General features: G+C 42.4%; 1 protein-coding gene across 3 annotated transcripts; it reads right to left on the reverse strand.

Moving 5' to 3' along the window:
- Window positions 1–9895: 9895 nt before the first annotated feature.
- LOC140733042 (uncharacterized) lies at window positions 9896–57636 on the reverse strand. Of its 3 annotated transcripts, none has more exons than XR_012100209.1 (5): window positions 57202–57636; window positions 56440–56625; window positions 50597–50750; window positions 33173–33362; window positions 9896–10277 (listed from the first exon to the last, which is right to left on the reverse strand). XR_012100209.1 is itself a non-coding variant. In XM_073055832.1 (5 exons), exons 1-5 carry the CDS (start codon window positions 57625–57627, stop codon window positions 10245–10247), a joined length of 996 nt encoding a protein of 331 aa, XP_072911933.1. In that variant the 5' UTR covers window positions 57628–57636; the 3' UTR covers window positions 9896–10244. The 3 variants fall into 3 exon arrangements, 2 of the variants coding, with proteins under 2 accessions (XP_072911933.1, XP_072911935.1); XM_073055832.1 differs by having other exon boundaries at window positions 33173–33369; XM_073055834.1 differs by lacking the exon at window positions 33173–33362.
- Between the last annotated feature and the right edge of the window lie 14453 nt (window positions 57637–72089).

Genomic DNA, 72089 nt, shown 5'->3' on the forward strand with positions numbered 1-72089 from the left:
TTAATGATGGATGCTGCCTTTTTGAGGCATCGCTCCTTAAGAATGTCCTGGTGCTATGGAAGCTAATGGCCATGATGGAACTAAGTTTACAACTCTGTGCAGCTTATTTCATTCCCCACCGACACCCAGCCCCCCACCATATCAGATGGTGATGCATCCAGTTAGAATGCTCACCATGGTTAATCTGTAGAAATTTGTGAGCATCTTCAGTGATACACAAATCTCCTCAGATTCCTGATGAGGTATAGCCAGTGCCGTGCCTTCTTTGTAAGTGCATCAATATGTTAGGCCCAGGATAGGTCCTCAGAGATGTTGACACCCTGTAAGAGTGTGTACTGTGTGTGTAAGAGTTAGTGCTGTAAAATGTTGTGCTAACCCTTATGTTACTATGCTGCCCTAATAACATTAATGAGAATTGCTGAATAAGCTGGGGAGTATGACTGGCCCAGAAGGCCTGTAATTTCCCAGCATTCTAATGTAGCTACTTCAGGATTGTTCAGCATTAACTGGAGATGTGTGCATATTACCCGCAAACTTTGAATAGTCAAAGGTCCAAACCCTTGATGGGGAGTTTGCAGTGGGGAAGCTGTAATGGCTTCCTGTAAAGGGAACTGGCTCTGGATCCTTCTTTTACTGGTCGTAGTCAATCCTTTTTAGTAATTTTAGTGCATGTTCCAAGCATCTGTTCTCCAGACTTTATTAGTACCTCTAGGGTTTGCTGAGGTAGGAGCTACCTTATATGTGCCTGGAATGAATACATGATGTCCCCAAGGATCAGGATTAAGATATAGGTCAGCAGGTTCTATCACATAAACACATGGTCCCTACCATTTCTATCTAAAGATGGGCCATTTTGTTGTCTTCAGGCATGGGTTATTGCTAAATAGTTGAAATCCGGTACAAATTGCGATGATGCAAGTCCAGTGGTCATACAGCAGAGTTTGGTACTTGAAGAATATATGAGAAGCAGAATATATGTGAAACCAGCTCTGGCAGACTGGGCACATGAGATCAACTACAAGATCTGATGGCCAAGAAGGCGGTGCTGCAATACTTCATGGAGAGCGAAGAGTATGACAAGGCAATGAAGACATCATGGCAATCCACTGCAGCCGAGGAAGTCTCCAGTCATGACGGTTTTTCATACCATTGGACCAAGGCTGAGAGAGCAGCATTGTCCCAATGCAAAAGCTTTTTCACTATAAAACTCCTCCCGCACAGGTTTACATCATCATCATTGGAAACGACGGACAACCAAGACCCAATCTTCAAAAGCCAATTCACTGCCCTGTTTATTCTCCAAATGTAGTTGCTAATACCCACTATTTGAGGGGTGGATTCCCCACCCTCCCCATTAAGGGGAAGATACTTCCAGCTAATATTGGAGTATAAAAGTTGCATTGTTTGCTGTGTAACCAAAACTATGTAGTCAGCTTTGAACTTGCTATTTGCTATGCATGTATCCAAGTATGTATACAAGTATTTGGGAGTACAGTTAGACGAGAAGCTAGACTGGACTGCCAACACAGATGCCAGAGACAGAGAAGCAGTTTCAGCGACAGGTTACTATCGATGCAATGCTCCTCAGACAGGATGAAGAGGTCAATACTCCCCAATGCCATTAGGCTTTACAATTCAACCGCCAGGACTTAAGAACTTTTTAAAAGCTATTATTAATGCTTTTTGAGATAGTGATTTAGATGCATATCATATTTTTTTTACTGAGTTAAGTATTGTATGTAATTAGTTTTGCTACAACAAGTGTATGGGACATTGGAAAAAAAGTTGAATTTCCCCATGGGGATGAATAAAGTATCTATCTATCTATCTATCAATTTAGTAGGAGAATGTAATCTTAAGAATGTAGAAGACAATGGTGTGTTAATGAGAGGTAGCTAAGAGATGTAGATTAGAACAGGAGTAAGTCAATGGGTAGAAACAATAGTGGCGGATGTACTTGTGATACGCAACTGTAGACCAATTGGATATGCTAATACAACTAAACCAGGAGATTGCTATAAAAAAATGCTATGTACAAGGATCGGTGGGCAATCAGCGACTAGCTCAATGACTGTCTCAGCTTTGATTTGCAAATTAAAGTTTAACCCTTCTTGAAGAATCTTCTGTGTCACCTGGTCGTTTGTGGGGCACGAGAAACCACGACAAAATTGGCAACCGTGACAGGACCGGAAAGAGACCCGCGGAAAGGAAACGGCAGATTGGGGACGCTTCCCAGTCCTCTAGGGACCCCCACAAGGCTAACAGAATTAAGGGTGCACCCAAACAAAAGGTAAGCGCTTTTTGCGACAATTTGGACTAAGAATTCTGTTGGTTTTGGGGAGATCTTGGAGAAGTGTGGAACCACTGCCGAAGGGTCTCTCCGGTCCAAAGAATCTGGCAGAATTGGGGGTTAACAGGAGGCTCAGAGGATTGATCAAGAACACTGCAGTGAGGGTAAGTACAAATAAGTTAATAAGTTAAGTGAAGAAAAATTCCACGTGGTGTTGGTAAGTCCCTGTGGATTACCGCTTCGTATGAAACGAAGGTCTGAACGGGCAGGGAAAGGGAAATAGAGAAAATCCTCATGGATACCGCCTTAAGAGATAAGGGTCTGAATAGACGAGGTGCATAGAGAAAATCCCTGTGGATACCACTTCATATGAAACGAAGGTCTGAACGGGCAGGGAAAGGAAAATAGAGAAAATCCTCGTGGATACCGCCTTAAGAGATAAGGGTCTGAATAGATGAGGTGCAAAGAGAAAGTTCTGTGGATACCGCTCTGAATAGAGGTCTGTACGGGCAGAATAGAATAGGAAACAAGGACAGTCTAATATATAGTTTAAAGCGCTGGTAGATAGACGATAGGCTAGGCATAGAATTAGAGTAAATAATATTATCCAGTAAACGAACTGTGAATCTCTGAAATACCTTAAAAAGAGAGAACAACATGACAGGTAAAGAGGAACGGCAGTAGAGATTCTGAGCAAAAAAATCCCGGTAAATAAATATGAGATCACAAAAACTTCAGAAAAATGGGAAAAGAGAACCAAAAACCTGGTCACAAAATGGCCAAGCGAAGGAACGTTTGATGTAAGCTTGTGCAAAGAAATGGAGGGACTAATTAAAAATTACAAACCAAAAGATAAATCTAAGAAAACAGGGCAAAAAAAGGACGAGAAATGGAAGTGCTAAAACTCTTCAGAACGGAGGGAGAAAGGCTGAGGAGGACAGGTATATTGATTACAAGCGAGGAAGACACTAAGGCGCTGGAGAAACAGCCTGTTAGAGAGAGAGGAAGGTACAGTGAGAAGCTGGCTTCAGGTACCCGGATGTGAAAGAAACAGTAAAGCCCCCTCCCTATAATGAGGAAGGAACCTCTAAGCAGTGCCCCCTGCTGACAGGAACAGTAAACATGCAGGGAGAAGTACAAGTTTGGGATAATGAGGAGGAAAAAAGACAATACGAGAAGGAAAAAGCGGCGATATGGAAGGAGATACAGGCAGAAAGGATAAAGGTGGAACAGGCAAAGAGAGAAATGAAAGAAGAGATTGAACTGATGAAATACTTGAGAGAGGAAAAGGAGTATGAGGAGTATCAGTTATACCATAGAAATAAACAGACTAGAAAAGAAAGTGGCTCATCAGGGCAGGAAGAGATGAGGCATTCAAGAGGAAGTGGAAAAAAGATGGGAGATGAGAGTCTTGGAGAAACACAAGAGAGAAGGGAATCAAGCATGAGTAAGGATCATGAGGAGTCCCTGCCACAGGTGTACAGACACGGACAGGAAGAAAGAGAAGGTGACTCATTGGAGGAGCAAGAGTTAAGTGGAGAGAGAGAGGATGCGAGAATTTGTGGGGAAGAGGTAGGAGGCAGAAGCCTAGAAGAGCAGAAGGAGGCGGTAGGGGAGCGACTTGCGGAAGTAGAGAGAGAGCTAGATAAGTTACTGAGAGGGGATTGCCAGAGGAGATACGAAAAATAGTCCAGGGGCCAACCAAGTATTGAATCAAGACAGAAAGGAAGGACTCCACAGGGAGATCGAGGGAAGAAGAGGACCCCGGAGACAGTTGTGTGGGAGGCAGTAAAGACATACCCTGAGACAGATGGGGAGTCAGGCGAAGAGGAGAGCCAGGGTAGGTGGGAAGAAGGAGAAAGAATGATGCCATTGTTAGTTAAAGGATCAGGACAAGTGCAGTACATCCCTTGGGGATCCCAGGACCTAGAAGGGCTGAAAAACACTGCCCAATCTACATGAAGGAGCAGGGAAATGGATTAGAGCCTTTGAAGAAGAAACGGCGGGACGATTATTGGCTATGGGAGATTTGAAGGCACTATTGATAAGGTTGATGGGAACCTACAAATTTGACGAACTAATGGAAATGGCTGGCATAGTAAACTCGAATGACCCGAGAACTGATGGAGACGGGTTTGACAGTGTGAGGCAGAGGGTATGGCAGGCCCTCAGGAAGCTTTATCCACCCAAAGTGGACCCCAAAGCCTTAAAGGGGGATCCACTGGGAGACACTGAAAACCCAGCAGCCTACGTAGAAAACCAGTTGAAAAGGTGGAGACTGGAGACTGAGCAAGAGGTGGAAAATAGCTTATTTATCACCACACTGTTCCGACATAGCATTTTGGATGCAATGCCTCCGCAAGTAAAATCCAAACTGGAGGAAGTAGTTGGGCTGACGTCAATGACCCCACAAGAATTTAGAGACCACGTAGTCCATGCGGTTGAGAAATACCGGAAAGACAAACGAAGGTTGGCTGAGCAGCAGGAAGAGGTGCAAAGAAAGTTAATATAAATGCAGCTCGAAGAACTCAAAAAGAAGGAAAAAGAGAAAAGCAAAAAGATGCTGCCAGCAACCACCGGTCCGAGTACAGCCATTGAACTGGATGAAGCACCGCTATATGGAGGAACCAATCATACTGTAAGACAAGGGCCGGAAAACCCCATGCCAATAATCAATGTCTTTGGAGAAGCATTCCCACAAATGCCCTATCAGGAACAGACTAAATTCAAACAGGCCAGACAAGACTGGAAGTCCCAAGGAGGGGGACAGAGGAGCTATGGGCAGAGGGGACCAGTGAGGAAACGGGGAAAGAGAAGTAGAGAGATTGTGCTGGGGATGTAATCAGCCAGGTCACATGGGAAGAGATTGTCTGTTTACACCATGGCCTGTCACACACCAGCAGGAACCAATAAGAAGGGAACTAAAGTTTAGCCAAGGACCATCCCCCACAGGCCCAAGCGGACCTGTGAACCCCTATGTGAGGTACTAGGGGTGCCCCAAGAACTCGAGTGGGAAGGGACATTACCCAATGATAACAAGGGAGGCAGACGAGGAACCCATTGTTCAGGTTATGTTAGAAGGGCAACTGACACCAATGATACTGGAGCCACGTACACTTGTGTACAGCCACAGTATGCCCTTCACCTTCCCATGTCAGGAAAGTTTATTAAGACGGTAGGGTTCTCGGGGAAAACACAGTTGACACAGTGCGCGGCTCCAGTGCAGTTGAGAATGGGAAATGAAGGAATTGTTTTGCCGGTGCTAGTATTTAAAGGAACTCCGATTAATTTGTTAGGCAGAGATGCCTTATTGAAACTGGGATTAAAATTAGAATGCACCAGAAATGGGCTGAGTGTGGAAAGAGCAGGGGCTCAATTGATAGTGCGAGAAGACAAGAAGGCTAATGTCTTTTGGATAGGAGACATCGCAGATCAGATTCAGGAAATCTGGGAAAAATGGAAAAAGGGAGTGCAGGCTATATTACCCAGGGCTGTAATGCCCAAATCTGAGCTACATTGTACAGTGATTTTTGACAAGACTCAGAACAGGGAGTTAGAGGAGAGATGGCACCTGGAGGCATGTACCCAACAGCACCTGGAAGGGGGGGCTGTGATAATTGGAAAGCAAGGGGCAGCTTTACAAGTTAAGTGGAACACCTTTTTAGAAAAATGGTACAGGATACCGGAGGCTGCGCCCCACGTAACGTTGTTGGTAAACAAGGGATATCAGTCTAAAGACTTAGGACCCTTAGTTAAGTGTGCTGAAACCATAACAGTGTGGAGGAAAATCACGCCAGAGGTGTGGATATCAGAAGACAACAATTGCATTAAAATAATGGTAAGTGTAGATATGGTAGGGACAGTGAGAGAGGTCGAAATAACTCCCCAACCACACATGCCATTGCTGGGAAAGGAAAGAGGCCAGCAGAAAGATAGAAGGTTAGATGAGTTGCCGTCTATTCTGTAGTCACAGCATGACACGGACGTAGGGAAAATAAAAACAGCTAGTCCGGTGGAAATAAGGCTGAAAAGGGGAGCAATTCCACCCAGGAGACCACAATACCCTCTAAGACCAGAAGCAGAAGAGGGAATAGCATTGACAGTGCAGGGGTTGCTTGAAATAGGAGTGCTTAAAAGAACAAACAATCCATGCAATACCCCGTTGCTGCCGGTCTTAAAAGCAGATAAATCTAAGTGGAGATTGGTGCATGATTTGCGAGCGGTAAATGATGTGGTAGAGGACTGGCCAGCGGTAGTCCCCAACCCACTCACGCTTTTGACTAATGTTCCACCAGAAGCAAGTTACTTTTCAGTGATTGATTTGTGTTCGGCTTTCTTCAGCATTCCTCTGGCCGACCAGTGTCAGTTATTTGTTTGCATTTACTTACAGAGGTGCTCAGTATACCTATACCAGAACGCCGCAAGGGTTTAAACATTCACCACATGTTTTTAATCAGGTGTTGAAGGCAGACCTAGAGGGCATACCATTGGAAAGTACATTGTTACAGTATGTGGATGACCTGTTGATTTGCTCCCACAGTAAGGAACAGTGTGAGCAGGACACTATAACTCTGTTAGAGAAGCTGGCGCACGGAGGACATAAAGTATCCAAAAAGAAACTGCAGTTTTGCACGCAAGTGGAATACTTAGGCAGGGTAATATCCAAGGGAGTGAAGGCGATAGCACCAGATCAGATTGAAGCAATAACTAAGGCCCCAAAACCCCAGACTGTAGGACAGATGATGACATTTTTGGGAATGGCAGGGGTACAGCTCAGATTGGATAGGAGAATATGCTGAGATTGTGGCACCTTTGAGAAAGATAATGAAAGAAGCAGGACATACAAATTTGAAGAACGGCTTACAGTGGAATGGAGAGGCGGAGATAGCTTTCAATACTATTAAGCAGGAATTGCAGTCAGCACCAGCATTAGCTTTGCCTGACTACGAGAAGGTTTTTCATTTGTATGTATCCAACCGACAAGAGGGTTATGTCACAGCGGTTCTAACACAAGAGACAGGCACAGGAAAAGCAAAGCAGCCGATAGCATACTACAGTACGAGACTAGATGAGGTGGCTCAGGGGTATCCACCCTGTTATCAGGGATTGGCGGCGCTGTACTATGCATATGAAAAGACATCATCTGTAACCCTGGGCTATCCTGTGACTCTGTACACACACCACAAAGTAGCAGAATTGCTGGAAAGAGGGAAATTTGTGCTGACGCCAGCCAGGATAGCAGCGTATCAGATGCTATTGACATTTCCTGACATAACTATACAAAGATGCACTACCAGTAATATAGCGGATTTTGTCCCTTTGGGCTATGAAGGAGAACTCCATGATTGTGTAGGGAAGACGATGGCATTTGCCAAATTGAGAGCAGATTTACGGTCAGAACCACTAGAGGATGCAGATAAAAAGGTTCTGTTCGTAGATGGCTCTTGTTATAGGGATTATGATGGAAATCATGCAGGGTTCTCAGTAGTGCAGCAGGATCAGTCGAGCTATAAGATTATTAGGATGGAGTCCTGTCCCCAACCGTGTTCCGCCCAACTAGGGGAAATCAAAGCCCTGGCAGCTGCATGTGAAATGATGGAAGGGGAGAAAGTAGACATCTATACTGATTCGGCATATGCTCATGGAGTATGCCATTTGTTCGGGGCAGTGTGGAAACAGAGAGGTTTTAAAAAACGTAGTGGAGATCCCATACAACATTGTCAGCAAATTCTAGACTTAATAAAAGCCATAATGAAACCTAAAGCATTGGCTATAGTAAAATGCCAGGCACATAAGAAGGGAAATGATGTAATAACAAAGGGAAATCAAGCTGCGGACGAGGCAGCCAGAAAAGCGTCTGGATGTACATCAGCTGTCATTGCCCCCCAGGTAAGCCTAGCTCCAGAACCTGTGGTAGAGGACCTAATTGAAATACAAGGTAAGGCAACTTTGGCAGAACAGACAATGTGGAGACGAAGGGGGGCCAAGCAGAACCCGAAGGCTTGTGGAGCATGGAAGACGGTTTGTTGGTAGTGCCCACCCCTCTACTGACGATTCTGATTTCAGAAGCGCATGGGATTGACCATTGTGCAAGGGGGGAAGTGATAAAGAAAATAAAGAAGGATGGTTTTTGCTCACCTTATTTACAGGCTTCAGAGGACTTTGTCTTGTCACAGTGCGAGGTATGCGGACAGAATGCAGGGTTCGGACATCAGTTATTTGACTGGTTAGAAAGTAGACTCGGAGGATGGGAAGCATGGCTGACTAAAATGGCAATAACTGTCAGTATTGTATTGTTGAGCTGTGCGCTTGTGTTGTGCTGTTTTCTTCCTTGTCTCAAATCTCTTGTAGTGCATGCTGCAACCAAACAATTTCCGATGCTCATGGAAATTACTGAAGCAAGTTTAGTGGAGAAAGGAACACCGACAATGTATCGTTACAGCCTACAACACCTGCAGGATGAACAAGAGCAAAACGACAGTGTGGGAGTAGATTGTAAGGGCTTCTGAGTTTTTTCCCTGTCTCAGGTACAAAGGGACAGGTTTTTGGCTCAGCGGCCCGGGTAAGAGAGAGAGAATACTTTGAGGTCTTGGCGCAGAAAATTATAGTTTAACCCGAGATTTGGGAATAAGTGCTTGAGTTTATTGGAGCTTTTGTGCGCGGACTCTTAGTCTTCTTTCTCTGTGTCAAAGGGGGGATATATTGGAGTATAAAAGTTGCATTGTTTGCTGTGTAACCAAAACTATGCAGTCAGCTTTGAACTTGCTATTTGCTACGCATGTATCCAATTTAGTAGGAGAATGAAATCTTAAGAATGTAGAAGACAATGGTGTGTTAATGAGAGGCTAGCTAAGAGATGTAGATTATGTAGTCACCTTTGAGTTTGCTATTTGCTCTGCATGTATCCAATTTAGTAGGAGAATGAAATCTTAAAATGTAGAAGACAATGGTGTGTTAATGAGAGGTAGCTAAGAGATGTAGATTAGAACAGGATTAAGTCAATGGGTAGAAACAATAGTGGCGGATGTACTTGTGATACGCAACTGTAGACCGATTGGATATGCTAATGCAACTAAACCAGGAGATTGCTATAAAATATGCTATGTACAAGGATCGGTGGGCAATCAGCAACCAGCTCAATGACTGTCTCAGCTTTGATTTGCAAATTAAAGTTTAACCCTTCTTGAAGAATCTTCTGTGTCTCCTGGTCGTTTGTGGGGCACGAGAACCACACTAACAAAGTAGTTTAAAACACAATTCATTTTCAGTGATACAGGTGTAAATCCAAACAACATTTTTTAACACTCACTTATAAAGCATTTCCAAATAAGCAAGTGTTTCTAAAACACAAAGGATTTCCAAAACACAGGTACAATTCTTATAAACTAAAAAGACATGTCAACAATACAGACGATGAATCATCTTTTGCAGAAACCAAAGGTTATAAAATGAATGCTAGCTCACCCCATGTTTATTTCATGCCTCTTGGTGTTCTTTACCTCACTCCTAATCAGCCTGAACTATAGTTTACATTTACACCCTTTTTCTGCCACTTGGGTGATTTTATACTTAAATATTTCCTTAGATGCCTTAGTTCAAGGTCTACAAGCTTCCTTGAACTAAGCAACTTAGTCAGTATTGTCTGTTTAAAAAGAAGCCAAATGTAGTTAAAACTCACACTGTTTGATCTTTATAAGTGGCAGCTGTAGTGCTTAGAAAGCTAAGCTTGGGAGAAAAACAGGAGACTCCCTGGCCGAGGAAGCGAACAACCATCCCACCTGAACCAGCACGGACAACTATACTCGTCACAACAATGAAATGATCATTGAATACAACCTTTAGACTTAATTAGTAAGGACTCTACAACACAAGTTCTGTTTTATTTATTTATTTGGTTACTTGTTTCTTTATGTACTTGCACAACTTGTCAGTCTGTTGGTGTGGAGTTTTTCCTTCATTCTATTGTACTTTGTTCTTGTGTGAATGTCTGTAAGAAAACAAATCTCAGGGTAGTATTTGGTGACATATACATACTTTCAAAATAAATTTTACTTTTGACTTTGATCTTTTGCTAGTCTGGCTCCCACTCACTTACAGCTCCAATGCAAATTCCCTGAACAGCACTAGCTTCCCACAAGGACATTTGTACAGGTTCCATCTGCCCTGGGAGAGAGCCCAGTGATCCAAAATTCTGAAATCCTCCCTGCTGCATCATTTCCATAGCCACAAGTTAAACTGCAATATCTTAATATTTCTTGCCTCAATGTACCAATTTCTATGGTAGTAATCCATAGAATACCACCTTGGAGGTGCTAGCTTTTAACTTAGCACCTAACTCCCTGAAACACACACAAAATGCAGAAGGAACTCAGCAGGCCATATGGAAAGGAGTACAGTCAACGTTTCAGGCCGAGATCCTTCAGCATTTTGTGTGTGTTGCTTGGATTTCCAGCATCTACAGATTTTCTCGTTTGTGAACTCACTTTGCAGGACCTCATCGTCTGCTCATGTTATTGGGACCGATGTGGACCATGGTTTATGGCTGCACACCCTCCCCCTTAAGAATGTTGTGGGTTCAATTCATGGCATCTCTGACTCTGGCAACATACCATCTGGGAATCTCATTCCCATCCACAGAATCTCCTGTCTGTACCCATAACCAATGAACCCCTTATCATGACTGCATCTCTTTTCCTCGTCCACTTCAGAGCCACAGAACCAATCTCAATGCTAGAGATCTGGTAGCATTCCCCTAGTAGGCTGTTCCCTGCCCCTCAAAGTGGTATAATTCTTATTGAGGTGAATGGCTGCAAGAATACTCTGCCACGTCACTCCTGCACTGGTAAGTGAATCACATCTATAAAATGTACACTGTGACAATCATAATAAATGGAGATGATGGAAAACTTACAGTGGGAGCATGGCATGACATTCTGAACACTGAATGGCTTGTGCAACTTGTAGACCAAAGCCACCATACAGTATGCGACTATTGATTCAGTGATTATATGCATAATACAGAGATGCATATCTTTGTCAGCCATGCTAATGAATAGAAACACAGCAGCTAAAATTATGGCAGAATCTGTGGCAAAATACTTCATGCCTCAGCAGGAACCTCTTATTCATATCTTTTTGAACCATGACCTTGGCTCCATGCTCTATTATCAATTAAAATTAAAGATCACGGTTTGCACATTAATGTTCCAATTTCTCTGGATAAGGAAAAGTTTACCTTTGAAGAAATTGTCACTTGTATGAGAATCTCTGAAAATGGGAGTAAAAGTATTAAAAATGAAAACTCATCATGGATTGACCATGTAATTAAAACTATATGCATTAGTCTCTAGGCAAATGGCCCTTCTGCACAGACGGAACAGTGGGAATGGAACATAGTCCAGTGGTGTGCTTCCCTTGCATGGCGTGGGAAGTCAAGGAGATCTCCAGTGTTCCTGATAATACACCTGTGAGAAGGGAATCTGGTTGCAGCTCAGTGTAGACCTTGTTAAGGAACTGGAGCTGGAGCTGGACGACCTTTGGATCATTCGGAAGACTGATAGACAGGAGTTACAAGGAGGCAGTTACATCTAAGTTACAAGAAACAGGTAGGTGGATAACTGTCTTGAAAAAGAAAAGGAAAAGGCACTCATTGCCTGGTACCCCTGTGGCCATTCCCCTCAACAATAAGTAGTTTTAGATGGTATTGTTGGCACAACCAACCAGAGGAAAGCCACAGTGGTCAGGTCTCAGGGTCTGTAGATCAGAAGAAGGAAAGATGCAAGCAGTAGTGACAGCGGATTCATTGGTTAGGAGATCAGACAAGTGGTTCTGTGGAACAGAACAAGACTCTCAGGTGCCAGGGAAGTCTCAGATTGAGCGCATCATTAAGGAGAATGATGAGCAGCCAGATGCCATGACACCAATGGCATAAATAAAAAGAATGATAAGGTCCTTCAAAGTGAGTTCAGGGAGCTAGGCTCCCTGGACAAGAACTTCAGGGTGGACTTGCAAGATAAATGAGAGGACCCCAAGAACGCTACCCATGCTACGTGCTTGTGAGGGAAGTAATAGGAAGATAGTGCAATTTAACAGGTGGCTAAGCAGATGGCACAGGACAGAGGCTTCAGATTTATTGATCACTGTGTTCTCTTCCAGGGAAGGTAGGATGTGCACAAATAGGATAGTTTGCTCCTAAACTAGAGGACCACCAATATTCAAGCAGGAAGGTTTTCTTGGAGGGAGATGGGAGGGATTTACATCTAGAGTTTCAGAGAGGTAGGAACCACAGTGACAGGACATCAAGTGGAGTGGCTGTGGGAAAACCACAAGATGGAAACCAAAAGTTTGAGCATGGTAGGACAAAGGTTCTTGAGTTGTATCAATTTCAATGCAAGGTGTAATGTAGGTAAGGCAGATGAACAAAGAACGTGAATCCATATGTAGAATTATGATGTTGTAGCAATTAGTGAGAATTGGTTGGTTCAATGTTCAAGGGTCCGTCGTTTTAGACATGATAGAGGTGGAGGCATTAAAGGGAAGGTATTACCTATCAGAGAAAATGTCACAGCAATGTTTAGTGAGGAAATACTGGAGGGCTTGTCTACTAAGGCAATTTGGGTGGAACTGAATAATAATAATAATAATAATAATAATTCTGTCTCCCATCGGAGACATGTTTAGGTGGCAGATTAGGGAACGCTTCACAGATATGCAGGCCAAGTAGGAAATAAAATACCACCCATGGACCAAATCAGGAACATCTGTACCCAGATTGGGTGGTGCTTTGGGCAGTGTCTGTTCTCCGTGTTAGGGGTGGCTGAACCCAAAACCTTGGTGTGGGTATAAAAAAGCAATTCCCTTTCACTTTAGAAATGGAAGGATGACAATGGAATAGAGTAATATGGCTGCTGCCTGGGTATAGCCAGGGCATGCCAGTAAGCGAACAGCTAGTGTACTCTGCTGTACAGGCAGGTAGGCACTGGGGAACCTGAAAAAGATACTGCCAGCATTTAAATTAGCCCACCAACCTGTGACTGCTGTAGGTGTTTCTCAGGGGAGCAGTCCATTTTGAAGTGAGACCACTCAAGCAGTTACAATAAAAAAGGCACCCATTAATTTGTAATTAGAAGTGAACACATTCAAAATGTATGTATGGGGACTTCCGGTAAGATGGCGACTGTTTAGCTGCTCCGAACTTTTGCTCCGTCATTCTCCCTACCTTTGCACTATATGTCTCCATTCTTAAACCTTAGTCAGGTATTTTATTAGGTTTCTCTTACTTGCCTGCGAACACATCTATCTTATAATGTCTAACAAAAGTACTAAAACCGGGAAAAAGGAAACTTCTATGGCTTTGCCAGCTGACATTTTCGCTGCTTTGGAACAGCATCAACAAGATATTTTAAAGGAATTTAGAACTTCTTTCAACCAGCTGGATGTCAAATTGGATCGGATCAACGCTAGAGTGGACGAACATGCCGAACATTTATCTCGCATCGACTCAACTTCTGAAGATTTAAAACGCCGTGTTCAATATCTGGAAACCCTCTGCTCCAGCCTAGAGCAGCAGAATTGTAAACTTTTTTCCAAAATGGTGGATCTTGAAAACCGGAGCAGACGTTGTAATCTACGAATTCTTGGTTTGCCAGAGGCCACTGAACAGGGCTCTCCCGTGAAATTTTTTTCCGATTTTCTCTGTGAGATTTTTGGGAAAGAATTTCTTCCGACTCCACCTGAGCTTGAAAGGGCACACAGGATCTACGTTCCCCGTGCAACTCTGGGTTTCCGCCCACAGCCGGTAATTTTGTGCTTTCATCAATACCAGGTGAAAAACCATTTGATTATGGAGGCACGCCGCAGAGGTACTTTTGCTTTTCAAAATACAGTCATTCATTTTGTGGAGGATTTTGCCCCCCAGGTTCTGAAGATGCGTGCTGAGTTTAAAGGTGTAATGAAAGTGCTTTTTGATCGTGGTTTCAGACCCTCCCTTCGAAATCCAGCCGACCTGCGAATTACGCTTACTACTGGAGAATATAAGTGGTTTAAATCAGTGAAGGATGCTGAGGCATTTGTTGGAAGTCTTCTGGCCATCCCGTCTCCTCAGGAACCTGGTCTGACCTTCTAAAATGGTGGATAAGTACCTCTCGTAGTAAAGCTATTTTTTCCCGGACTCAGACTGTACTTGAATAATTCAGACATTATCTATTGAAACTCAAAGGGCTGTAGACGATCTCTCCCTGGACTTGGTGCGTTTTTTCTAAATAGATAATCCGAGTTTAATGTTTCCCTGCGGACGTTTAGATTGTACTTGTGCAATCTATTGTATTCTTGTATAACCTTATCTATAGAGATCTACAATTGACTTTAACTTGTTTTGGAGGTTGGGAGTTTTTATTGAAGGCCTCCCTGTTGGTTGATTCATAGTTTAAGTTTTGCTTTTTTTCTGTAAATGGTTGATAAGTACTCTCTTCGAATCTATAATTTCCCTCTTTTCTTCCTCCTTTTTTTTTAATCTTCTATAATTTTTCGCGGATAAGTTAGTTTTGGTTTTCTTTTGATTTTCTTTGTATTAAGTCTTATACTTATGCTGAAGTTGTTCCTATTTGTTATGTTTTCTAGTGCATAAACTAGTTACCATTTGCTATAGTATTTGTACGGAACTGTTGTTAACGACACAGAACTGGAAGTCATACTTGGGTTAATTTTTTTGGTAGAGCTAGCTGCTTTTTTTGGTAGCCGTCTAGTTTTGGGTTGCGAGGGTGGGATGGATTCTCCAGTTCCAACACCACTCACTGTTTCCTTTGCTTTCCTGTTACTCAGGACATGTTTCTGTTTTGATTCTACGAATCTATGTTTACATTTTTGCTCCCAGACTGTTATTGTACTGCTTGACTTTTTATATGCCTGCTGCCTTCTGCGCACTAACAATTGATAATGGTTAATACACTTAAATTTGTGAGCTGGAATGTAAAGGGATTGAATCACCCTGTTAAAAGAAGGAAGGTCTTCTCACATATTAAACAACTCAAAGCGGACATTGCTTTCCTTCAAGAAACTCATATTCATTGTTCTGATAACTCCCGGCTTTTGTCAAAGTGGGCGGGTCAGCATTTTCATTCATCCTTTGCTGCCAAAGCTAGGGGGGTCTCCATCCTTATTAACTCAAATATTCCTTTTGAACTCCATAATAAGATATCCGAATCAAATGGCCATTTTATTATTGTTTCTGGTAAACTATATAATACTAAAGTTGTACTAGCAAACCTATATGCCCCCAATTTTGATGATGTTAATTTTTTTGAACGTTTTTTCTCCTCACTACCAGACTTAAACTCATACTCTCTTATACTGGGTGGTGATTTCAATTGTTGGTTAGATCCTAGTTTGGAGCGATCGTCCTCTGTTACTAGACCACCTACTAAATCTGCCTCAGCTATTCAATCGTTTCTCTTTAATTATGGTATCTCTGATATATGGCATTTCCTTCATCCTACTGAGAGAGATTATTCTTTTTTTTCACATGTTCACCATACCTTTACTAGAATTGACTACTTCTTACTCGACAATCAACTCATTCCATTTGTCTATTCTTGTGATTATCAGAGTATACTGATTTCTGACCATGCCCCAATTACTCTGTCTTTAAATTTTCCTGGCCTCCCTCAGAGGAATAAACACTGGCGGTTTGATTCGACTTTACTATCGGATGATGATTTTCTAAAACTTATCAAGGATCAGATAACCTTTTATTTTAACACCAATACATCACCTGAAGTGTCATCCCAGATTGTCTGGGATGCCATGAAAGCATATCTGAGCGGTCAAATAATCTCCTATACAGCAAATCTTAATAGAAAGTCCTGTGCAGATCGATTGGACCTCATTAATCAGATTAAAGAATTGGATCAACTGTATGCTCAAACTAAGAATCCTGAACTATACAAGAAACGTGTAGAACTTCAAACTAAATTTAATCTTCTGTCTACTCAACCTGTCAAACGCCAACTTCTTGAAAGTAAGAGTTGCTTTTATATTCATGGTGACAAATCTGGTAAATTTCTAGCCAATCAGCTGAGGCGTTCCAAAGCCAAACAACATATTACAAAGATCCGGAAGGAGAATGGAGACCTTACATCGGATCACTTAGAAATCAATGACGCTTTTAAAAATTTCTATTCTCGACTTTATTCCTCTGAATCTTTGAATGACAATATCTCTATTGATCATTTTTTAAATAATCTGAATATTCCTTCGCTTTCATCTGATTTTAAAGCCAAACTTGAGGAAATACGGTCTGCCTCAGGAATTGCTGCTGCAGTTCTACACTGCAGTCATTGAGTCTGTCCTGTGCACCTCCATCATTGTGTGGTTTGGAGCCGACACCAAGCAGGATAGAACCAGACTACAGCGCACAGTGAGGACTGCCGAGCGCATCACTGGAGCCTCCCTGCCCTCTATTGTGGACCTGTACTCTTCCAAGTTGAAGAAGAGGGCGGGGAACATCATAAAGGACTCCTCCCATCCTGCGCACGGACTGTTTGATCTGCTTCTGTCTGGTAGGCACTTCAGATCCCTCCAGACTAAGACTAATAGGCACTGGAGAAGTTTTTTCCCTACTGCGGTCACTTTGCTGAACAGTTAACTGCCAGTTAACTGTCGGCTAACTATTACTTGGATTGCACTACCTGTATGTATAATCTATATTTTCATTTATATTTATCATTATTATTGTTATGAGCAGAGAGACAACATCTGCCGGAAGTAAATTCCTTGTATGTGCATAGGTACTTGGCGATTAAAGTCTGATTCTGATTCTGATTAATGCGCCTATATCATCAGAAGAAATATCTTCTACAATTTCTGCATTGTCCTCAGGGAAATCTCCTGGACCTGATGGGTTCCCCGTAGAATTTTATAAATCATTCTCTTCACTTCTCTCTCCTCAGTTACTTTCAGTATTATCTGACTCGTTTAACTACGGCAAATTGCCACCCTCTTTTAATGAGGCTTCTATTATTCTTTTATTAAAAAAGGGTAAAGACCCAACAGAGTGTTCCTCGTATAGGCCGATTTCATTGCTTAATGTTGATATTAAAATCTTGGCCAAAGTTTTGGCTTATAGATTAGAAACTGTTATTCCCTCTATTATTTCTGATGATCAAACTGGTTTTATTAAAAACCGTCTTCCTTTTTTTAACATTCGGCGTTTATTTAACATTTTATATTCACCTCCAACTGGGATTCCTGAATGTGTTATTTCCCTCGATGCGGAGAAAGCATTTGATCGTATAGAGTGGAACTACCTTTTTGCAGTTTTAGAAAAATTTGACCTCGGTCAAAGTTTTATCTCTTGGATCAAATTGCTGTATTTGTGTCCTACTGCCTCTGTTTTAACTAATTTTCAGAAATCCCAGTTATTTAACCTCAAACGTGGCACCTGTCAGGAATGCCCTTTAAGTCCCTTTCTCTTTGATTTGGCTATAGAACCTTTGGTGATAGCTTTTCGAAATTGTCCTGAACTGACCGGGATTTGGAGAGGGGGTGTTGAGCATAAAGTTTCTCTTTATGCTGATGACTTATTACAAATCCGTCTACATCCTTACCTCCAATGTTTTCACTTCTTGACCAGTTTAGCCGGTTCTCTGGATATAAACTTAATTTACATAAGAGCGAACTTTTCCCAATTAATAAAGAAGCACAAAAATTAACATTTTGTGATCTCCCTTTTAAAGTAGTCCACAATCAATTTACTTATCTTGGGATTACAGTCACAAGGAAGTTTAAAGATCTCTTCCGTGAAAATTTTGCCAATCTTTCATATACTATTAAACAGAGTCTGTTACAATGGTCACCTCTATCTATGTCTTTGGTAGGTCGTATTAATGTTGTTAAAATGTATGTTTTCCCTAAACTTTTATATTTATTTCAATCAATCCCAATTTTTATTCCTAAATCTTTTTTTGATTCCTTAGACTCTATTATTTTGTCATATCTGTGGAAGAATAAGCGCTCTAGAATTAACAAAGTTTATCTCCAAAAATCTAAAAAAGAGGGTGCCATGGCTTTACCTAACTTTTGTTTATATTATTGGGCAGCCAATATACGTTGTGCTACCTTTTGGTCCTTTTTCCATGGCCAACCCGAGTGCCCTAATTGGGTGGCAATGGAGTTGAGCTCCACTAAAGAATTATCTATTCCACTAAAGAATTATCTATCTCTGCACTTCTCGGCTCTGTACTCCCTAGTAGTTTGTCCAGATTAATAGTTAATCCTCTTGTTAGACACACTTTGCGTATATGGGCTCAGTTTAGGAAATTTTATGGTTTCCATGGTTTTTCCTTTTCTAGCCCTATCTTACATAATCACCTTTTTTTACCTACTACGTATGACTCAGCATTCCATGATTGGTATAGGAAGGGCATTAGACATTTTGAAGATCTTTTTATTGATAATCGCTTCGCTTCTTTTCAACAGCTCTCTGCTAAGTTCAATCTGCCTAATGCTCATTTTTTTAGATATCTCCAAATTAGACACTTTATTACTCTTTTAATCCCTAACTTCCCTGAAATGCCTGAGAAAAATGTTATGGACTTATTTCTTTCTATTAATCCACTAGGTAAAGGTTTAATATCATTTATTCGTGATAAATTAGCAGCCTTACGACGTGCCCCTGTGGATAAAATTAAAATGGCATGGGAGCATGATTTAAATACCTCCTTATCTGATGAGACTTGGGACTCGATTCTCAAATCGGTTAATTCAACCTCTCTTTGTGCTCGCCATTGCCTTTTACAGTTTAAGATTGTTCATAGAGCCCATATGTCTAAATCTAAATTATCTCGATTTTACCCTAACATCAGTCTGCTTTGTGATAAATGCAAAAGGGGCGAGGCCTCTCTCATTCATATGTACTGGTTTTGTCCTAGCTTGGAGAAATTTTGGAAAGATGTCTTTATAACGTTATCGTATATTCTGAATCACCACCTAGAACCTAACCTAGGTTAGGTTAGGAATTGCTTTGTTCGGTTTCTGGGGTGAGACAGATTTACGTCTGAGTTCAACTAAGTGTCGAATATTATCTTTTGCCTCTCTCCTGGCTAGACGTTTAATCCTCCTTAGATGGAGAGATGTTGCCCCGCCCACACATGCTCAATGGCTTAACGATATTATGGCCTGCTTGGACCTTGAAAAAATTCATTATTCAGTCTTTAATTCGGATTTAAAATTCCCATAAGGTCTGGGGACCTTTTATTGAGTACTTTCATAACCTTCCTCTTAACTAAGGTTTTTTTTCAGTCCCTTGCTTTCAGCTCCTTTTTTTTTGGTAGTAGGCATTAATATCTTCTGTTGCTAAGTGTATTTACAGTTTTGGGGGTTTGACTGTCCTGATTTATATTCTCTATATTGTGTTGTGGTTGGTCTGGAGCTTTTTTTTTGTTGCGGGGCTTAGGGAGGATACTAATTTTACATGTCTTCAATTTGGGTGCTTTCTCAATTATCTTTCTTTGTATCATATTATTATTGTATGTTTATTTTTGCACTGTATCAATGTTCTTCATTTTGATCCGGGGTTTTTTAATCTGTAGCTATGTAGAAAATGTATTAAAAAACTAATAAAAAAAAACAAAATGTATGTATACTATTAAGAAATGGAATTTGAGACTGACATGATAGCATACAGTGACAAACTTCAACAGTTTATAGAACAATATCCCTTCACGGAAATAAATGCACAACAAATACAGATCAACATAATCCCTATAGACATATTAAACCAAGTAAAACATGAAATAGCATAAGAGCCAGAAAGAAACCACCTAAAGACCACAACAATGCTATACCAGAAAATAATTAAGACGCCATCCCTCAAAGCACTGATGAAAATAGAATTATTTCAACAACTTACTCCACAACCTGCAAAAGTAATAACATAGATGTAGAGCCTCTGTAGAACGCCGATGACAAAGCTAAGCTTACAGACAAAATTATCATTACATTTAACACCACACTAACAGAATATATAGGAACTGACCCAACAAAAAGACCATACATACCCAAACAAAACATGTCATCAAAATTTGCAAAAATTGTTAATACTCCCAACAATGTTACATTACCACACTTGGAGCACTCTGTACAGTTCTGGTCACTCTAACATCCAAAAGGTGTTGTTCAACTGGAAAGAGTACAGAGAAGATTTACTGAGATATAACCAGGACCAGAAAGCCTGAGTTAGTTACAGGGAGATATCAGCCAGATTAGGTTTTTATTTTTTGTAATGTTAGAGAATGAGGTGCAATCTTTATAAGTGTTTAAATTATGAGAGGTGGATAAGATGGATGGTAGCAGTCTTTTCCCCAGGAGAGTTCAAATGTATGGGGTATAGGTTTAGTATGGGAGGGGAATGATTGAAAATGGACAGGATGGCAACTTTTCCACACAGAGGGTGGAATGAGCTGCCAGGGGAAGTGATTAATGTAGGTGCAATTGTATCATTAAGGGCGGAGGTTGAAAAGATATCAAAGTCAGGAAATTGTGACTAGCTGGGTAGCCAAGTGGTCAACATGGACTCATTGGGATGAAGACATGCATCCATGCTGTACTACTCTATGACTCTGTCTTCACACAATACAAATTTTAGTGATGCTCTGAAATCCACACTGCTTCTTTGGTTGTTAATCCTACTGGATGTCAGCCAGTGCCTTTTTCACAGGGTGGCAATGGCTAACACAATAGGACATACTTTTGATAGTGATTGGAGGAAAGTACAGGGGAGATGTCAGAGGTAGGTTTTTATATATACAGAGAGTGGTAATTGCATGAAATGCACTACTGGGGGCAGAGCTAAAGGCAGATACATTAGAAACGAATAAATTCTTCTTGGGCTTCTAGCCAAGTAAAGGTATCGATTTCAATTGACATTTCGATGACAAACTGCTATTTTCATCAGAGATAATGCAAAGGCATGTCTAGTCCGGCGGTATAAATACCCCGGTCATCCATCTCTCCTGATTGATTCATCCTCATCCAATCAGGTTCATCATATCCACCGGGAAAGCACATTAGGAACATTTAAAATACTTTTAGATAGGCACGTAGATGACAGAAAAATGGAGGAGTATGTGGGAAGGATAATTAGATTGGTCTTGGAGTATGTTAAAAGTCAGCATAACATTATAGGATGAAGAGCTGTACTGTTCTGTGTTCTATGTCCCTTGGAGATAATTAGCTGTCTTTCACTGTACGAAAAAATTATTGCTAGTTCAGAAATTGCATTGACATAGAACATAGCATAGTATAGAACAACACAGTACAAGCCTTTGATCCATGATGTTGTGCTGACCTTTTAACCTATTCTCATATCAATCTAACTCTTCCCTCTTGCAAAACCCACAGTTTCTCTATCATACAAGTACCTATCCAAGAGCTCCTAAATGTTCCTTATGTGTCTGTCTCTACCACCACTTCTGGCAGGACGTTCAATACAGTTACCACCCTCTCTAAAAAACTTAACTTTGACACAATCTCTTCTCGGCTTCCAGCTGGGTACAGGTATTGATTTTAACCAATATTTTGATGACAAACTCTTCCATCTTCGCCAAGGATAATGCTAAGGCATATCTAGTTTCGTGCAGTATATACCACCATTGCCCATCCCTCCTGATTGATTAGTCCTCAATCAAACAGGTTTCCGCTGTCCCAGAACTTTAGCAAAGACAAAGGTCTCGCCCGAAGTAAGAACTAGAATGTGATTGTAAACAAGTGGGATGGCAGCAACCTGATTGGTTGAGGACTAACCATGCAGAAGACACAGATGACAGGGGTATATATAACTGCCAGAATAGACATGCCTAGGCATCATCCCTGTTGAAGATGGCAGAGTTTGTCATCGAAACATGGTTAAAATTGATACCTGTAACCAGCTGGAAGGAAGCCCAAGAAGAGTTTATTCATCATATACACAGGGAAAGCACTAGGTAATTTGTTTTTAAACCTCTGTCATCCCCCCACACCTTCCTCCAATCAGCTTTAAATTATGACTCCTCATCTGAGGTAAATACAGATGTAAAGTATTCAGTTAGAACCTCACTAATATTCCCTAGTTATTCTCTTACTGCTAATATACAGTGCCTATAAAAAGTATTCACCCCACCCCCTAAGTTTTCATGTTTTATTGTTTTACAACATTGAATCACAGTGCATTTAATTTGGCTTTTTTGACACTGATCAACAGAAAAAGACCTTTTCATGTCAGTGAAAACCAATCTCTACAAAGTGATCTAAATTAATAAATGATGATGACATCGACTCAGGCCTGAGAGGCCAGCGTCGGGCATTTTCATGCCCTACAAGGTGCAGAACGAAAGACTGTGTGGCACGCCACCCCTCACACAGACATTTCACAGTATTTTTTCTTTATTTTACAAGGTCGAGTTGCGAGCTCAACACTCAACCTGGCACAGATGGGAAGCGTACTCGGGAACGGCCTGACTAGATTTGAACCCGGGAACTTCCGTTCCGGAGTCCAGCGCTGATGTCACTGCGCCACCAGCTGACCCAAATTAATAAAACACAAAATAAATGGCTGCATAAGTTTTCACCCCCTTTAATACGACACACCATTTAATCACTGGTGCAGCCAATTGGTTTTAGAAGTCACATAATTAGTTAAATGAAGATCACCTGTGTGTAGTCAAGGTGCTTCAATTAATTGTAGATAAACATATATCTGTATCTGGAAGGTCCAACTGCTGGTGAGTCAGTATCCTGGCAAAAACTACCGTAGATTCCGGACTACAGAGCGCACCTGATTAAAAGCCGCTGGCTCTAATTTTAGAAATAAAATCAATTTTTTACTTGTACAGGCCGCACCGGATTTTCGGCCGCAGGTGTCCCACGTTGTAATATGAGATATTTACACAGAAAGATATTACACGTGAGGATTTTTTAACTTTTAATTAAATCCATATGGTAACATAAACAAATACATATTGCAAATGCTTTTTTTCGAACCGTGCCTGTAACGCGGCTACTTTTAAATATACGTTGCGTATACTCCTTTACTGAACAACATTCCAATATCTCCTAACGACTGGTAAAAAATATATATACTGCAGCCTACCAGGAAAAGTTATTGATCGCCTTTAACTTAAAAGCAGCGTTTTCGCTCCGCCGCTCACCCCCCTCCTTCCCGTTTATCGCAAACCGGTATCCCACAAGACGCGGCAAAACCGGGTGTGACGTCATAGCATCCCGCGATGTAGTACAGAAAACAAATTTAGTTAAAACAGTTCTAACTTTAACTAACAAATGAATTACTAAGCGAAAATATTATAAACTAAATAACTGCCATAAAGGCAGCACAATGCTTTTCTTCGAGTGTTTTCCATGTTGATGAGGGTGAGTACAAATGACTGATTTACAATAATTTAATTGTGAAAGTGCGCTTGATTTATCGTACAATTTCATTGGACCTCTGTGAACTACTCATCAATTTTATTGGTCTACTGTTACGAGGCAAAATGTTTTTGGCGGCATGAAAAAAAACCATGTATTAGCCGCTCCGTATTAAAGGCCGCAGAGTTTAAAGCTGTTCAAAATGTGGGAAAAAAGTAGCGGCTTAAAATCCGGAATCTACGGTACACCATGAAGACAAAAGAACACTCCAAGGAACTCCATGAAGAGGTTATTGAAAAGCACAAGTCAGGAAATGGATACAAGAACATTTCCAAGTCACTGAATATCCTTTGGCGTATAGATAAGTCAATCATCAAGAAATGGAAAGAATATGGCACAGCTCTAAATCCGCTTAGAGCAGGCTGTCCTCAAAAATGGGTGACCATACAAGAAGGGGAGAGGCCACTAAGAGACCTATGATAATTCTGGAGGAATCAGAAGCTTCAGTGGCTGAGATGGGAGAGATTGTGCCACTGTTGCTTGGGTGCTTCACCAGTTGCAGCTTTATGGGAGAACGGTAAAGAGGAAGTCACTGTTGAAAAAACAACTCATATGCAATCAAGATTTGATTTTATCAGAAGGGATGTGGGAGACATTGAAGTCAGCTGGAAGAAGGTTCTATGGTCTGATGAAATCAAAATTGAGCTCTTTGCCACAAGGTAAACACTGCACATCATCAAAAACACACCATCCCTACTGTAGAGCATAGTGATGGCTGCATCATGCTGTGGGGATACTTCCTGCAGTTGGCCTTGGAAGGCTTATGAAGGTGGAGGGTAAAATGAATGCACCAAAATACAGGGAAATCCTGGAGAAAAACCTAATGCAGTCTGCAAAGAACTGTGACTTCGAAGAAGTTATGTTTTCTAACAAGAATGACCCAAGCATAAACCCAAAGCTACACATGAATGGCTTAAAAACAACAAAGTTAATGTCTTGTAGTGGCCAAGTCAGAGTCCAGACCTCAATCCAACTGAGAATTTGTGGCTGGACTTAAAGGGCTGTTCACTCAGGATCCCCATGCAATCTGACAGAGCTAGACCCGGTTTTTAAAGAACAATGGAGAAAAATTGCAGTGTCCAGATGTACAAAGCTGATAGAGACCTATCCACACAGATTCAAGGCTGTAATTGCTGCCAAAGGTGCATCTACTAAATACTGACTTGAAGGGGGTGAGTAATTATGCAATCAATTAATTTGTATTTAATAATTTAAATTTATATTAATTTAAATTAATAATAATTTAAATGGTTTTACTTTGACATGAAAGAGTTTTTTCTCTTGATCAGAGTCAGAAAAGCCTAATTAAATCTACTGTGATTCAGATTCAGTTTATTGTCATTTAGAAACCACAAATGCAATGCAGTTAAAAAATGAGACAACGTTCCTCCAGAATGATATCACAAAAGCATATGACAAAACAGACTACACCAGAAAATTCACATAACGTTTGGCAATCCCCAATCCAGAGTCCGGAGAGGCTGCTGCGTATTAATATCGCGCTACCGTCTTAGCGCGCTCCCTGGAAAGGAGTTCCAAATCCACCAGACAAAACAAGACCAAAAACTAAAGCTACAAGACCTGCACAAAACCACATAGTTACAACAGTGCAAACAATAGCATAATTGATTAAAAAAACAGACCATGGGCCAGTAAAAATATTCCAAAGATGTTAAAGGATCATAAGTTCAAAAGAAATCACCACACAGTTTCCACAAGTCCCCAGGGTCCTGACAGACTCGCCATTCCACACCGGCAGCAGAAGGGAATACCCCGGCTATGGACTTCCACGGCGCCGCCCGACTCAGCCTCGCAGACGCAGGAGACAATGAAAGCTCCGTCGAACCCAGCCTCACAGATGCAGCACACACTGAAAGCAACCTGACCGCAGTGGACTCCGAGTCTGTCGAACCTCCAAACCGACGACCATCCCCTCCGGCACAGCTTCTCCAAGCACCATCCTCTGCCGAGCGTATTAAGACGGCCCCGCCAACGGCCATCGGCAACGCGACCCAGAGGACTGGAGGCCTGTTCTTCCCAGCAGAGTCCCAGACCTTACAGCAGCAGCAGCAACGAAGAAGGTCTTCCTGGAGATTTCCAGATGTTCCTCTGTGCTCCCACGTCCATTTTCAATCGATTATGATTGCGCACGGCACCCCACTTCACAAATAGCAGATAATCAGCTCCAGAGGCTTCAAGGTTGTAAAACAATAAAACATGAAAACTTCCAAGGGGGTGGGTTGAATACTTTTTATATGTTGTATATCGTCACCTTGTCAAAAAACTCAAACAATTTAGAACGACATGACTTGCTTCTAGCCATGCTGGTTCTCCCTAATTTGCCATGGTTTTCCAAATGCTCACAAATCCTATTCCTCAGAATTCTCTCCAGCAACTTGCCTACTACTGATGTGAGACTCACTGGTTTATAGTTTCCAGGATTATCCCTGACAAGAGAAAATCTGCAGATGCTGGAAACCTGAGCAACACACACAATTTTGCGTGTGTTGCTAGGATTATCCCTGGTTCCCTTCTTGAATAATAGGACAATATTAGCTACTTGCCATCCTTCCGGGACCTCATTTGTGGCTAGAGAGGACAGGAAGATATTGGTCAAGGCCACAGTCACTTCTTGAGTTGTTTTGTAGCATCTTTATAATCCTACTGTGCTCTGTTGGAATTTGGCTACTTCAGCTTTACATGCCTTTCCTTTCTCTTCTTGACTAAATGTATCACCTCTCTGACAGCCAAGGTTCTCTTACCTTGCCTTCCTTATTCTTCCATCTGATTGGAACATAGAGTACCTGTCCTGTACTCCTTGCAGTTGGTCTTTTCAGAAACTCTACACATGACAGATGTGGACTTGCTCAAAAAGTTTTCCAAATTAAATCTCCCTGCCTGTTTAATGCTCCCATAATTTGTCCTGCTCAAGTTTAATACTCTCCCGCAAGGTTCATACTTATTCTTATCTTAGCTATCTTAAAATTTAAGGAGCTGTATCACTGTTCCCTAACTACTTAATCACTGAACGCTTCTCACCTGGCCAGGCTTATTACCCAACATAAGATTCAGTACAGCCCTTCCTCATGATGGATTATCTATACACTGATTTAAGAAACCCTCCTGGATGCACCTATCAAATTCTGCCCCATCTAAACCTCCTGCATTCAGAAGATCCCAGATTACATTAGGGAATTTGAAGTCCCCTATGATAATAATCCTTTTGTTTCTATTCCTTTCCCTAATCTGCCTGCATATCTGTTCCTCAATGTCTCCGTGCTATTGGAGGACTGTAGAACAAACCTATTACAGTGATTGCACGCTTCCTATTTTCGAGTTCTGCACATACAGACTCAGTGGACAAGCCCTCCATTATGTCTCCTCTGAGAGGAGCTGCGATATTATCCCTGTTTAGCAGTGCAACTCCCCCATCTCTTTTAACTCATCTTTTTTACAACATTGAAACTTTGAGACAGAAAACACATGTTGGATGATGCGGTGAGGTATGATTAAGAGTCCAGTTGTGTGCTCAGTACCTAATGGGGTGGATTGGCACTAGACAAGGACTTTGTTTCAAAGTCCTGTTGGAGATGAATTTCATAGACTTTGATAAGATTACCCGGGGAATTATCCATTGTTCATCGTCATAAATTTCCTTAGAGCTATGAATCTACTTCTTGTGCTGCTAGTTGCATGACAAAACATGGAAGAACACAGACAATGAACAATGACTCTGCACTGCAAAATTTGGTATAAAGTCACAGAATCATAGAGAGGGAAGAATAGGGCAGAGATTTCAGAGGTATGTTTTCCATTGTACTGAATCTACAACGTTTGTACTTGAGATAAAACCTACTGTTTACTCCAACTTCTCATGTGCTGTTCCTTAATGCCCAGAGCTGAATTATCTCAAGTCTCTATCCAATGTTTTTTTAAATGTTTCTGTTACATTATTTTCTGATCAAAGTTTCTCAGCCTTTCCAAGATCAGCAATTCACTAGGTGTGAACCATCCTGCACCATTTCTGCATGGTTTGCATGAAGTGACCCACAGACAAACAAACAAAAAGTAACTTGTTTGACTGACACACCATCAGCCAAAATAAATAGTTATATCTTCCGTTACCATTACACTTCAACATTATCTACCATTAACAAAATACACCTCCATAATCCTCTTGTTCAAGATTGTTAACCAGCAATTTCTCAAGGAATGTTAGGAAGGGGCAATATAGGTTGTCTCAGATAATGAAGCTGGATCCCAGAAATTAATAGATTCAAACAAATTGCAACATGGTCTGGCTCCCATTCTCAACTGGTGGAAAGCTGTTACTTCATAGTATTATGAGATATTACACCAGTCCCAGGTTGTCTTTGCCTGAAACTTTGCTCTAGGTCTCCAGGGTGAAGTAAGACTGCAAGGAAAGGACAATTTGATGAATAAACTGAATTGTAATGCTAGATGCAATTCCCCAAGGAGATCATTACTATACAGCTGATAATTCAAATAACATATAGCACAAGACCTTCGGACAAGCAAGTTTTGCTGAGCAAATTAAACCAATGATTTCTCATTAATCTTAAGCACACATTGACCATATCCCTCTCTTCTCTGCATATTCATGTGCCTTATTAAGTCTATTAAATGCTGCTATACTATTTGACTCTACCACCATCTTTAGCTGTATAATGCAGGCCTTCACCACTGTGTTTTTAAAATAATCTTCTCACACACGTCCTTTGTAATTTTCCCCTCTCACCTTAAATACATATGATACTACATATTTCAATCTTCAGATATATATACACTGGCTGTTTACTAACTCTATATTTCACAAAGAGTCTATATTTCACAAAGAAACTTCAATCTAACTACTGTTTTACCCAGCAAGCTAGTCCCAAGTGCCTTTCTTTGGCCCAAAGCCCTCTAAACCTCTCCTATCCATGTACATATCTAGATAGTTTTTAAATGTTGCCAATGTGCCCATCTCAGCTAAATTTCTGGCAGCTCATTCCAAATAATCACCACTTTTACATGAAGATGCTGTTCAATTTAAATGCCTCTTCATCTCCTGCTCTCGATATTTATTGCTTATTTATTTACAATTACCTTTTTCTTCTATATTTGCAGTTTGTGGGTATGCATAGTAAATCCAAGAAACACAATAGAATCAGTGAAAAACTGCATCCAACAGGATAGTCAAACAACCCATGTACAAAGGACAGCAAACATTGCAAATACAAAAGAATAAATAAATACGCAATAAATATCGAGAACCTGAGGTAGAGAGTCCTTGAGATCTCTGATCTTGAACCTATATCCTCTTCTGTTTAGCACTCTTTCCCTGGAATAACTACATACTTTCACCCTGTCTATACCCCTCGTCGTCTTGTATATCTTTATCAAGATATCGCTTAGTCTCTTGCATACCAGACAATACAGTCCTAATTTACATAACCTCTCCTTGTAACTCAGGCCCCCAAATCCTGGCAAAATCCAGATAAATCTTCTCTGCTCTCTTTCTAGTTTAATATTATTCTTTCCTGTACTAGGATGACCTCAACAATGCCTTATATAATTGCATCAACTTCCAATCAATGGAGACCAGCATACCAAATGTCTGGATCCTTCCCTTTGACTTCACCCCATGGGTGACCCTACAGGAGCAAAGCACATTGGTATCGGGATCTCGGGAACTCGCAACCCTCTCCACCACAAAAAGGTGATGGCCTTAGGGGACAATGATGTTGCCAGGTCTTGAGGGACTGGGTTATGGGGGTAGATTGAGCAGGTCTGGACTTTATTTGCTGGAACATAGGAGAAAGAGGGTTGATCTGATGGAGGTGTATGAAATTATAAAGGGCATAAATCAGGTGAATAAGCACAGGATTGCAGCATCAACAACTAGAGAATATAGATTTATGTTCAAAGGGTACTGATTTAATAGGAATCTGAGGGGCAATTTTTCAACCAGATTGTCATCAGTATAAGGAATGAGTAGTCAGAGGACAGGAAGTAGTTAAGGCAAATACATTAACAATTTTAAAAGCTACTTGTACCAATACAGAAAGCATAGAACAGTACATTACAGTACAGGCCCTTCAGCCCATGGTAATATGCTGACCTTTTAACCTACTCAAAGATCAATCTAACCTTTCGCACACACTTGGCTCTCCATTTTTCTTTCATCCATGTACATGGACTAGGTTAAGAGCAGGGGTGTCCAACCTTTTTGTTCATGCCATGGATCAATACCATTAAGCAAGGGGTCTGGATCCCAGGTTGGGAACCCCTGGGTTTAGAGGGATATGGGCCAAATGCAAACAAATGAGACTAGCTTAGATGAGTCCTGACGAAGGGTCTCGGCCCGAAACGTCGACAGTGCTTCTCCCTATAGATGCTGCCTGGCCTGTTGTGTTCCACCAGCATTTTGTGTGTGTAGCTTAGATGAGAACCTTGTTCAGCACAGCCCAGTTGGGCTGAAGGGCCTTTGTACTGTACAACTCTGATTGTATGACTCAGATGCTTAGCTGAAAATAATAGGTAAATTGTACTTTTATTGTCACATTTATGTAAGTATAGTGAAAAACTGTGCAGATCAATTCATTACAATGGGGCATTGTGCAAACAAGAGGTCAAGTGTGCACTAACCAGTGATTTTAATAGTTAAATTGAGTTGAATATTAAGGAGATTATGTTTGCAGGTAGCATTGGGAAAGTGGCAACAAAAGGTATTGGCTGCCTCTCCCATTGTAGTTGATAAAGAATGGCAGGCAATGGAATGCTCCACCCCTCTCGCATGTAGGCATTTTTCCATTAAATCTTCCTGATGTTGTTTGTTCTACAATAGTTAGAGAGAGAAAAAAAACAACTTAAAGGTAAATACTGAAACATTGCTCTCAGAATTGCACATGCTCCAGCACTTGGGTTGTGGCCTAAAAAAAGTGGTGAATGGGGTCCACAAAGAAAAAGGTTCTTTTTTGTGACAGGAAGCCAGGAGGCCTTCCCTCCCTTCAGCCAGGGAATAGTTTGCCGCAATGAATGGCACAGGCTGCATTGTGGACTAAGAGTGAAAGAAATATTATGATCTTACAAGGGTTAGGATTCTCACACATCAAAATGCATCATGTGCAGGCTACAACACTTGGACCACTCAAACAGCAGATCATGCACCCTGGATGCTAAAAGACTGTTAGATACATGGGTTATGACCAAAGGGAAAAAATGTGTGGAGTCGCTTAGTACTTTAGTGCAAGAGTGTTTACTAAGTGTATCAAAAATCAAACTTAGGAAAATAGTAAAAAGAAAACCACAAATATTTACAAAAAGATAACCACCTGAAAAACACAATAATAGCTTCATACTATTATTATCCAGGTGAACTCCTGGCAACCTCTATCTCTCAGAGGACAAGGAGCTCCTTTTTATTCAGCTCTAGGACATACCATCTTTAAATACTAACAACGTTAATTTAAGACTACTCATGAATTAGAATATGATCAATGTAACAATGTAGTTACAATCATTTTACGAAATAAACAGAAGTATCTACCTTAAACAACATATACACCTTTACACATCCCCATTACTATAGAAATGGAATATTCCATCATATCTGGCAGGAAAGGCACCATAAAGCCAACACGAGCTCATCAGCTCAGTTTAGGACCCATTATGAGAACATACCAGGGAAGATACTGATGTGCGTACAATCAGCGCAACGACAGCACAATGGTTGAGCATTTACCGAGTGAAATCCATCACACTGGCAATTAGGTAGGCAGTTACACACACATACCTCTTAAGAAAAAAAAAGAAACTATAGACGACTACTTGTCCACTAATCAATACATTCAAAGCTGTCTTTTACCTCAGCACTCCTTTCCTGCACTTACTCCACATCTCTTCATTTCCTTGACTATGTTCAGTAAACTTATTTACTGAAGAGAGAGAGATCCAGAAGGGAGAAATGTGCTGCCAAACAGGAGAAGGGGGAAAAAGCAACTTTCATTATATCCAATTGGAGGTGATGAGAAAGTTTAGGGCGTGTCAACACATGAAGTGGCTATTATCAGACCCTAACAATGCTCCATTATGTGCCCTCCAGGATGCCCTATGTCTCAGTTTGTCATATCACTTGCTGTAGCCAACCCTGCACCAACCTTCAAAGACAGGACATCCACACCAATCTGAGGACAAATTATTGCTGTGAGATGGCTAGCAAAGGGTGAAGTTTCTTACCGGATTCCCACTATAGCAACACACAACAGTAAAGGTTTGCTCTGATTTCCTACAACAAAAGCACTTAGTTGAAGTGGATGGCTCTTTTAAAGTACAATGAAGTAACATACCAGTCACTGTTCAAACTGGAGGATGTAAAGTGCTATAATGTAGGTACTAATGTGGATACCTGCATTTTGAACTGGCCAGAACCATTCTTTACTTGGTACCAAGCACTTATTTGGCCTTTATTATTGTGGTGTTCTATTATATTTGTTGGAAAACAGATAGGAGATAGAAGCCAATAAAGCAGATTACCTTTATTCACACAGTGCTGCCCTTAAAAACAAGGAAATCAAATGATAAAAATTGTGGATCTCTGGAAACTTTGCTTATGAGTTTTCTCCAAAACATGGTTGGTCATAGCTTTTACATTTAAGGGGTGCTAATTCCTTATGAAGAGCTCCATGTTCTGGGTGGGGGAGCAGCCAGAAATTAAAGTACAGCTGATTATCTAAACCTTGAGGAATTCCACAATGCTATCATTCCATCTCACATTACTTGCTGAAGGAAAACATGTAGATTGCTTTTCCTTGTGTAAAGAGTAAGTGACTACTTGATGCTCTGCAGAGGAGCAAACTGTGAGATGGGGTACAGATGAGAGACCACTGCAGGAAATTATCTGAAGCTGAGAAAGTTGAGGGTAGTTGTGAACTTTAACAAGTAGGCATCTGTGTTCAATCTGCATATGCAGCCTGCTTAGAGAAGGTCAAATAACTCTGCCAGTGATGTCTTTGAAAACCAGAGATAATGCTCTTCAGAGAAATTCAAGATTGAAACAGGCGGAGTCAAAGATAGGTGTGATGGGGACAGTAGATGTGAATCTTTTCAGGCCTTCTCACTCGGAGTCCTTGGCCAAGGCTGTGTTGCCTCAGACTGAACAGAACAATGTGATGCAACAAAAACACACCTTGCTTTCAGGCTGTGTTTTACTATTCAAGTCAAAACAAGGAATTCTCATTTTATCCCTTCATCTTTATTTACACACATCTGTGTGGAAACATTGTCAAGCAGCAATATTTCACTGGTTATAACACATTTTGGAAAACTACCAAAAGCTACCAAGAGTAAGTAAAGTTTTGTTCAAAAAAACCAATCCTTTGCAAAAAAAAACTATATTCAGAAAGCACTGAATGTTGTTCTCACCTTTAACATTCTATTTGTATCTTGATTCCTCGTTTCTAGTTGCCCCAATTCTTCAGCTGTAAAAGACCTGTTTTCTCTCAGATTGACTGGTTGCACCTTCAACTCATGTGGAGTTCTGGGCACATTACCAACTTGCTCGATGGAGGCCGTTGCATTTGCGAGGTTGGTTGATACAGCAATCTTTGGCAAGCTATTCACTGGAGTTGAAATAAAACTCAAAAACATACAAACATCTTTAAAAAACTGTTATTATGGAGGCTACTCTTTGGATGAAAAGATAAGGGGGCTGATTTTCAAGTTTACAGACAGCTCACAAATTGGCAGAGTTGTCGATATTAAAGAAAGGTCAGTGAACATTGTTTACTTGGATTTTTAGAAAACCTTTGACAAAATGTCATGCTGAGGCTCTATCAGACCACATCTGGAGTATTGTGAGCAGGGCTGGGCCCTTATCTGAGAAAAGAGGTGCTGGCATTGGAGAGGATCCAGAGGAGGATCACAAAAATGAAAGGGCGAGCGTACAAAGGGCATTTGAGGAGGTGATCTCATTGAAATCTATCAAATACTGAAAGACCTAGATGGAGTGGATGAGGGTAGGATGTTTCCTGTACTGGGTGAGTCTAGGACCAGAGGGCATGGCCTTAAACTAGAGGGGTGTCCATTTAGAACAGAGATTAGGAGAAATTCCTACAGTCAGAAGGCAGTGAATCTGCAGTGTGTATTGCCATGGGTAGCTGTGGAGGTCCAGTTATTGAGTATATTAAAAGATAGCGTGGCGCATGGCCAAGTAGATAAGGCGTTGGTCTAGTGATCTGAAGGTTGCTAGTTCGAGCCTTAGCTGAGGTAGCATGTTGTGTCCTTGAGCAAGGCACTTAACCACACACTGTCCTGCGACAACAGGTGCCAAGCTGTATGGGTCCTAATGCCTTCCCTTGGACAACATCGGTGGCATGGAGAGGGGAGACTTGCAGCATGGGCAACTGCAGGTCTTCAGGCCTCAGTCATCATCGAAAATCGATGGACAGCCGAAGAAGATATATAAAGTTGAGGTTGATAGGTTTATTGCCATGGGTGGCTGTAGAGGTCAAGTTATTGAATATATTTAAAGTTGAGGTTGATAGGTTCTTGATTACTAAGGGCATCAAAGGTTATGGGGAGAAAGCAGGAGAATGGGATTGAGAGGCATAATATATCAGCCATGGTGGAGCAGACTCCATGGTCCGAATGGCTTAATTTTGCTCTTATGTCTTGTGATGTTATTACAGGCCATTTGGCCCATGATGTTGTTCTGACTTAATCTACACTTAAGATCAATCTAACCCTTCCCTTAAACATAACCCACAATTTTTATATTATCCAGGTGTCTATCTAAGAATTTCTTAAATACCCCCATGTATCCACCTCTACCACCAACCCTGGCAGGACATTTCACACACCTATCACTCTCTTACACCTACCACTCTCTGTGTGAAGAATTTACCTTTGTCACCCCTCCCCCATTATCCTCTAATCACCTTAAATTATGTTCCTTTTGTATTGGCCATTTCTATCATAGGGTAAAGTCTCTGACTCTTTCTATGTGTCTTAGCATCTTGTACACCTCTATCAGATCAACTATCATGTTCCTTCGCTCCAAAGAGAAAAGCCCTAGACATGGCCTCTAGTCCAGGCAGCATCCTCCTCTACACACCTTCCACATCCTTCCTATAATGAGGTGATCAGAACTGAACACCATATTCCAAGAGTGGTCTAACCAGGGTTTTATAGAGTTGCAGCATTACCTCACGGCTGTTGAACTCAGTTCCCCAACTAATGAAGCCCAACACAATGCAGGTAACAAATTGTATACAGTATTGTCATTTTTTTGCAAGGAGACTGGAATACAGGAGAAAGGAAATCTTGCTCTCATTAAGCAAAATTTTGGCAAGGCTACACCTGGAATATTGAATGAAGCTTTAAACACCACGGTATTGGGTGATTTCAGAAATGCGAGGGTAATCTTGGGGAAGAATAAAGTGGGCTTTGATGCACCATCAATAACTCTCAGAGATGAGAGGCAAAAGATAGGCTTTTATTAGCTGCAAGAAACGACCACACAACATCCTGGAGACTGAGGGGGGAGCAGTGCCTCCAACCGCCTTTATACAGGGGTCTGTGGGAGGAGCCACAGGAGCAGTCAGCAGAGGGGCGTGTCCAGACAGGTATATGTAGTTCACCACAGGCTCTTCACATTGGAGTTTAGAAATAAGAGTAAAATATATCTCATTGAAATTTGTATGATTGCAAGATGGATTGTTGTCTGTGAAATGGCTATTTCCTCTGAGCACAGTCTTCAACTAGAGGAGTAAGGTAAGGATAAGGAATCCAATTCATAAGTCTGAGACAGAATTGCTGTTACTCATGAAGGTTACAATTTCTATCCCAGAAAGTGACAGCTACATAGATATTGATTATAGTAAATAAATAATTTGGTATGAAAGAGGAATTGTTGGGTTGTGGATAATGTTGTGGATTAGAACATGGAAGAGTACAGCACAGAAACAGGCCCTTTGGCCCACGATGTTGTGCTGAACCAGGTAAAAAGTAAATTTAAAAAAAACCAAAACTAATCCCTCCTACCTACACAATGGCCATATCCTTCCATCTTCCTCACATTCATGTGCCTATCTAAACGTCTCTTAAAAGACTTCAATGTATTTGCCTCTACCGCCATACCAGGCAGCGCATTCCAGACATTCACTACTCTGAGTAAAAAAACTTGCCCCTCACATCTCCTTTGAAACTACCTCCTCTCACCTTCAATGGATCCCCTCTGGTATTAGACATTTCAACCCTCGGAAACAGAAACTCCCTGTCTACTCCCATGGTATGGGGATTCTAGGACAAGAGGGCACGACTTCAGGATTGAAGGACGTCCTTTTAGAACTGAGATGCGGAGAAATTACTTTAGTCAGAGGGTGGTAAATCTGTGGAATTTTTTGCCACAAGTGGCTGTGGAGGCCAAGTCATTGAGTGTATTTAAGGCAGAGATGGATAGGTTCTTGATTAGCCAGGGCATCAAAGAGTATGGGGTGAAAGCAGGGGAGTGGGGATGACTGGATGAAGTGGATCAGCCCATGATTGAATGGTGGAGCAGACTCAATGGGCTGAATGGCCTACTTCTGCTCCTAAATCTTATGGTCTTACTCTATCTATGCTTCTCATAATCTTATAAACCTCTATCAGATCTCTCCTCAGCCTCCACAGCTCCAGAGGAAACAAGCCAAGTTTGTTCAGTCTCTTGTGATAGCACATGCCCTCTAAACCAAGTAGCGTCCTGGCAAACCTCTTTTGCACCCTCTCTAAAGCCTCAACATCCTTCCTCTTGTGGGGCGACCAGAACAGTATGCAATATTCCAGTTGTGGCATAAACAGCGGGCTTCGACGCAAGAGGACTTTGGCAAGCAGCCTGCTTTTCATTTATTCTGACTAATCTGGGATCAGGTAATGGGGGAGACAGTTAGAGCAGTGGTGTGCTCCGTATGCAGGATGTGGGAGGTCAGGGTCAACACAGTTGTCCCTGATGACCACACCTGCAATAGGTGCATCCAGCTGCAGCTCCTATCAGACCTAGTTAGAGAATTGGAGCAGGAGCTGGATGAACCTCGGATCATTCGGGAGGCAGAGGCAGAGACAGATAAGAGTTATCGGGAGGTAGTCACACCGAAAAGACAGGAGGTAGGCAAATGGGTGACAGTCAAGAGAGGCAGGGGGAGCAGACAGAGAGAGAAGAGCACCCCTGTGGCCGTTCCCATCAAAAATAAGTATACTGTTTTGGATACTGTTGGTGGGGATGACCTACCAGGAACAATCTGCAGTGGTCCTGTCTCTGGCACTGAGGTTGGACCCTCGACTAGGAAGGGGAGGAGAGAAGAGAGCGGTATTGATAGGGGATTCTATAGTCGGGGGGCGGATAGGAGATTTTGTGGGGAAGATCGGGAGTCTTGGATGGTATGTTACTTCCCTGGTGCCGGGGTCCGAGACATCTCAGATCGGGTGCAGGTTATTCTCGAGAGGGAGAGCAAGAATCCAGATGTTGTGGTCCATGTAGGGACCAATGACGTGGGTTGGATGAGTGAGGGGGTCCTGCGTAGGGAGTTCAGGGAGTTAGGTGCGAAGCTGAAGAGCAGGACCCCCAGGGTAACAATCTCTGGATTGCTACCTGTGCCACGTGCGAGTGAGGCAAGGAATAGAAAGATTATAAAGATTAATACGTGGCTGAGAGGATGGTGCAGGAGGGAGGGCTTCAGGTTTGTAGATAATTGGGCTTTGTTCCAGGGAAGGTAGGATCTGTTCCGAAGGGATGGTTTACACCTGAACTGGAGTGGTACAAACATTCTTGCAGGGAAGTTTGCTAGTGCTTCTTGGGGGGGTTTAAACTAAATTTGCAGGGGGCGGGGATCCAGAATGTGAGAGAGGATAGCGAGAGGAAGAATAAAGGACAGGTGGGGACTACACGGTTCTGGAATATTAAGTGTGTAGTAGAGAAAGGTGGGGCGGAACAAGTGATAAGGAGGACACATGTACAGAGGGATGGTCTGACGGAACATGGAGTTAAATGTGTTGAAAGAATAAGTAAATTTAGGAAGGACAACAAAATTCTAGGGGCGTATAGCCCGATGGGAGTTCGGGGAGCTGGGTTAAGCACAATAGGCAGCGATTCAAACAGAGAGAGGAGAAATGGGCTAAAAATTCTGTATCTGAATGCACGAAGTGTCAGAAATAAGGCGGATGAGCTTGAAGCCCAGGTGCAAATGGGTAACTATGATGTTGTTGGGATAACGGAGACATGGCTGCAGGGAGATCAGACCTGGGAAATGAATGTTCAAGGGTATACGTGCTATCGTAGGGACAGAAATGTGGGCAGAGGGGGTGGGGTGGCCCTGTTGGTGAGGAATGAAATTCAGTCCTTTGCAAGGGGGGACATAGGGTCAGGAGAAGTAGAGTCTGTGTGGATAGAATTGAGGAACAGTAAGGGCAAAAGGACCCAAATGGGTGTTGTCTACAGGCCACCAAACAGTAGCATGGATATTGGGTGCAAGTTGAATAGGGAGTTAACATTGGCATGTGGCAAAAGTAATGTCGCAGTAGTTATGGGGGATTTCAACATGCAGGTGAACTGGGAGAATCAGGTTGGTGCTGGACCGCAGGATAGGGAGTTTGTAGAGTGCCTACGGGATGCATTCTTGGAACAGCTTGTACGAGAGCCGACCAGGGACAAGACTATTCTGGATTTAGTGTTATGTAATGAACAGGATTTGTTAAGCGATCTTGCAGTAAGGGAGCCATTAGGAGGTAGTGATCATAATATGATAAGTTTTTATCTGCAATTTGAGAAGGATAAGGGCAGCTCGGAGGTGTCAGTGTTGCAGTTGAACAGGGGAAACTATGCAGCCATGAGGGAGGAGCTGGCCAAAGTTGACTGGACGGATAGCCTAGCAGAAAAGACAGTGGAACAGCAATGGCAGATATTCTTGGGAATAATGCACAAGGTGCAAAATCAGTTCATCCCCTAGAGAAGGAAGAATTCAAAGGGGGGAAAGGGGCCATCGTGGTTGACAAAGGAAGTCAGAGATTGCATAGCATTAAAAAAAAAGGAAGTATGACAGAGCTAAGGTGAGTGGGAGGACAGATGATCGGGAAGTTTTTAAGGAACAACAGAACTTAACTAAAAAGACAATACGGGGAGAAAAAATGAGGTACGAACGCAAGCTAGCCAGGAATATAAAGGAAAATAGCAAAAGCTTTTTTAGGTATGTGAAGAGAAAGAAGATAGTTAAGAACAATGTTGGGCCCTTGAAGAATGAATTGGGTGAAATTGTTATGGGAAACAGAGAAATGGCAGAAGAATTTAATGAGTACTTTAGATCTGTTTTCACTAAGGAAGACACAATCAATCTCCCAGATGTATGGATGGGCCAAGGACATAGGGTAACAGAGGAAATGAAACAGATTGACATTAGGAAGGAAACGGTGATGAGTAGACTGATGGGACTGAAGGCTGACAAATCCCCAGGTCCAGATGGTCTGCACCCTAGGGTACTAAAGGAGGTGGCCCTGGAAATTGCGGATGCATTGGTAATCATTTTCCAATGTTGCTTAGATTCAGGATCAGTTCCTGAGGATTGGAGAATGGCTAATGTTATCCCACTTTTTAAGAAAGGAGGGAGGGAGAAAACAGAGAACTATCGACCTGTCAGCCTGACATCGGTGGTGGGGAAGATGCTAGAGTCCAATATTAAGGATGAAATAGTGGCATATCTAGATAGCAGTGATAGGATTGGGCCAAGCCAGCATGGATTTACCAAGGGTAAATCATGCTTGACTAATCTGTTGGAGTTTTTCGAGGATGTAACCAGGAAGTTAGATGGGGGAGATCCAGTGGATGTAGTGTACCTCGATTTTCAGAAGACATTTGATAAGGTCCCACATAGGAGATTGGTGGGTAAAATCAAAGCTCAGGGCATCGGGGGGAAGACATTGACATGGATAGAAAACTGGTTGGCAGATAGAAAGCAAAGGGTAGTGGTGAATGGGTGTTTCTCGGAATGGCAGGTTGTGACTAGTGGGGTGCCACAGGGCTTGGTATTGGGAACACAGCTGTTTACAATTTACGTCAATGATTTGGATGAAGGCATTGAAAATAACATCAGCAAATTTGCTGATGATACTAAGCTGGGTGGCAGTGTGACATGTGATGAGGATGTTAGGAGAATTCAGGGTGACTTGGATAGGCTGGGTGAGTGGGCAGATACTTGGCAGATGACGTTTAATGTGAATAAGTGTGAGGTTATCCACTTTGGGAGTAAGAACAGGAAGGCAGATGATTATCTGAACGGTGTAGAGTTAGGTAAGGGAGAAATACAAAGAGATCTAGGAGTCCTTGTTCATCAGTCACTGAAGGTGAATGAGCAAGTGCAGCAGGCAGTGAAGAAGGCTAATGGAATGTTGGCCTTTATTACAAAGGGAATTGAGTACAAGAGCAAGGAAATCCTCTTGCATTTGTACAGAGCCCTGGTGAGACTACACCTGGAGTATTGTGTACTGTTTTGGTCTCCAGGGTTAAGGAAGGACATCCTGGCTGTAGAGGAAGTGCAGCGTAGATTCACGAGGTTAATTCCTGGGATGTCTGGACTGTCTTACGCAGAGAGGTTAGAGAAACTGGGCTTGTACATGCTGGAATTATGGAGATTGAGAGGGGATCTGATTGAAACATATAAGATTATTAAGGGATTGGACAAGATAGAGGCAGGAAATATGTTCCAGATGCTGGGAGAGTCCAGTACCAGAGGGCATGGTTTGAGAATAAGGGGTAGGTCATTTAGGACAGAATTAAGGAAAAACTTCTTCTCCCAGAGATCTGTGGGGGTCTGGAATGCACTGCCTCGGAAGGTAGTGGAGGCCAATTCTCTGGATGCTTTCAGGAAGGAGCTAGATAGGTATCTTATGGATAGGGGAATCAAGGGATATGGGGACAAGGCAGGAACCGGGTATTGATAGTAGATGATCAGCCATGATCTCGAAATGGCGGTGCGGGCTCGAAGGGCCGAATGGTCTACTTCTGCACCTATTGTCTATTGACATGTGGTCAATAGATGATCAGGTGGCTCTTGGAGTACTGTGTATAGTTTTGTTCGCCCTATTTTGTGAAAGATTAAACTGACAAGGGCGCAGAAAAGATTTACAAAGATGAAAGGAGAAAGATTTAAAAGGTCTTTGAGGGGCAAACTTCGTATGTACGGGGTTGTTAATATTTTGAGTAAGTTGACAGAGGAAGCGGTTGAGAGTTCAAAGGTATCATTTTAGAAACACTTAGATGGGTACAGAGAGGCAGGGCTGTCTGGGACATGGGCTAAGCACAGGAAATTGTGACTAGTTGGATGAGCCCTGAGGATGAGATGTATTGCTCTGTGACTATGACCAAGATGCACGAGATCCACAATGACTTAGCCATTTGGATTTACAATTAGAATATGCTTGCCCACAGATGAGGTAGTTGATGCTGCCTATCTGGCTAGACAACTAAATACTTATGGAAAATTGTGGTAAATGGTCACCACAAACAATGAAAATGTGAGGCTGACCCAAGGGTCGAGACGTGCAGATGCAAGCGAGGTTGAGGTGAGGTCTGTTCGAGAATACATCAGAGTTGGAGTGGATGAAGCAGAAAAAGTCAGTTCGGAGGAGTTTTGGAACCTGTCCACCTGAACCGAGAGCGAGGTTTGATCAATTGAAGTGCTGGGCCAATTTGGAAAGGTTGGGTACAGGCTGAAATGTGGGGTCCAGACCCAGACTGCAAGAATGCGACAAGGCCTGGGTCCTACAGCAAGAGATAACCAGGTGTTGGGATGATTTAAATACTAGGCCAGATGGATTGAAAAGGCAAGAGTCATGCCAGTTCTGCTCACTGCTCTGCTCTCCGCTGCAGTGAGATTGAGGTTGTGAGCCTGCTCTGCCCTTCCTGTCTGCAAACTCCACTATATTTTGTGCCTTGTGTGATGAATTGAGGCTGAGGCTGTGGGCCTGCTCCAAGCATCACGTCTATGGACTCACATTCACTGAATGCCGTTGCTTGCTTTTAATTGCAGAATTTGTGTTCCCCCCACCCCCCCATGCACTGGCTGTCTGTTGGTCTTTCTTTTAAATGGGTGCTCTTGTGTTGTTTTGTGGCTGCCTGTAAGGAGACAAAACTCAAGGTTGTATAGATTATACATACTTTGAGAATAAATGTACTGTGAATCCTTTGAACTTGGCTGAACCATGACTCGTGGATTTCCAAAAGGACAGAAGGTTACCGACTAGGAACTCTGCTGTTTTTATATATAAGTTTTATATATAAAGTAATTAATGTAGTGATTAAACACCTAACTAAAATACTCCCTTCTGTTTACACAATATCCATATCCCTCCATTCACTGCACATTCATGTATCTATCTAATATCTTAATGGAAAACTATGTAGCTGGAGTACTGCATGATTTTACTGATTGAAGTACCATTTCAGATATTGCTGGTCACTAATACAGAGAAAAGCCATCGTGGATTCATGCCTCTTGCTGTAAGAAGGTGCCTAACAATGTAGAAAAATAAAACCACTGAGTGTCCAAATGATGGTGGTTGGATTAATCTCTTGCCCTTTCCCTGACAGATGTGACTGACTCAAGCTGATGGGTTTGTACGGCTGTCCCAGCAAATATAGAAATAGCTGTGCCCCTCTCACCCATGCCAGAAGACCATACTCTAGGAGCAGAATTAGGCCATTTGGCCCATCGAGTTTGCTCTGCCATTTCATCATTGCTGATCCATTTTTCCTCTCGGCCCCAATCTGCTGACTTTCCCCCGTATCCCTTCATGCTCTGACCAATCAAGAATCTATCAACCTCTGCCTTAAATATGCATAAAGACTCAGCCTCCACAGCTGCCTGTGGGAATGAATAATCCACAGAATAATTACTCTCTGGCTAAAGAAATTCCTCCACATCTCCATTCTAAAAGAACATGCCTCTATTCTGAGGCTGTGTTCGTTCTCTGGTCTTAAGACATTCCTACCATTGGACACATCCTCTCCACATCCACTATAATGAGGTCTTTCACCATTCCATAGGCTTCAATTAGGTCGCTCCTCATTCTTCTGAATTCCAATAAATACAGGTCCAGAGCCATCAAACGGTCTACATATGAAAAGCCGTTTAATTCTGTAATCAGTTTTATGAACCTCCTTTGAACCCTCTCCAATTTCAGCACATCCTTTCTAAGATGAGGAGACCAAAACTGCTCACAATACTCCAAATAAGGCCTCACTAGTGCTCTATAAAGTCTCAACAATACATCCTTGCTTAATATTCCAGTCCTCTTGAAATAAATGTTAACATTACATTTGCCTTCCTCTTCACAGACTCAACCTGCAAATTAACTTTTAAGGAATCTGCACAAGGACTCCCAAATCCCTTGGCTCCTCAGATTTTTGTATTTTCTCTCCATTTAGAAAGTAGTCAATGCTTTCATTTCTTCTACCAAAGCGCATTGACCACACACTTCCCAACACTGTATTCCATCTGCCACTTCTTTGCCCATTCTTCTAATCCATCTAATTTGCCCATTCTCCTAATCCATCTAAGTCCTTCTGTAGCCTTTCTACTTCCTCAAAATCACCTGCCCCTCCACCTATCTTTGTATCATCTGCAAACTTTGCAATCAAACTATTAAGTCCATCATTCAGATCATTGACATATAACATAAAAAGAATGAGGTCCAACACAGACCCTTGTGGAACAACACGAGTCACTGGCAGCCAACCAGAAAAGGCTCCCATTATTCCCACTCTTTGCCTCCTGCCAGTTAGCCACTGCTTTATCCATGCTAAAATCTTTCCTGTAATAGCATGGGCTTGTTGCTTGTTAAGCAGCTTTGTGTGTAGTATCTTGTCAAACGCCCTTCTGAAAATCCAAGTACACAACATCAACTGATTCTTCTGTGTCTATCCTGCTTGTTATTTCTTCAAAGAACTCCAACAAATTTGTCAAGCAAGATTTTCCCTTTAGGAAACCATGCTGACTGTGGCCCATTTTATCATGTGCTTCCAAGTACACCAAAACCACATCCTCAACAATTGACCCCAACATCTTCCCAACCACTGCCCGGTAATTTTCTCCCTTCTTCGCAATTTTCCCGTCTTTCAGAACCACTCCAGAATCTGGAGTCTATCCCCGACTTCCTAACGAGAAACCACAATTTGCAGATTGGTGATATCTCCTCCTCGCTGATGATCTACACTGGCACACCTCAGGGATGTGTGCTTAGCCCACTGCTCTACTCTTTCTATACCCATGACTGTGTGGCTAGGCATAGCTCAAATGTCATCTATAAACTTTGCTGATGATACAAGTACTTTAGGCAGAATCTCAGATGGTGATGAGAGGGAGTACAGGAGCCAGATATAGCAGTTAGTTGAGTGGTGTTGCCCTGTCACTCAGCGTCAGTAAGACCAAAGAGTGGATTGTGGACTTCAGGAAGGGTAAGATGAGGGAACACAAACCAATCCTCATATAGGGATCAAAAGTGAAGAGAGTGAACAACTTCAAGTTCCTGGATGTCAAGATCTCTGACAAGACAATAGCTGTATTTCATTAGGAGTTTGAGAAGATTTGGTCTGTCACCTAAAATGCTCAAAAGCTTCTGCAGATATACCATACATTCTGATAGGCTGCATCACTCTCTGGTATGGGGGGGTGGGGCTACTGTACAGGATCAAAAGAAGCTACAGAAAGCTGTAAAATTAGTCACCTCCATCTTGGATACTACCCTTTGTAGTATCCAAGACATCTTCAAGGAGTGGTGCCTCAGAAAGGCGGCATCCATTTTTAAGGACCCCTCATCACCCAGGAGATGCCCTCTTCTCATTGTTATCATCAGGAAGGAGGTACAGAAGCCTGAAGGCACACACTCAGTAATTCAGCAACAGCTTCTTCCCCTCTGCCACCCGATTCCTAAATGGACATTGAACCCATGAACACTACCTCACTTCTTGTTTTTTGTTTTTGTATTGTTTCTGTTTTTGCACTATTTTTAATTTAACTATTTAATATACATATATATGCACTTACTGTAATGATTTGCTGGTTTTAAAATTTTTTCCATATTACCATTCATGTATTGCATTGTTCTGCTGCTGCTAAGTTAACAAATTTCACAACATGCGCCGGTCATATAAAACCTGATTCTGAAGGAAAACTCAAACCATGTGAACCTACCTCCACCTTGCACAGCTTCTTTGTTCAAACTTGGGAACCAAGGCCACCAGCCATACCCAGACAAGGTAATGCTAATGAAAGCCTCATGGTATTTACTAGCTATTGAATAGTTATTTTACTAATTCTCAATAATACCGGTCTTTAACATGTAGAGTTTTTTGGTTAGCAACATCTGAAATATGTATTACAATTGTTTACTTGAATATGCAATTACGTAATGGGATTCAGAAAAGCATTTTGTTTCTGTTTGATCAAAACTTGCATAAAAGTTGGAAATTTTGAGCTGTTCTACAATTCAATGATGGGCTGAGCTCTTGTGCACAAGTAAATAAAGTTTGCAGAATGTCAAAGTCCAAGATTTCGGCAATGACAGGCCTTCAATTTGAAATTTGAGCTATAATTCCAAAATGTCCAGCAGAAATGACCTCCCACAAAAACCATGCTACTATTCCTGATTAGACAGAAGTCCTTGTTTCGTCATTAGACACTGGTGAGGTTCCACTGATGTGTGGCCAATGCTGTTCAATTGTTTAAGAAGAGTAGCAAGGACAGACCAGGGAACTACAGGCTGGTGAGCTTGACTTCATTTGTAAGGACTTCATTTATAGGGAGGTTACTGGGGGGATTTCTGAGGCACAATATCTACCATCAAGGTCTAATCAGGAATAGTAGCATGGTTTTGTTTGTGGGAGGTCATTTCTGCTGGAGATTTTGGAATTATACAAAGAGGTTACTGAAGCGATGAAGGCAGGGCAGTGACACTTTCGTTGTCTATTGAGCTGAATAAACAGCTTGGAGCTGTTTCCTCAAGATTTCCAGCATCTGCAGAATCTCTTGTGTTTAGGGTGTTACCTGTATGGGCTTTCATAAGGGTTTTGATAGGTTAGGTAACTCCCAGACATTATGGGAGGTCAGGGGAGAAATGACGGAAGTTCTTGTTACGTCTTTAGACACTGATGAGGTTCCACTGATGTGTGGCCAATGCTGTTCAATTGTTTAAGAAGAGTAGCAAGGACAGACCAGGGAACTACAGGCTGGTGAGCTTGACTTCAGTTGTAAGGACTTCATTTATAGAGAGGTTACTGGGGGGATTTCTGAGGCACAATATCCACCATCCATCATTTCTTCCCTGACCTCCCATAATGTCTGGGGGGGCGGGGGGATGCACTTAGTCATGCCCAGAACCACCACGTAACAGATGCATGCTGTCTCTGGATTTTGATTGGTCACGAGATGCTTTGTAGGTTGAGTGTGTGGGTACTTTGTGACATGATGCACTCCTTTTGCCATTTATTTCTATCGCACCTCATAGATGTGCTCAAGGCACTCATTATTGTTCTGAATATTCTTTCTCCATTTTGAACAATAATGGGCCGAGGATTCCCAGGCATCAGTGGTGATATTAAATTGTTCAGAAAACTTTGAAAACATTCTTAAATCTTCCCCCCATGGCAAAACTCATAAAATAGTCTAAAAATGTCTGCTGTCAGAGTCTGATGTCGAAGTATACAAACAAAATGCCCTGTTTAACACAGCCCATATAACACCATGTCCTTGTTGCATACTGATTTATAAGACCCACATGAAAGCGCCGAACAAATTCTGTCCAATCAAATCTTCTTACACTGACGAGCTCCCTTTCTCATTAGGAAAATTGTAGTCACCCACAATGGCAAAATCACCCTGTTGATCTTGCACCTTTCACCTGCATATCTGTTCTTCACTGTCTCAGTGACTACTGGGGGGGTGGTAGTAGGAAATACAATCCTAGCAAGATGGCTGCACCTTTCTTTTTTTGATTTCTACCCAGAAATTCAGTGGATGAAACCTCCATTATGTTGCTGATTAATTGTACAAAATTTCCCCTCCCCCTTTACTGCCTTCTCTATCTTTTCTAAAACATCAGAACCGTGTAACATTAACATTTAGTCCCATCCCTCTCTCATCAAGTCTCTGTTATGCCCATAACATTATAGATCCACTTCCTAAGTTCGTTACTCTTACCTTGATATTCTTAGCATTAAACACACTTCAACCCGTCCATCCCATTGTTCCTACTACCTTGCTCTGCTTGTTCTTTATGGTCATAGATCTACCTTCCTTTCAATTCCTCCACTAACTGACCTAGTGCTCCGGTTCTCATTCTCTTGTCAAACAACCAGCTTGAAGCCTCCTGAGTACCATGAGTGAACCTTCCAGTCAGGATATTTCCTAACTCATTATACTCACTGCACAGGACATTTCCCCCTTATGTCACTGATGCCATTCTGCACCACAACCTTTGGCTGCTCATTCCCTCCCTTGAGAACGTTCTGTAGCAGGTCTGCAACTGCTAGGAGGTGTTTATTTATTAAGTTAGGGGTACCCCACTGTAAAAAAAAACCCTTCTTGCCTGATGAGCCTGTGGCACCCAGTTACACCCATTTTACCAATTAACCCTAGTACTTGGAACATGGGGTCAAGCTGGAACACTCAAAGTAAATCCATGAGGACATGGGGAAGAACACATAAACCCCTAACAAACAGTGGCTGAATTGAACCTGGGTCATTGCTGTTGTGTTAACTGATATGCTACCGTGTTGCCCCATGTTGTGGTGTCTTTCAAATCTTTTTAAATGTCTGATGTTGGTAGTACAGGGCACGAATCACTGCTGCTTGACAGAGCATGGGTTTAATGTCTTGATCTTCAAATACCCTTTTTCTTCAATTGACCAAATGTGATGTTGCAATTGACGAAGAGCATTAAAGATAATGGTGAATTTCATCATCGACACCTACCCAATAAGAAATGGCTTCTGAAATATGGGTATTTTTCAGGTCCATATTTTCCAGTTTCTTGTCCTGAACATTTATTAGCAGAAAGCAGTGCCGTATTTTGGGAGCAGGATGATAAAGGCCATTTCACTTGTAAAATATGCATAGAAAGTTCTTAATTTTATATACATCAGTGAACGAGTCAACAACTGATTGAAACTCTTGTTTCTGAATGTCCACAGAGCTTGCATACTACAGCTTGATCATTGAGGCTGCACTGACCTTGGTTTTGTAGATGCATCTGGTTGAACAGTTTCCATTTGTTCTCTAGACCAGCTCCGTTCCTGCAAGAAGGCTGAACCTGTTCCTATTGAACAACACTGCCCTCCCACAATAATGTTTGAAGGTGAGGTGCAACACTTCAATAAAACAATTGAGGAATACATTAGGGAAACTACACATTGAGATTTGGTCTGTTGTAGATTTAAGTTTGTTGCATGATAGCAAGCGTAAAAGATAAAAAAGAATCTTCTGGAGGAATAGTGTGTCAAACAGCATATGTTGTGGGGGGGGGGGAGGAAAGGAATTATAAAGGCTTCAGATCATTGGGACTGATGCAAAGTCCTAATGCAGGGGTTTCATCCAAAATGTCAAAAATTCTCTTCCCACCACAGATGTTTGTAGAACTGCTGAGTTCTTGCAGCAGTTTATTTGCTTATTGTTCCATATTCCAGCATCTGTCTTTTGTCTCCATTATACCATTCAACTTCAAAGTCTCTTCAAGACGTACTGACTTTGAAAAAGCTTTCCTCCTCCCTTTACAGGGAAGTTCTGTGAGAACCCCCTCACTGTTCCTGCTCTGTGGTTTCTGTTGCTCTCTGGCCACATTCTTACCAAGAAGTGCTGCTACAAACAAGAGAAAATCTGCAGATGCTGGAATTCGAAGTAACACACATAAAATGCTGGATTCCAAAGGGTCTCGGCCCGAAACGTCAACTGTACTTTTTTCCATAGATGCTGCCTGGCCTGCTGAGTTCTTCCAACATTTTATATGTGGCTACTACAACCCTCTGTACTTGCCTTTACTGCCATTTTGTCCCACTTGGATTATTCCAGGCCTCCCAATAAAGCCCCAGCCAGACGTCAACCCTACCCCCAGCTTCTACCTCTCTGATGCTGAGCGATCAGTCCTTTAATAGGCACCTTACCTTTGTATCCATGTGCCCAAAAAGTCCAAGGACCACTATCTCACTAATAAACTGTCTCCTGCACCATCACAGATCTCATCACATCAGACGATCAGCCTCCAACCTAACAGTTTCCCAAATCCACACTTCCTCCTCCCAGAGGAGGCACACCACTATGTTACCTGGCTTATCGAGAGCATTAGCTTCAAGGAGAAGTTGGGCAAACCTAAACTGTTTTCTTTGGGGTGCTGGAGGTTGAAGGGAGATCTAATAGAAGTTTATAAGATATAAGAGGCATAGACAGGGTAGAAGTTCAAAGTCTCCTTTTCCCCCCAAGATAGTAAAGTTAAATACTAGGGTGTATAGCTTTAATGTGAGATAAAGTTAAAAATCTGTGAAGTAATCTTTATTTTATCCAAAAAGTGGTGGTGTATGTAGATAAAACAGTGGCAGTTAAGAGGCACTTAAACAGGCAGAAAAATTTGCAAACAATACAGGAACATCGTTCATGTGCAGGTAGATGATGTTTAGTTTAATTTTGAATCATAATCAGTTCAGATATCATGGGCCACAGGGCCTGTTCCCATGCTGTACTGCTTTGTGTTTCCTCTTTATTCTCGTACCCGAGATCCATACCAGGGCTGTTCTGTATTCCTGTGTGCTCTTGCCCCACTGAGCTTATCTCCTCAAACCTTGGCTTTGTCCTGACCTTCCTTGTCTAGTTTCTTCCCACCTATATCCAGGCCAGCTCATGTCCTTCACCATTTTGACAATTGGTTCCATCAAACCAAAGGATATAGGAACAGAATTAGGCCATTTGGCCCATTGAGTCTGCTCCGCCATTTCATCATGGTTAATCTATTTTCCCTCAGAGCACCAATCTCCGGCCTTCTCTTCATATCCCTTCATGTCCTGACTAATCAAGAATTTATCAACCTCTATGTTAAATATACCCACCTATGGCAATGAATTCACAAGGTTCACCACTCTCTGCCTAAAGAAATTCCTCATCTCTGTTTCAAAAGAACACTCCTCTGTTCTGAGGATGTCCTCCGCTCTTGGACTCCCCCACCACAGAAAACATCCACTCTATCAAGGCCATTCAACATCTGATAGGTTTCAATGAGATCACTCCTCATTCTTCTGAATTCCAGTGAGTAGAGGACTTTCCTCATATGACAAGACTTTCAATCCCAGAATCATTTTTGTGAACCTCCTCTGAACCTCTCCAATGTCAACACATCTTTTCTTAGATAAGAGGCCCAAAACTGCTCCCAAGACTCCAAGAGAGGCTTCACCAGTTCTTTATAAAGCCTCAACATCTTTACTTTTATATTCTAGTCCTCTCGAAATGAATGCTAACTTCACATTGCCCTCTTCACCACTGACACCTCCACAACCTGGATCAATGCACTAATGTCATGTGGAGGCTTGTGTGCTTCAAGGACCCCATCATTCCAGGTATAATTTTTGTACATCTCTTTTGTACCTACCATGAGCTAGCAAAAAACCAAACAGGGATTCTAAAGGGATTACTTGGACTGAAAAGTTGATGGGCAGTGCAAGAACATAACTGGCCTTTGGAATGGGGAGCAAACGGAAATAAAGTGGAATGGCTTCATTGATGTTAGTTTGTTTTAACAGTTTTGTGCTTGACCTGGATACACAGTATTTAAGGGTACGTTTTTCTTTACCTTTCTTGAAATGCTTATTTCTGTTTTCTTGCCGCAATTCTTCTTTCCAGGTATTTAGTGCTTGCGCAAGAACTTTGTAACTGAAGCGCTTTGTGTGATCACCAAGAGTTTCTGTCAATTCATTCATCTGCAGATCAGTGATTGGAAGATTGACCTATTTGACAGACAACATATCAAACTATCTGAAAATGTAAGATACAGAAGTGAGAATCAAATCAGTCACAGGTGTGTGTCAGAAGGGGTTAAAATTTGACACTTAAGCAATTAACAAAGTCCACCAATTTACATATCTTTGGTATGCATTTTAAATCACAAGTCATAACATTAATTAAGACACTTCCAACTGTTCACTATGGAGGAAAAACTAACACCCTATAAGTAATCAGATCCATAGAACACAGGACAGTGCCGGCTCTTCAGCCCACAATTTTGTGTCTACCCTTTAACCTACTTCAAGATTAATATAACCCTTCCCACCCAAGTAGCAGCCATTTTCTTTCATCTGTGTGCCTATCTAAGTCTCTTAAAAGATCATAATTTATCCACCTCTACAGCACCCTGGCAGCATGTTCCATGCACTTGCCATTCTCTGGGTTTAAAAAAAACTTACCACCAACTTCCCCCTAAATTTTCATCCAAACACTCTAAAATTATGCTCCCTTGTATTAGCCATTTCCAACCTAGGAAAAAGTCTCAGGCTTCCCACTCTATCAAGTCACCTCTCATCCTCCTTCACCCCAAAGAAAAAAGCCCTAGCTCACTCCACCTATCTTCATAAGACTTGCTCTGTAATTCAGGCAACATCCTGGTAAATCTCTCCGCCTTCTCTAGAGCCTCCACATCCATCCTATGATGAAGTGATAAGAACTGAATACTAAACTTCAGCATTGGTCTAACCAGAATTTTATAGAGCTGCAACATTACTTCACAGCTCTTGAACTCAATTCCCCAACTAATGAAGGCCAATACACTATACACCTTCTTAACTACCCTATCCACTTGTACTGCAACTTGGATGGTTCTATCAACATGAAACCTAAGATGTGTTTGTTCTTCCACGCCTTCTGGGTTGAACTTCACCTGCTGTTTCCCAGCTCAGCTCTGCATCCTACCAATGTCCCTTTGTAAGCTATGACCACTTTCTACAATATCCACAATACCATCAACCTTCATGTCATCTGCAAACTTACTAACCCACCCTCCATCTCCTTGTACAGTCATTTATACATTAGTTATCACAAAGAGTAGATGTCCCAGAACAGATCCCAGCAGAACACTACTGGTCATTGGCCTCCAAGCAGAATTGCTCCATTTTCTACCACACTCTGCCTTCTGTAGGCAACCCAATTCTGACTCAACGCAGTCATGTCTCCCTGTATCCCATACCTCCTAACTTTATGAATAAACCAATCACGGGGATCCTTGTCAAATACCTTAATCAGATGGGAAAATGGGCCAAGAAGTCTCAAATGGATGTCAATATTGTTAAGTGTGAGGTGATGCATTTTGAAAAGTAAAACCAGTGCAGGGTTCATACTGTGAACAGTAGAGTAAAATCTTTGCTTACACTCTATGCAGTGTAAATACGAGAGCCCTGGAGCAGGTGCAGAGTTCATTGAAAGCAGTGTCACAGATAGACAAGGAGGTGAGAAACATGTTCAGCACACTGTCTTTATCAGTCACAGCACTGAGTACAGGAGGTTAAAACTTTGACAAGCTTCCATCGATGCACAGCGGAGAGTATCCTGACTGGTTGTATTGCAAGCTGATATGGATTATCAATGCCCAAAAATGGAAAAGCCTACAAGTAGTGGATACAGTCTATCACAGTATAAGTCTTCCCCAACATTGAGCACACATCTACAAGGCAGCATCGATCATCAGGGACCACACCATCCAAGTCACACTCTCTTCTTGCTGCTACCGTCGGGAAGGAGATATAGAAGCCTTGGGTTCCCCACCACCAGGTTTAGGAACAGTTATTACTCTTCAACCGTCAGGCTCCTGAACCAGTGTGGATAATTTTGCTCACCCCAATACTGAATTGATTTCACAAACAATGGACTTAGTTTCAACATGCTACAACCTGTGCACTCAATATAATATTACTTATTTATTATCTTTTTGTATTTGCGCAGTTTGTAAGTGTTCGTGTGTAGTTTTTCATTGATTCTGCTGTACTTTTTGTTCTACTGTGAAGGCCCACAAGAAAAAAAATTGAATCACAATAGTGACATATGTACTTTGATAATAAATTTACTTTCAATTTTGAGTTTTGGATGTCCTTGGTGGAGGCTACACTTGTAGTACTGTATACAGTTTGGCCCCTCTACTATAAGGAGCATCTGGTTAAACTGGAAAGAGTGTAGGGAGGATTTTGCCACAACTAGTAGGCAAGAAGATTAAAGACTAGAAGGGGCAGGTTGGCAAAGCTAGCTATTTATTCCCTGAAACATAACAAAATAAGGAGTGATCTTATAGAAATGTTTAAAATAAAGCATATATAAGGTGTATGGTGGGTGGTAAGTCTCTTCCCAGGTTAGGGGAATCTAAAACATGGGGGCTCAGGCTTAGAGTGAGAAGGAAAAGATTTACAGAGACCTGAGGAGCATCGTTTTCATGTGGAAGATCGTGAGCAGTTGCAATGGCCTAACACAGGAAATGGTTTAGGCAGGTACAAATGTATCATTTAAGAAGCACTTGGATAGTACAGAAATTTAATGTACCCAACAAGGATCTTTTTCGTTTCTTTCAGATAAGAGATTATATACAGGGAAAAAAAAATCATTGTTAACTGATTTCTATAGTTCTGACATAGAAAAGAGGGTGCTCTGTTCTAAGGGTGAAGTCTCCATCAGTACTTTTTACAGCATCCTGAGGGAATGTTCTTGTGGAGAAGCTGAGCAGCTGGGGAGGGTCTGGGAGTAGAAATTACAGCTGAAACATGGGAAGACATCTGTGATAATGCAAAGAAGATTTCAGTTTGTAATAGAACTAAAGCATTGCGACTCAAAACTCTGCATAGAGCCCATCTGACTCCAGATCGTCTCTCAAAATTTAAGACGGGGGTTTCTCCAATGTGTTCTAATTGAAAAGTAAATACTGGAACTTCCACCCACTGTTTTTGGACTTGTCCCAAACTTCAGGCATACTGGAGTGATACTTTGGGTGAAATGGAAAAGATTCTAAAGATGAAGTTTGAACTGGACCCAGTGTCTTTTCTCTTAGGCTTACCCAGCAGTCGTATTATTAGTGCACATCAGGAAAAACTTTTTAACATCCTGACTTTTTGTGCGAGGAAGAATATTTTACTTTGTTGGATATCCGATGAGGCCCCTGGACTTTTTGGTTGCTGTACATTAATCATGGATTACGTTTCTTTGGACTTTTTGGCATGTACAGTACACTCAAAAACAAATAGTTTTCATAAAACATGGCAACTTTTTCTGCAGTATGTAGATGTAAACCTGTCTGCTATACTAATAAGGGCTTTCGTATAGGATGTTGTGGTGATGTCTATATTTTGATGGAAGTGTTCTGATAGCTGTGAGGGGAAGAAATGTAAATGTATCTAGAAATTGAAAGTTTTGTTATGTGGAGCAAAAAAAATATTAAGAATTTTGAGGGAATTTTTTTTTAAAAGCACTTGGATAAGTACAGTACGTGCAGGGGCGGAGTTTGGAGGGATATGGGCTGAACGCAGGAACCTGGGTGTAGCTGGGTGGGCACCGTGGTCAGAATGGCCTGTTTGGGCTTGGAGTTATGTGTCTTTGGTGAGGCTGTGTTGCTCTGTGACTTTATATCTTGCATTCTCCTTTAAAACTGCTTTTAAAATTTTATTCTTTCTCTCTATCATACCCTTGGTGATGTTCTGCGGGTTTCTCAAATTTTTCAAATCATCAGCTTTTTCTCCTCATCTTGGCAACATTAGTTGCATTGTGCCTTATCTGGTATGAACCTTAATGATTTTAATGCTGATGATTTTAATGACAACTTGCTGCACGTTTGAGTGCTCGGTGGGGGGCGCCGATGCTTTTTTTTGCTGGTGGGGGAGGGGGGTCGTTGCTTTGCTGCTGCTTACGTGTGGGGGGGGGGAGCTGGTGGGGGCTGTGGGGTTCTAACATCTGTTATTCATTCTTCAGAGTACTCCTCTGTTTTCATGGATGGTTGTGAAGAAAAAGAATTTCAGGATGTAATATTATATACATTTCTCTGACATTAAATGCATCTTTGAAACCTTTGAATGGCTTGTCATAAGAAGAGCATTTGATGGCTCCGGGCCTGTATTCACGAATTCAGAAGAATGAGGATGACCTCATTAAGACCTAATGAATGGTGAAAGGCCTTGATAGAGTTGCTGTGGAGAGGATGCTTCCTATAGTGGTAGAGTCTAAAACCAGACGACATAGCCTCAGTATAGATGGGTGCCCTTTAAGAATGGAAACGAGGAGGAGTTTCTTTAGCCATAGAGTGGTGAATCTGTGGAATTCTTTGCCACAGGCAGCTGTGGAGGCCAAATCTTTACATATATATAAGGCATAGGGTGGTAAGATTCTTGATTGTTCAGAGCATGAAGGGATACGGGGAGAAAGCCGGAGACTGGGACTGAGTGGGAAAACTGGATTAGCCATAATGAAATGGTGGGGCAGGGTCGATGGGCCAAATGGCCTAATTCTGCTCCTGTATCTTATGTTTTATGGTCATTCAACACACATTCGAGTAATGTTGATTGCTGGAGGTATATTCAGAATCAGAGCATAGAAATAGAACCTTCAGCTAACCAAAACCATTTACACCCCTTCATAATCCTTTTATCTATTCTCCTCATGTTATCATTATTCAGATTATTACTCATCTACACACAGTGGTAATTTATGGTGGCAAATAGCCTACCAATCTTCTTGTTATCACCACAGGGAGGTGATACAAGAGCTTGAAGACACACATTCAATGATTAAGGAACATCATCTTCCCCTCCACCATCAAATTTCTGAACCCATGAAACTCATTCAACACACCCAAAATGTTGCAGGAACTCAGCAGGTCAGGCAGTATCTACGGAGGGTGATGACAGTCATATTCAGACCAAGACGCTTCATCACGACGAGACATTAACACTTCATTGCATCCATAGATGCTGCCAGACCTGCTATGTTCCACCAGCATTTTGTGGGTGTGTGGAGCTCCAGATTTCCAGCAGAGTCCTGTCTCCAACAAAGTCTCCTTATTTCTCTTGTTTTTTGCACTATTTTTGTAATAATCCAATTCTGATTTTTAAAAAAATTGGTATACAGTGTAGAATAAGCCCTTCCAGTCATGCTGCCCAGCAATCCCGGGCTAATCACAGGACAATTTACAATGACCAATTACCCTATCAACCAGTACTTCTTTGGACTGTGGGAGGAAACCGGAGCGCCCAGAGAAAATCCATGCGGTCATGGGGAAAAATGTACAAATGCCTTAGAGGGCAGCAGTGGGAATTGAACCCAGGTTGCCTGTACTGTAAAGCGTTGTGCTAACTATTACGCTACCATGCTGCCCCTTTTGTGGGAGTAAACTAGAGCACCTGGAGGCAATTTATTCAAACACAAAGAGAACATGCAAACTCCACACAGACAACCCGAGATTAGGATTGAACCTGGCTTCCTGGCACAATGACACCGTGGCTGTGCTAACTGTGCCATCCAGTTATCTAAACCAGCGGAGAGTATTTCATTACATCTCTCACTTGCGCACTGCAGACGATGGAATAGTTTCAGGGTATCACGTGAATTACACACAGCATGATAACCAATTCTGCAACATCTCCCATCACCAATCTCAAAAATGAAGATTGGGTTCACCTTTTTAAATGCTACCAACAGATCATCTTTTGAGAGTTTCCCTTTCATTCCTCGATCATTACTTTGGAAGAAATCTACAAATCGTAGCCTTTTTTGGGTTAAATATTCATGGAGTAGCTTAACTGGCTCCAGGGAAGGTAGATTAACTGATGGAGGTTTGTCGTAAACCTTCCGTGATGTATTTTTCTGTAAAACAACAAGACAAAATATTAATGAAATCATTCAATTCCTCTGTTCTTATAAAATTAAGTAAAATCATCGAGTTGTGCAGCACAAAAACAGGCCGATGTTTTAACCATCTACACTAACCCCATTTGCCTGCATTAAGTTTTAAAAACATATTAAATCACCTATAGAATGTAAACTAAAATTTATTATCAACCGTAAATTACTATGGGAGAGTTATTATTGTGGGTAGATGGGGGGAGGGGTGAGGAAGATGAAAATTGGAGATGCATTTGGGGTTGAGAGGTAAATTAATTGGGTGAAGGAAGTTGAAGAGTTGAGGGGAAGGTAATTGCAGGGATGAGGATGGAGGCAATTGGGGCAGGGAGAGGGACCTATGGCGATGAAGGGAAAACAGATGGGAGTAATGGGGCAGATGGAGTTGACCATGGCTGTGGGGATGATGGGTGTAGATGGGGGCGATGGGAGGCTGACTGGTGGCTGAAGGCGAGGCAGATCGGAAGGAGGGCACTGTGTATTGTCGAGCCCAAGTTTAAAAAGTTGGGCAAGTTCATTACGCGGGTGGTGGTCGCAGACCTGGGTTTTGGGTTGCTGTTTCGGCTCAAGCCCCGGCTCCCCTGGTTCTGACCTCCGCTCTAGCCTCTCCAGGACTCGCAGCTCCAAGTCTGTGGCCGCGAGTTTGCTGTTGAGCCAGCTCTGGAGATCCGCCATAGCCTCCAGATCGGCCCTCTGCCGCCTCTTCATCGCCAGATACAGAGCGTAGTCCGTGTCCGGCTCCCTAGCAGGCGGCCGCTCTTCGGACAGCTCAGGCCGGAGTACCGTTTCCGGCCAGGAGCGGGCCCGGTACCGGGATGGAGTGGGAACTGCGGTTATGACCCTCTTGCGGCTCCTGGGAGGGCCAAATGTTTTCACAGCCATTCGTACGAAATGAGATTGTTCTAACTGCCTCTGGCGATAAAACCACGGGGCCGGGATCTGCGCTTCTCGCCGGCCTTGCTCCATGGCTGTGCAACACGCCTACTCGCCCGTTGCCAGGACAACTGCCTGCCGAACGCAGCGGCTAATCCCACAGATATCAATAAACAGGTAGGCTGGGTTATCTGATTTAAAATATCACAAATAAAAGAGTGGAATTTGAATTGTTCAGTTTCTTCAGTGAGTTAAACACTGCCCCACTATATTATGAGAACATAGGATTATACATGCGGAAAAAGTTACGCAAATTAAAAATTTAAATGTGAAGGTTTGTCACTTCACAAAACACTAACATATGTAACTACAGAAGATGCGTCGGCACGAATCTAATCCCGCTACAGGGGAATCGTTGTTAGGTGAGGAACCCTGGGAACTGAATATTCTACGTTGATTGGAATTTTGGACAGTAGTGAAAATTTTTTTGTGTCAAATAATAGATTGTGATGGACAGAAGAAATCATTGAGGGTAATCAATATTGTCTTCCAGACATTGGGAGATAAGATCCAATAATCGAGAAGACCTGTCAGTTTGGGACAATAAAATCCCATTCATGTTGGAACTTTACAAAGATAGATAGATAGATACGTTATTCATCCCCATGGGGAAATTCAACATTTTTTCCAATGTCCCATACACTTATTGTAGCAAAACTAATTACATACAATACTTAACTCAGTAAAAATATGATATGCATCTAAAATCACCCTCTCAAAAAGCATTAATAATAGCTTTTAAAAAGTTCTTAAGTAGTTTACTTAAATACATTGAGTCCTAACCCCGGCACTTTAACATATCTTACTCCTGGCGGTTGAATTGTAAAGCCGAATGGCATTGGGGAGTATTGACCTCTTCATCCTGTCTGAGGAGCATTGCATCGATAGCAACCTGTCGCTGAAACTGCTTCTCTGTCTCTGGATGGTGCTATGTAGAGGATGTTCAGGGTTTTCCATAATTGACCGTAGCCTACTCAGCGCCCTTCGCTCAGCTACCGATGTTATACTCTCCAGTACTTTGCCCACGACAGAGCCCGCTTTCCTTACCAGCTTATTAAGACGTGAGGCGTCCCTCTTCTTAATGCTGCCTCCCCAACACGCCACCACAAAGAAGAGGGCGCTCTCCACAACTGACCTATAGAACATCTTCAGCATCTCACTACAGACATTGAATGACGCCAACCTTCTAAGGAAGTACAGTCGACTCTGTGCCTTCCTGCACAAGGCATCTGTGTTGGCAGTCCAGTCTAGCTTCTCGTCTAACTGTACTCCCAGATACTTGTAGGTCTTAACCTGCTCCACACATTCTCCATTAATGATCACTGGCTCCATATGAGGCCTAGATCTCCTAAAGTCCACCACCATCTCCTTGGTCTTGGTGATATTGAGACGCAGGTAGTTTGAGTTGCACCATATCACAAAGTCCTGTATCAGTTTCCTATACTCTTCCTCCTGTCCATTCCTGACACACAAGTGCAGTTGATGAGAAATGTCTCTCAAAGTCGAACGCAACGTTGCCATCGTGAGAGGTGGAAAGGGTGAGGCCGGCCAAGAGGGTTCTGGTGGAGCTGCATCGGCCAATCCCCTCCACAGTGGATACAATGGATTACAGAAACATTGAACACCATCAGCTCCGAACAATGGAGACGGGAAGTCATCAATGGCCTATGCTCCACTGGGAGCTGAAGGATCAAGACGAAGAAGTTGGCCAGAATACTAATCGTGACATAATGGAAGATTTTGATGAAGCTAACACAATAATTATTTATCTCTGAACTAATCAATCAAAAGAAGTACAATAGATGGCAAATGATGAAATCTGCAGCAAAATAAAAGAAATGCTGGAGGGGTGGGGGGGGGGGGAGAAATTGCCAACATTTTGGGTCAAGACCCTGCGTCAGGTCAGAATGGAAAGTGAAAATAGCCAGTATAAAGAGGAGAAAGGGAGGGATGAGATGGGGACCAATTGATAATCCTGTACATAGAAGGGAAGGAAGGGTACAATAATGGATGATAGGTTGTAGAAAAGGAGTAGGAAGTCTTGGGGAAAGTGGGAGGACTGGAGGTGCATCAGAAACAGAGAGAGGGGACACTGGACAAGAGGGTTACCTACAACTGGAAAATTCAATATTCATACAATGAGAGACAGAACAGCTTGGAAAATCAAGAATAAAGTTAAAGATAAGGAGAGTGTACTAGATGTTATGGCAGTCACCACAATAAGAAAAAGACAAAAAGTTTAGAAAGGGATACAAATTTTACTTCCAGTAACACGGAGACAACATTGAAAAGGGTGATGAACACAGGACTGGTGGTGTTATAAATGAATGCACACTGTTTACAGAATAAGGTAAATGACCTTGTAGCGCAGTTAGAAATTTTCAGGTGTAATGTTGCTTGCATCACTGAGTCATGGCTAAAAAACAACACAGTTGGGAACTTAACGTCTAAGGATACACATCATATGGAGGACAGACAGGTGAACAGAGGGGGTGTGGTGACTCTGTTGAAAAAAAATGAAATCAAATCCTTAGAAAGAAGTGTCACAGGATCAGAAGATGTAGAATCAGTGAGGGTAGAAGTTAAGAAATAGAATACTTTTCCTCTTATCCACCCACCCCACCACCCCTTTGATCCTCTGGTCCTCCCATTCTTGTCCCACTTCCCATCCTTCTCCAGCCTCTCTTCACCCATCCTTGACCCCTTCCACCTCCTGGCTCCATCCACCTATTTCACACATAGGTTTCCCCCAACCCCCAATCAGGCTGCATCTGTCAATCAACTCTCTCTTCTTGCCTAATGTTTCCAGTTCTCACCTCCTTTACTTATCCAAATTCAGCTCTGGTAGCATTTTGTGTTTCTGCTTGTCTCCCTCCAGCAGCTGTTTCCCATCTTCATACTCCCAGTGCCCTACCTTGCTCCATCTGTTGGCAATTTTTTCTCTTTTTCCTCTCTCTGTCTGCCTCCATCTATTCTACACCCATTATAGTCTTCCAACTCCAGCCCTATTCAACTCATCTAAGCTAGCACTACCTGTGTCATCTTACACCCCTCCCCTGTCCACTTACCGTCTTTGACTCTCATCTTGGCAGTCTCCTTCTCATCTCTATACAGGCCATCTCACCTCACTACTCTCAGTCCTGATGCAAGGTTTCCACCTCAAACGTTGACAGTTCCTTTCCTCCCGCAGACGCTGCTCAACCTGCCGAGTTCCTCCAGTGCATTGTTTATCTCTCAATGTTCGTACCATTGGTTTGTTGACCACCCACGTGGAACGTGATATGTTGTTCTTCTAGTTCAGGCTAGGGGAGGCTGAGGACAGACATGTCAGCATGGGAATGGGAAAGGGAATTAAAATGGAAAGCAACCAGGAGTTCAGGATGGGCACTGCAGACAGTGCACATGGTCTGAAAATTAGTTGTCTAGTCTGCGCTCTTTCTCATAGAAACATAGAAAACCTACAGCACAATACAGGCCCTTCAGCCCATAAAGTTGTGCCGAACATGTCCCAACCTTAGAAATTACTAGGCTTACCCATAGCCCTCTATTTCTCACTAGCAAAGAGGGGATCTTATTATAAGTACCCTGACTATAGTTGATGTATTATCACATTCTGTGCTCCTGATGAGTCCTCCTTTACATCAGCATAAAGATTCCTGCTTTTATAACTCTTGTGTCTCTGTATATCACCCTCCAGCCTCTGTCTCAACCTTTACCTTCCTCTCTGCACAACTGATCCCACGTGATCACTTTATTTTCCCGAGACTGCTTCTATCAACCTGCCTCCATTTTTACATCTCATTCCACCCATCATCCCTCAACTCTCCCTGGTCCACATCACCTGCTGGCTCCAGTTTTCCTCCCTCCTCTTTACACCCGCTACCTTCCTTCTGTCCTGAAGCAGGTCCCAATCTGAAACATCCAGTTCCTTTCTCCGCAACAAATGCTGCTTGACCCGCTGAGTTCCTCTAGCAGCTTGCTTTTTGGTAAAGGTATTGTTGAGAACAAGTTCAAAGAATTCAATCAGCACTGTTCCAAAGAACAATATTAATCCACCTTACACAAAATACTGGAGAAACTGAGCAGGTCACGCAGCTTCCACGGAAATAAACAGATAGTCACCTGAAACATCAGCTGTTCGTTCATTTCCATGTCCGCTGCTTTACCTGCCGAGTTCCTCCTGCACTTTGTGTATGTTGATTTGGATTTCCAGTATCTGCAGAATTCCTTGTGTTTAAACTTTCTTTAACCTGGTAAACTGTATTCTAACTGAATTGGAAATGACGTGTTTAACAGAGTACTAGGAAAGCAGGATCAAACGATTTTACATTTCATTAGAGAGACTGCCTCAGGTCTAAAACTTGAAGTAAAAGCCCTGGGGCAAATATTAAAGCAGAGTTGGCTAAAGTGAGTTACCTGGCATGGGAGATTTCAGCAATCATCTTGGTAGCAGTGTATATCCAACCTCAGGTCAATGTCAAACAGGCTCTGGATGAACTGAGCGACATAATAAACAGACAGGAAACAGCACACCCTAATCCTTCCCTATCATTTTGGGGGATTTTAACCAGGCCAGTTTGAAAAAGCCTCTAAATGTTTTTTTTAACCAAGATATCACTTGTAGTACCTGAGGAGGCCACTATTTTACTACCATCAAGGGCACTTATCGTGCCTTTCCATGCCCACACTTTGGAAAATCTGATCACCTGGCTATATTTTTACTCCCCAAATATAGAAAGAGACTGAAAACTGAGCACCAGTAGTGAAGACCAAGAAGGTATGGGCAAGGGAGGCACAGGAGTGCTTACAGGACTGTTTGGAATTGACGGGCTGGACAGTATTCAGGGACTCACCTTCAAGTCAATGAATACACCACAGTTGTCACTGACTTCAGTAAAACCTGTATGGATGAAAGTGTGCCTATGAGGATATACTGTACATACCCAAATCAAAAACTGTGGATGAACCAGGAAGTCCGTAGTCTGTTGAAGGCTAGATTTATTTACAATGCCTATAAAAGTACTCACCCCTCGGAAGTTTTCATGTTGTATTGTTTTACAACACTGAATCACAGTGGATTTAGTGTGGCTTTTTGGACATTGATCAACAGGAAAAGACTCTCATGTCAAAGTGTAAACGGCTCTACAAAGTGATCTAAATTAAATACAAATATAAAACACAAAATAATTGATTGGAAAGTATTCACCCCCTTTAATATGACACACCAAATTGTCACTAATGCAGCCAATTGGTTTTAGAAGTCACATCATTAGTTAAATGGAGATCACCTGTGTGCAGTCAGGGTTGATTGTAGTAAAATACACCTGCGTCTGGAAGGTCCAACTGCCGGTGAGCCAGTATCCTGGCAAAAACTACACCATGAAGACAAAAGAACACTCCAAGCAACTCCATGAAGAGGTTATTGAAAAACACAGGTCAGGAGATGGATACAAGAAAATTTCCAAGTCACTGAATATTCCGTGGAGTGCAGTTAGTCAATCATCGAGAAATGGAAAGAATATGGCACAGCTGTAAATCTGCCTTTCTCAAAAACTGAGTGAATGTGTAAGAAGGGGACTAGTGAGGGAGGCCACCAAGAGACCTATGATAACTCTGGAGGAGTTACAAGCTTCAGTAGCTGAGATGGAAGAGACTGCACATACAACTGTTGCCTGGGTGATTCACCAGTCGCAGCTTTATGGGAGAGTGGCAAAGAGAAAGCCACTATAAAAAAAAACTCACATGAATTCTCAGCTAGAGTTTGCCAGAAGGCATGTGGGAGATTCTGAAGTCAGCTGGAAGCAGGTTCTATGGTCTGATGAAACCAAAATTGAGTTTTTTTTGAGTTGAGACTAAACGCTACATTTGGTGTAAGCCAAACACTGCACATCATCAAAAACACATCATCCCTAGCTGCATCATGCTGTGGGGATGCTTCACTGCAGCAGGCCCTGGAAGGTTTCTGAAAGTAGAAGGTAAAATGAATGCAGTAAAGTACAGGGAGATCTTGGAGGAAAACCTGATGCGGTCTGCAAGAGAACTGATTTGGCAGAAGATTTATTTTCCAGCAAGACGATGACCCCAAGCACAAAGACAAAGCAACACAAGAATTGCTTAAAAACAACAAAATAATGTGCTGGAGTGGCCAAGTCGGAGTCCAGTCCTCAATCCAATTGAGAATCTGTGGCTGGACTTGAAAAGGGCTGTTCACTTACGAACTTACATAGAAAACCTACAGCACAATATAGGCCCTTCAGCCCACAAAGCTGTGCTGAACACATCCCTACCTTAGAACTACTTAGGCTTTACCCATAGCCCTCTTTTTCTAAGCTCCATGTAGCCATGCAGGAGTCTCTTAAAAGACCCTATTGTCTCCACCTCCACTGCTGCCGGCAGCCCATTCCACACACTCACCACATTCTGCATAAAAAACTTACCCCTGACATCTCCTTTGTACCTACTTCCAAGCACCTTAAAACTATGCCCTCACGTGCTAGCCATTTCAGCCCTGGGGAAAAGCCTCTGACTATCCACACAATCAATGCCTCTCATTATCTTGTACACCTCTATCAGGTCACCTCTCATCCTCCATCACTCCAAGGAGAAAAGGCTGAGTTCACTCAACCTATTCTCATAAGGCATGCTCCCCAATCCCGGCAACATCTTTGTAAATCTCCTCTGCACCCTTTCTATGGTTTCCACATCCTTCCTGTAGTGAGGTGACCAGAACTGAGCACAGTACTCCAAGTGGGGTCTGATCAGGGTCCTATATAACTGCAACATTACCTCTCGGCTCTTTAACTCAGTGCCACGATTGATGAATGCCAATGCACTGTATGCCTTCTTAACCACAGAGTCAACCTGCAAAGCAGCTTTGAGTGTCCGATGGACTTGGACCCCAAGATCCCTCCGATCCTCCAAATGCCAAGAGTCTTACCATTAATACTATATTCCGCCATCTTATTTGACCTACCAAAATGAACCACCTCACATTTATCTGGTTTGAACTCTGTCTGCCACTTCTCAGCCCAGTTTTGCATCCTATCAATGTCCCGCTGTAACCCCTGACAGCCCTCCACACTATCCACATCACCCCTAACCTTTGTGTCGTCAGCAAATTTACTAAACTATCCCTCCACTTCCTCATCCAGGTCATTTATAAAAATCATGAAGAGTAGGGGTCCCAGAACAGATCCCTGAGTCACATCACTGGTCACCAACCTCCATGCAGAATATGACCCATCTATAACCAGTCTTTGCTTTCTGTGTACAAGCCAGTTCTGGCTCCACAAAGCAATGTCCTCTTGGATCCCATGCCTCCTTACTTTCTCAATAAGCCTTTCATGGGGTACCTTATCAAACGCCTTGCTAAAAATCCATATACAGTACGTCTACGGCTCTACCTTCATCAATGTGTTTAGTCACATCCTCAAAAAATTCAGTCAGGCTTGTAAGGCACAACCTACCTTTGACAAAGCCACTCTGACTATTCCAAATCATATTATGCCTCTCCAAATGTTCATAAATCCTGCCTCTCAGGATCTTCTCCATCAACTTACCAACCACTGAAGTAAGACTCACTGGCCTATTATTTCCTGGGCTATCCCTACTCCCTTTCTTGAATAAGGGAACAACATCTGCAACCCTCCAATCCTCCAGAACTTCTCCCGCCCTCATTGATTATGCAAAGATCATTGCCAGAGGCTCAGCAATCTCCTCCCTTGCTTCCCACAGTAGCCTGGGGTACATCCCGTCCGGTCCCGGTGACTTATCCAACTTGATACTTTCCAAAAGTTCCAGCACATCCTCTTCTTTACTATCTACATGCTTAAGATTTTCAGTCCACTGCAAGTCATCCCTACAATCGCAAGTTCCTTATCCATAGTCTATACTGAAGCCAAGTATTCATTAAGTACCTCTGCTATTTCCTTTGGTTCCAGGCGCACTTTATCACTGTCACACTTGATTGGTCCTATTTTCTCATGTCTTATCCTCTTGCTCTTCACATATAGTACTTGTAGAATGCTTTGGGGTTTTCCTTAATCCTGTCCACCAAGGCTGTCTCATGGCCCCTTCTGGCTCTCCTAATTTCATTCTTAAGCTCATTCCTGCTAGCCTTATAATCTTCTAGATTCCTATCATTACCTAGTTTTTGAACCTTTCATAAGGTCTTCTTCTTGACTAGATTTACAACAGCCCTTGTGCACCACGGATCTTCTACCCTACCATCCTTTCTGTGTCTCATTGGAACGTACCTACTCAGAACCCCACGCAAATATCCCCTGAACATTTGCCACATTTCATCTGTACATTTCCCTGAGAACATCTGTTCCCAATTTATGCTTCCAAGTTCCTGCTTGATAGCCTCATATTTCCCCTTACTCAAATTAAGCGTTTCCCTAATTTGTCTGTTCCTATCCCTCTCCAATACTATGCTAAAGGAGATAGAATTGTAATCACTGTCTCCAAAATGCTCTCCCACTGAGAGACCTGACACCTGACCAGGTTCATTTCCCAAGTACAGCCTCTCCTCTTGTCGGCTTATCTACAAACGTTGTACATATTGAGTCAAGAAACCTTCCTGAACACACCTAACAAACTCCACCCCATCTAAACCCCTTGCTCTAGGGAGATGCCAATCAATATTTGGGAAATTAAAATCTCCCACCACAACAACCCTGTTATTATTACTCCTTTCCTGAATCTGTCTCCCTGTCTGCTCCTCGATGTCCCTGTTACTATTGGGTGGTCTATAAAAAACACCCAGTAAAATTATTGACCCCTTCCTATTCCTAACTTCCACCCACAGAGAATCTGTAGACAACCCCTCCATAACTTCCTCTTTGAGCAGTTTTATAAAGAAGAGGGGGGAAAACAATCGCTGTGTCCAGCTGATAGAGACCCATCCACACAGATTTAAGGTTGTCACTGTTGCCAAATTTGCATCTACTAAATACTGACTTGAATGGGATGAATACTTATGCAATCAATTATTTTGTGTTTTTATATTTGTAATTAATTTAAATCACTTTGTAGAGCTCTATTTTCACTTTGACACAAAAGGGTCTTTTTAGGTTGATTCATGTCAAAAAAAAAGCCAAATTAAATTCACTGTGACTCAATGTTGTAAAGCAATAAAACACGAAATCTTCCAAGGGGGTGGGGTGAATGCTATTTATAGGCACTGTATTTGTTTATTTGTTTGTTTATTTATTCATTCATTCAAATACAGTGTGGAGCAGTGTGATGACCTCAGTGAAAATCTTATCTATGAGGCTTTCAGCCTCTTGAACGATCCTGCTCCAGTTGCTTGATCTTGTCAGTCAGGAGCATCAGTTGAATGTAGTTATCGGGGAGACGGTCAGGTACCCTGAAATACCACATCTCACAGGAGGAGCATTCCACTGCCTGAACTACCACTTTGCTTACACTTGTTATACTTCCTAACATCTCAAGCTTAAATTTCTAGCCTGCATCTGTTCTTGCCTAATCCTGTTGAACCAAAGCCTGACCACTCTAATACTGTCCAGTCCAACAATGGCCACTCCGTTTACAGCCTCACCAATATAACTGCACGATAACTTTCCCAATTCCTGTACTCAGTGCCCTGAGTGGTGAACACCAGTGTGTAAATGCCTTTTCCACCATTCTATCTACCTGTTACTGCACTGTCAGCAAACTATGTGCTTTCACTCCTAAATCCCTCTGTTCTGTAACAGTCCCTAGAGCCCTATCATTCACTGTATAATTCCTACACTGATTTGATCTCCCAAAGTCATTCATTTGAATTGAAAACCATATGCCAATTTTCAGCCCACATCGAGTCGAGTCGAGTCGCTTTTTATTGTCTTTTTGACCATAACTGCTGGTATAGTACACAATAAAAATGAGACATCATTTTTCAGGACCACGGTGCTACATGAGACAGTGCAAAAACTAGACTGAACTACATGAAAACAGCACAGAAAAAAAACTACACTAGACTACAGACCTACCCAGGACTACATAAAGTGCACAAAACAGTGCAGGCATTACAATAAATAATAAACAAGACAATAGGCACAGTAGAGGGTAGTAAGTTGGTGTCAGTCCAGGCTCTGGGTATTGAGGAGTCTGATAGCTTGGGGGAAGAAACTGTTACATAGTCTGGTCCTGAAAGCCCGAATGCTATGGTGCCTTTTTCCAGATGGCAGGAGGGAGAAGAGTTTGTATGAGGGGTACGTGGGGTCCTTCATAATGCTGTTTGCTTTGCGGATGCAGCGTGTAGTGTAAATGTCCGTAATGGCGGGAAGAGAGACCCCGATGATCTTCTCAGCTGACCTCACTATCCGCTGCAGGGTCTTGCGATCCGAGATGGTGCAATTTCCAAACCAGGCAGTGATGCAGCTGCTCAGGATGCTCTCAATACAACCTCTGTAGAATGTGATGAGGATGGGGGTGGGAGATGGACTTTCCTCAGCCTTCGCAGAAAGTAGAGATGCTGCTGGGCTTTCTTTGCTATGGAGCTGGTGTTGAGGAACCAGGTGAGATTCTCCGCCAGGTGAACCCCAAGAAATTTGGTGCTCTTAACAATCTCTACCGAGGAGCCGTCGTTGTTCAGCGAGGAGTGGTCGCTCTGTGCCCTCCTGAAGTCAGCAACCATCTCATTTGTTTTGTTCACAAAACATACTGAGCTGATCCAGATCCCCCTGTAATTTTTCATAACTTCCACACAGACCACATCACCACCTATTTTAGCATCATCTGCAAACTTAATAACCATGTCTTTTACATTCACATCAATATCACTTATATAAATTACAAACTTAAAAGGCCCAACAGAGACCTCTGTGACACTCCACCAGGCGTAGGCCTCCATTCTGAGGAGCAACCGTGTCAGCCATGACCTCTGTCTCTTATCACAGAGAAAATCCTCTATTTTCCTCTGTATCCCATGTAACCGAACCTTCCAAGCTAACTTGCCACGGGGTCCCTGTCAAAGGCCTTGATAAGGTCCAAAGACAACATCCACTGCCCTACCCTCATCCACCTCTTTAGTTACCTCCTATATTTAGCATTGTTATTGCTTTCCCCTTGTACTCCCTTGAAGTACTGTTCTGATGAAATTATCTGTAAGGATAGTATGTAAAGCAATTTTTATACTATACTTTGGTAAATGTGACAATAATTAACCAATTTCCCAAACTATGTTGATAAGTTTAGTGCCTGCTCTAAACAATGCGAGTTGTGATGTACTAATGTTCTACATTCCGTGCACACTCCCTTCAATAAATACAGTATTTTGAGTGTTTTCCTGAGAGGAAATTGATTAAAATTTACAGTGATTTTGACGAAATTCTGTTGACCTGAAACAATAGGCTTTGTTTCTCTTTCCACAGATGTCCCCCGGCTTCCTGAGTATTTATAGTATTTTCTATTTTTGTTTCAGACTAAGCAGTATTTATTTTATTTTAACTTTTTCCCATAACCTATTGCTTTGATGAGTCGACCGCTTGATCATGGGAGATAAATAAAATAGTGTCTAATACTCATTCACTCCAGAGGCCGATCCCATTCCAGAGTTTTAATAAGCACAACTCTAGGCACACAGCAGCAGCGGCCTTTCGGATCTGGTGCTACTTTAGTTTAGTTTTAAAATTTGATTTTAAGGCACAATTGGGGTTTAGGGCAATGGATAACAGAGCGACTATCTACCACCGCCAGATACTGCTGGAATGCAGAGATCGCCGAAAATCGAACCTTCATGAGAATCTGCTGGTTAGATTGCGCGACCTCGGCTTGCTGAGGGAATCGGGCCTGCAGAGTCCTCGGAGTCGCCTGATGCCGGTGGCCGGAGGTGGGGACGGCGTAAGCGGTGGGCGAGGAAGCGGAAGGGAGGCGAGCAGGCAGGAGTCCGTGCCAGGAAAAAAGCAAGTCCTAGCCGGCCGGCTCTCCGGTCCATTCTGCTCTCCAATGGACATTAAATTGGACTACATCTGTGGCAACGAAATACTCGGCGGGAGTACAGAAACGGACGGAATCCCGGACGCTGCCATTCAGCTGTTTATATTTTGTAGCAGATTTCCCCCCAAGCCATCAGACTACCAACCTACTGCCCCCTGCTGTGCCTATTGTCTTGTTTATTATTTATTGTAATGCCTGCACTGTTCTGTGTACTTTATGTAGTCCTGGGTAGGTCTGTAGTCCAGTGTAGTTTTTGTGTTGGTTTACGTAGTTCAGTGTAGTTTTTGTACTGTTCATGTAGCACCATGGTCTTGAAAAACGTTGTCTCATTTTTACTGTGTATTGTACCAGCAGTTATGGTCAAAACAACAGTAAAAAGTGACTTGACTTGACCAAAAATAAATATTCATTTATTTACTTACGTACCTTCCCCGTCTGCCTTGGGCTCTTTCAGGGCTTGTTAATCAGACGGGAATAGTGGACTGTAATGTATGGCATCCAACAGTAGGTGCTGCCACCCCGAGGGTAGGCACCCTTAATTCCTCGTCCGCTGTCCGGAGTTTTGGCAAATCGGAAAGCTTCATTGCGGTGTAACTGAAAACATTGGGAGTGTGTGGGCAATGGGCAAAGACCGATAAAAGAGAGATAAAATGGAGATTGTGCAGGGGGAGGCTGGCTCGGTCCTGCCCTACTGCGAGCGGGGAAGGTTCTGCTCTGATCACCCGCTCCCCGTTGTGCTTATTGAAAGAACGTATGTGTAAAAAGGCAGAAGTCCACGATTCTGCAAACAGCTTCTGGTTGCTCTCCAGACTGTGTCAGTGGTCAGCTTCTTGGCATTGGCCACCTATAAATGGGAAATTTGCAGTTTTGCGGCGTCTGGGATCCAGCAGCTCTGGTGGGGGAGGGGGGGGGGGAAATGTGAAAAACACATCTAGTGCTTTTCCGGTATATCTGATGAATAAACTCTTCTCGGAGTTCTGAGAGGAGTTTATTTGGAGAGGAATATAGTTCATCTTGGGAAAGCGACTCGGAACCGGAGGAGCAGCAAGAGATTGTACAAAAAGCGATTGCCATAGCCAAGGAAGCAATTGAATTGAATTGACTTTATTACTTATATCCTTCATATACATGAGGAGTAAAAATCTTGACGTTACGTCTCCGCCTAAATGTGCAATGTGCAATTTATGGTTATTTATTGATTAGGGCATAGGCAGAAAGGTTTCTGATTATCCGATAAAGATTGCAGCTCGTTATGTGTTAGATCAGGCCCTGAGATAAAATTGCTTGATGAGGGTAGGGCAGTGGATGACGCCCTACCCTCATCATGGACCTCAGTAAACTTTTGACAAGGTTCTGAACCAGAAGACGGGCTCCACAAAAAAACTGGTGGATTGGCCATAGAAGACAAGGTAATGATAGAGGGGTATTATTCTGACTGGAGATCTGTGACCAGTGTGTGTTATACAGTCATAAAGTAAGACAGCACAGAAAAAGGGCCTTTGGCTGAGCTCATCCATAAAGACCAAGATGCCCATGTAAACTAGTATCACTAGACACGTATCCCTCTCAATCTTTTTGTTACTGTCTTTGATACTGTTTTGGGGAGGGCCCACCAGGGTGAAGCTGCAGTGAGCAGGTCTCTGGCACCGAGTCTGGCTCCGTGGCTCAGTAGGGAAGGGGCAGAAGAGGAGTGCCATACTGTAGGGTTAGCGGAGCAGATGGGAGATCTTGCGGATGTGATAAAGACACTCAGATGGTATTTTGCCTCGCAGGTCCAAGGGTCAGAGATGTCTGACATTGGGTCTACAGCATTCCAGAAGGGGAGGGTCAGCATCCAAAAGTCATGGTAGATGGAGCTCGTCAGCTTGGGAAGGCAGTCCACCTAAGAGAGAGAAACTCTGATTTAAAACCTCTGCTGCCTTGCGGCCATACCCACTCATGGGAAAGGCTTCCGGAGTAAACCCTGAGGACAAATCCGGGGCTGGAGTCCCTAAGGCAGTCCGACGTTGCCTTCAACCTCGCTCTAGCAACTCCTGCGACGGCACTGGTGCCAAGCTGTATCGGCCCTTGCCCTTCCCTTGGACAACGTTGGTGTCGTGGAGAGGGGAGCCTTGCAGCATGGGCAACTGCCGGTCTTCCATACAACCCTGCCCAGGCCTGCGCCCTGGAGGGGACTGAAGCAAGACCTCCCAGGCACAGATCCATGGTCTCGTGAGACTAATGGATGCCACAGAATATTGATACCAACAACGTAGGTAGGAAATGGGAGGAGGTCCTGAATAGAGAATATAGTCCTATGGTAAGGTGCGGCACATTCGATCACAGCGGCTTCTATAGGGGTCAACCAAAGGTGTTATTGTCTTTTTTAAAAGTATTTTTTACACTTGTAAGACCCTGCTGGACATTAAGAACTTAAAGTACTGCAGGTCTACCCCATCAGCGAGTTGCTAATTGGTGGAGAAACTGAAGGAGCTGGACCTGGTGTGGATTGCGCTGCTGCCTGCATCAGAGAGGCGTTGGAGGAGTCGATGCTTGAAAGCAGCGTGCAGTAA

Source organism: Hemitrygon akajei, chromosome 9 (genome assembly GCF_048418815.1).
Source record: "Hemitrygon akajei chromosome 9, sHemAka1.3, whole genome shotgun sequence".
Taxonomy (NCBI): Eukaryota; Metazoa; Chordata; class Chondrichthyes; order Myliobatiformes; family Dasyatidae; genus Hemitrygon; species Hemitrygon akajei.

Bases quoted from the DNA above. Each gene is read 5' to 3' on its own strand.
- LOC140733042 (XM_073055832.1), bottom strand. From the start codon at position 57,627: ATGGAGCAAGGCCGGCGAGAAGCGCAGATCCCGGCCCCGTGGTTTTAT. The intron at 56,626-57,201 runs GTCTGCGACCAC...GTTGTTTTACAG, and splicing joins AACAGCAACCCAAAACCCAG to AAAAATACATCACGGAAGGT. The intron at 33,370-50,596 runs GTAAAGAAAAAC...TTTCAACTCCAG, and splicing joins AAATAAGCATTTCAAGAAAG to TGAATAGCTTGCCAAAGATT.